Genomic DNA, 72,089 nt, shown 5'->3' with positions numbered 1-72,089 from the left:
GGTATCAGGGTATACTGTGTGTAGTATTGCTGGTCCACACAGTGCCTTACCTAGTCATCCCACATACACAGGTCAGAGTAAAGAGCACTCACCTTTTACCATCCTCCTGTCTGTGACACTGCATACGGCACAAGTGATACAAAACAACCCGAAGGGGAAATGAGGGTTGAATTACTCTAAGTAACCGTATGCTCTGTCAATGGCTACACCCTGGCCACATTGTTCTGCTAAGGGTGCTTACTTTATTCTTTCTTACCTTATTTTTCTTCAACGTAAGTAGTTGTTTCTTGTACATACTTTTACAATACATCTCTGCCACTTAAGAATGATTTCTAGAGGGTGCCTGGATGGCTCAGTTGGTTAAGCGCCCAACTTTGGCTCAGGTCATGATCTCACCGTTTATGGGCTTGAGCCCCCCGCATCAGGCTCTGTGCTGACAGCTCAGAGCCTGGAGCCTGCTTCAGATTCTGTGTCTCCTCCTCTCTCTGCCCCTCCCCTGCTCGCACTCTGTCTCTCTCTCTCTCTCTCTCAAAAATAAACAATGGGGCGCCTGGGTGGCGCAGTCGGTTAAGCGTCCGACTTCAGCCAGGTCACGATCTCGCGGTCCGTGAGTTCGAGCCCCGCGTCGGGCTCTGGGCTAATGGCTCGGAGCCTGCAGCCTGTTTCCAATTCTGTGTCTCCCTCTCTCTCTGCCCCTCCCCCGTTCATGCTCTGTCTCTCTCTGTCCCAAAAATAAATAAACGTTAAAAAAAAAAATTAAAAAAAAATAAATAAACATTAAAAAATTCTAAAAAAATAAAAGAATGATTTACAGACGTGGAATTCCTGGATCAAAAATTGTAATAACTCCTGAGGTTTCTCAGATGTATCTCCAATTTTCTCTGAGAACAGGTTATATCAATTTGCACTCCCATGTACATAACATTGGATTTTTTTCAACTTCATACTACATTGTACTCATAAAATTACAAAATATGCACATTTTATTTTTAGCTCACCTATTTGTAAATCTATCTATAAACTATAAGCCAATCAAGGATCATTTTGAAGGTGCCATATTTCTTTAATCTTTAAGTGTATTTATTTTGAGAAAGAGAGAGAGAGAGAGAGCAGGAGGGGCAGAGAGAGAGAGGGAGACAGAGGGAGAGAGAGAATCCCAAGCAGGCTCCAAACTGTCAGCCCAGAGCCCAACACAGGGCTCAAACCCACAAACCACAAGATCATGACTTGAGCAGAAACCAAAAGTTAGATGCTTAAACCGACTGAGCCACCCAGGCACTCCTGTTTCTTTAATCTTATTAAAATTCTCTTCTAAAAACTTACAGGGTTTTTTTTATTTACCAGTGCACCTCAGCACCTATGTAACAAGTATGCACATAGGTATGTGCATAATAAAATTTTAAATAAATGAATATGAATTAATGTCTGAATGAGAGATCAATTTGAATGAAAATCAATAACGTTGCAGAGAACATTATCAGTGTTTTTTTTTTTTCAAAATAGAAATTTCCTTAGTCAGTAATAGGACAATTTAAACAAGAAAGAGTACAGTACCAAGATTTTGCCAAATATTATATTATTATTCTTTAATCTTTATTAACAAAGTACAAACAAAATCACTACCATCAGATACAAAAGTGAAAAATTTCTTTCCCATTTCTGTGCCTGACTTGCCTACTTTCCTTCCAAGAGGCAACTACATTACAGCCAAACAACATTCTTAAATGATATTAATTCACTAAGAGGCAATTCCCCAAATCCCATCAATCAATGAACACCATTCCTATAGATAAAAGCATGCTTTGCAGAACATTCCACAATTCCTCTTTCTACCCTTGGATGAAGATACAGCATGGAGGGCTCCATGATGATGGGTGACATCTGGAGACCAGCATCACTTCCCACAGCCTAAAGAAAGAAACAAACATCTGTGGAGCGTCTGCCTTGCCTTTCCAAAGAGCTTCTGAGAGCACATTTGTGTGTTTGAAGAGTGACATCCACTGGTGTACAATCAAAACTGCATGTGTCAGGCCTTCTAAGATCCGCAAAGGAAAAATCCTTAACTTAAGCACTATACCAGGCATAGTGATTGTCAGACTTTCACCCATGCACTACTCCTGAATTGCTAAACATAATGGCCAGTCTTACCTACTTGGAATCTCAGAAAAGAAGATGTGATAAACACCGGGTCTGGATATGCAACATGCACAAAAAGCTGTGCTTCTGGACACATTCATTTGTAGCACAAATAAGACTGAGCATGAACTACATGCCAGTTACTGAGTGTCTCACACAGTACTAGGAACAATGATGAAAAAGACACAGCCATGCCTCGGGGGCATTTTCAAATAAAGAGATGGGGCATGTGCACTGATAACAACAGGACACTGAGGCTTGTTTGGTATTGATATATTGTTTCACTTAGCCCTCAGCCACAATTCCAGAAGAAACAGAATCTTACATATAGCAAACCCAAGGCTCTGAGAGGTTAAGTGACCAGCCCAATAACACAACAATGGATGCCTGCATACAATTTGGCTTGATTCCAAAGTCCAAGCTTCCAGCACCACCTAATGCACTCCATCAGCTTCACTCATAATATCAGAGGTGATGTATATTGTTTTCTAGCCTCCACTTCAAAAGGATATACCTATCACGGATTCAGGAAAGAATTTCCATCCCTGTAGAATTATTCCTCCATGCAACTACTATCAGACATAGTAAGATTATGAATATATAGGAGAAGAGATCTTGAAAGGCATCAAAATTGGTAAACCATTTTCTTCTTTACATTCAGATTCTTATTAAATTTCCTGCCAGCTCACCTATTAGTAGTCTTGTTGCAACAATGTAGTTTCTTAGTTTGTAACTCCTTGGGACCTCAACTCTCCTAGGAAAAGAAATTCTGGCTTACACACTCTTGGTCACCATAACAAACCCAACCGTATGGTGGTTTGATGGCAGAAGCAAAACCACTAGGCAATTACATATGTAATAGGAAATTATTGTAGAGATTTGACCTCACACAACTGTGGGTGCTGATTCTGCTGTTATTCCACAGTTCTTCCTGGGCCTGTGGTCAGCAGGGCAGACAGACAGGAAGGAAAGATAGTAGTAAAGTGAAAAAATCAGAACCCATAGGAAAAGCTGGAGCCTGTGTAGGTCTTTTACAGATGCTTAGCTCCACAGTAAGGAGTGCCAGCTCCTCCTTTATGTTACCTGCACTTGGTCCAGAAGTAGAAGCTGAAGGATGAGTCTAAGAATGAGACTGGCAGGAGCTGGAGATGTCCAGCTGTGGTCCCGTGCAGAGAAGATGAGCCAGAAGATCCAGAAACATAGGTGGAAGCTGCACCAATCATCTCAGTATAAAAACAACATGGCTGTTGCTTATTTCTATCTCCCAAATCATGTGCACAATGTCTCTGTGACCCACACTAGCCTGGAATATGCAGTGAAGGAAATTCTGGGAAGCACAATGCCAGCTTAGATAAGTTGGCATAAGATAAAGCAAAACATAATACATGAGCAGAATTATTTTGCTTAATATTTTATTTAAATATGAATTATTTCTTATTTTTTATTTGAGAGAGAGAGAGCATGCACACATGTGAGGGAGACAAACAAGGGGAGAGAGAGAGAGAGAAAGAGAGAGCGAGAGCGAGAGAGAGAGAGAGAGAGAGAGAGAGAGAAACTTAGGTAGGCTCTATGCTCAGCATGAAGCTCAATGTGGCACTAAATCCCACAACCCTGGGATCATGACCTGAGTCGCAATCATCAAGAGCTGGATGCTCAGCCAACTGAGCCACCAAGGTATCCCTAAATATTGGTTATTTCTATCTCTAAATCATTGCTAAGGCCAATCTTTGGTTCATTTAGCTAAATTAACATGTTAATTCCAATCTAATGCCAGATAATAACTAAGAAAACAGGCTCCCAGTCATGAGGAATTACAGAGTGAACACTTTGTTTTACCTAGTGAAGGTATCTTGTAGGGAATAAGGGAAATGGGAAGTGAACACAAAGCCCTATATCTTCTGAGAAAACCTAAATCTCTCCAATAATCTCAAATCTACCTGACTTCCTTCTATGTTATTGTCCCAGGAAGCATGTGTCATTTAAGTTAGGCCTGCTGGAGGCCTAGACTTTTTGTTTTTTTTTTTTAATGTTTATTTTATTTTTTTTTTTGAGAGAGAGAGAGCGCATGGGGAAGGGGTGAGGGGTGGGGGGGACAGAGGATGTGAAGCAAGTTCCACGCTGACAGTAGAGAGCCCAATGCGATGCTTGAACCCATGAACAGGGAGATCATGATCTGAGCTAAAGTCGGATGCTTACCTGACTGAGCCACCCAGGCGCCCTGGCCTAGGCTTTTTGAGTACAACCGTTTGCATATTGAGATTCCATCTGCTCCTGACTTTATGAAACTGGAATCTGAGGCCACACCATCCAATTCTGCATAGCATGGCTCTGCACACACAATGGCCACCCACAGGGTTTTCCACCCACCCCTCTTTGGCATTACTGAGGTAACAACCAGAGCAAGTGATCCTGAAAACTTCAGAGGTTCTTCGAGGCGACGCTCCTCCAGAGTTTCATTTAGGACAGGACTCCAACAGCAATGGAATGTGTCTCTGGTTGTTAAAATGCATTCTTTCACCTTCAACGGTTTCCAAAATCTCTTCACAGATTTCATGGATCGAACAGAAATACTTGATTGATTAATCAAAAGCAGCTTAATTCTTATAAAAATAATCCCTGTACAACTTGAATGCAGTGCTAGCATAGAATTAAGTACCGATTATAGTTTTCTGGTCTTTCAATAGACTTTTAAAATCTGAGTTTACCTCATTCTATTCTATGCTTTCAATTATATTCCATTTGTAATGTCACCTTTCAGAATAAAGCACATGACAGAACAAAAAATACTGTCTCCATGTGACTATTTAAGGTAGCCAGATATCATACTTTTCAGTAGTCTATACGTTAGTGGATAGGAGACCTATGGGTAGCCAAGGAAAAGTTCTACTAAATCTCATCATATACATTGAAACTTGCCATAAATACAAATCAAAACTGCATTGAGATACTGCCTCATGTTGGTCAGAGTGGCTAAAATGAACAAATCAGGAGACTACAGATGCTGGTGAGGATATGGAGAAACGGGAACCCTCTTGCACTGTTAGTGGGAATGCAAACTAGAATGCTGCCCTGGAAAACAGTGTGGAGGTTCCTCAAAAAATTAAAAATAGAACTACCCTATGACCCAGCAATAGCACTGCTGGGAATTTACCCAAGGGATACAGGAGTGCTGATGCATAGGGGCACTTGTACACCAATGTTTATAGCACCACTATCAACAATTGCCAAATTATGGGAAGAGCCTAAATGTCATCAACTAATGAATGGATAAAGAAGATGTGGTTTATATATACAATGGAATACTACTTGGCAATGAGGAAGAATGAAATCCTGCCATTTGCAGCAGCATGGATGGAAGTAGAAGGTATTATGCTGAGTGAAATAAGTCATACAGATAAAGACAGATACCATATGTTTTCACTCATATGTGGATCCTGAGAAACTTAACAGAAGACCATGGGGGAAGGGAAGGAAAAAAAAAAAGAAGGAGGGAGCCAAACCATAAGAGACTCTTAAAAACCGAGAATAAAGTGAGGGTTGATGGGGGGTGGGAGGGAGGGGAAAGTGGGTGATGGGCACTGAGGAGGGCACCTGTTGTGATGAGCACTGGGTGTTGTATGGAAACCAATTTGACAATAAATTATATTCAATAAACAAAATAAAATAGAAATAAGTACAAAAAAAAAAAAGAAACTTGCCATATGTTGGTGAATCACCATGATTTAATTAGGCTGAGGGCATAGTTGCCTTTTGGACACTCCAAGTTGAGACACTCTGGACATTCACTACTTATGAGCTAATTATGATTATTTTGGGATCTGATCCGAGTATTGAGTTTAAATTAATTTTAGACTACAAGTATAGGACGTATATACAATATAGGAGACTAAATAAATCAATATTTGCATTTCATAGTGAAAACCACTACTGGCAGAAAATGAATTCTTAAAAGTAAAATCATTATATAGCATAAGAAGTTGAGTATGAAGGGATTATTAAATACCAAAATGCTGATCATGAAACTAAAAGGCCTTGCTGCATTTGGCCAACAGAAATTTCTGTGCAGCAAGTCTGTGCTTGCGTGACAAACAAATAGAGCAGCCTTCCAATTGAAGTTGAGATAAAAAGAAACCATATTGCATGAATAATGCTAAAGCACCACTCAAAACTTATGTTTCCATGTCTAAAAGACACTAAAAATTCAGGGACTCAAAGAATCATAAAGGCCTAACACAAAGGGGCATATAATCCCAAACACTGGGGGATTAGAGAAAGAAGCTGTGAGAGATTCCACATCAAGAAGTGTCGATGCATGTATGTTGCAGGTTCCTTGTGGATTCATTTGACTGGTGGGTACCTTAGTCTCCACGTGGGAGATTGAGTGCAAAATTGTTCACGAATGGCACAGATCTAAGAGGACCTTATTGCTTATCTCTGCTGAAAAAGATTTGCACCAACAGGACTTTCCTCTGACATGCTCAGTGGAACACAGCCATGTTCACATTTATTTAAACCATATTTCATATTCTTGAGAGAGGAAGGGAAATTCATATGTATCATGTGCCTAGTGTATGCCACACACTACATTGTGTATTTTTGTCACAAATCTCTTCAAACAGAGTTACTTTCTCAATTTTAACCATTATTTCTATTTACTTGTAAGCAAGTTGAAGTTTGTAGAGGTAAAATAGTATCTTAGAGGGATGAGTGGAAAAGCTGCCCTGGAATCCACCTCATTCAGACTCCAGATCCACACACTCCAGGCAGGGCACCATTTTGTTGAATACTGTACTGCCCACTGGCCTCGACTTTGCTCAGGGGATTTTGGAATCCCTGGACCTCTATCACCTTTTCCAGAGTCTTCTATTATTTTTTACTTTGTCCGAGGTGAGAGTGGGAGGGAACTTCTCACCAGCTTTTCCTCATAGACATTCCCTCAGTCCTCAAAGATGCCAGAATATGTCACAGAATATCTTCTATGGGAGTTTGGAAAATGGAACTACATGGAGCCATGCCACAAACCTCTCCTGAAGCAAAGCAACCCAGAGCTACCTCCTCATCCAAATGGAGAAAAGGAAAAATACTAAAAATCTAAATATACTCCCAAAAAGTATACTGCCACAAAAGTACTGAACATAGTGCAGTGACCTGCTTGGATTTGCTGTTTGGGACAGTTGCCCCAGGTGCTGTATGGAGAACAGAGTAGGGCAAAAATAAGTCTGAGGAGATCAGCGAGCAGGTCAGTGCATAATCCAGGCACTGGATAACGCCAGCACGTAGATAGATGGCAATCAGTTATAAGGAGCAGTGGAGATGAAGAATAGCAAATATACCCAAAAAGTAAAATCAAGGACTAATTATGGCTCAGAGAAGGAAAGTGTCAGTAATACTCCTCTATGTATGTGTGCCTAGATCTTGAGTTGTCACGGCAACCCTATTAAAGTAACTAAAGAATCTAGAGCATGTATCAGAGCTGTGTCCTAACAAGGCACCACACTGTGTGAGCTAATTCGTGTTTGACCAAAGCCCTTCTCCCCTTTTATTCTTTATTAAATAATGACACATCCAGACTCAGTAAGAAGAGACTTTAGACTCAGTCAGGAGAGAATTTATTTGAAAAGGATTATTGCAAGGGGGAGGGAGGACGGACTACTGCAAGGGGAAAGGAAGAATATTGCGAGAAGGAGCAAGCTGTGGCCACGAGGTCTGTAGATGTCTCAGGAGCTGGGCAGAGGGGGGCTTTCTTTTAGAGAGAGTCATAAACAGGGCTGGAAAGAACCAAGCGTGGGAACGTGGGATGAAAGGGTGGCATGACCCAATAGCAGATCGGAGAAAGGTTTCCCCAGAGCCCAGCTTATTCTTGGGAGGATACCAGGAGGGGCAAAGTGCAGGCACTTGGGGGAAGGAGAGGAGCGCAAAATCAGTTAGACTAACAAGCATTTTGTTTCTGTTGATCAGTGGGAACAAGTGACTCAGCTAATTATTTATGAGGCAAAGAATGGGAATTTGGAGGTACTGTGACTGGCCTTATCACAGGTAAATAGGGGGCATCCATGAGTCTTATCTAAGTCATATGAGAGAGGCTGGTTTTTGCCCTAAGCTGTTTTCCAGAACACAAAGGATAGGCGGCATTTCTCAACCTTCACTGTTTTCCAGGATCAGTTGAAATTCAACATTGTCATCTTGTGTTGTGTTTAGTGTTGACACATCTGAGCCATTAGCCAGTGTGTAAAGACAAGGGTTAATGTCCCTGCTCAAAAAACATCTATTAGACACAGGCTCTGAACTGCTGGCCTTTGACAGTCATTCTACCGGGTTATGACATTTGCATTGCCTCTTAACGCCCCCTTTCTTTTTTTTTTTTATGAAATTTATTGACAAATTGGTTTCCATACAACACCCAGTGCTCATCCCAAAAGGTGCCCTCCTCAATACCCATCACCCACCCTCTCCTCCCTCCCACCCCCCATCAACCCTCAGTTTGTTCTCAGTTTTTAACAGTCTCTTATGCTTTTTAACGCCCCCTTTCAAGTGCACATATGCTTGGAAAACTATTGAATTAAAAACTCTTGGTACTCTTTAATGGGACAGCAGAAAGGAAAGAGCTAATATTTTCACAAGATCTCCTTGGAGCTAAGCACATTCATTGTATTCATTCATTTGTTCATTCATGCAACAATTTTTAATGACATCCCCCGTGTGCCAGGTGCTGTCCTCTGCCAGGGGGATTCAGCCATGAAAAACAACAGCAGCAATAAAAAAAAAACACCCTACCCTTGGAGATTCCAGCTAATGGGAGAGCTAGTCAAGTAATTATATGAATATATAAACTATGTAATTTATTTTCATGATGACAGTTATGAAGAAAATGAAATTAGGCTAAAGAAAGAGGCAGAGGTGAGTGAATGATCCCTATTTTATATAGTAAAGTCCAAGCAGGAAATTCCAAGGGGAAATTTTAACAAGAACTGCATGGTGGGGAAAAGGAAGCCATGCAAAGATGTGGAGAAGAATGCTCCAAACAAAGTAGCAGGCATGTGTAAAGGCCCTGTGGCATCAATGGGTTGAGCAGTTTGAGGAAGAGCAGGAAGATCAGTGTGGGCCAGAGCAGAGAGAGAGAGGGAAATGGGGAGAGAGGGGGTAGATAAAACAAAAGTGTTTCTCTTTTCTTTTATTTCTGCTTTATTTTTCTGTTAATCCTCATAATTATCCACTGTATGTTGGGGGAGAAACCTGAACAGACCTGATCCTTACCCTCTGGGTATCCAAATGTCCAATTCCCACATGTTAATTCTCTATTCAGCTATTACAGAGGTTTTATCATACTTACTTGTCAACTCAAGTGTTTGCTAAATTGTGAAAGAAAATTTAAGATATACCATACTGGCGGGGCACCTGGGTGGCTCAGTAGATTAAGCGTCTGACTCTTGATTTTGGTTCAGGTCATGATCCCAGGGTTGTGAGATCAAGCCCCGCATCTGGCTCATTGCTGGGCATGGAGCCTGCTTAAGATCCTCTCCTTCTCCCTCTGCCCCTCCCTCACTCATTCTCTTTGTCTAAGATAAACAAACAAACAAAAAAAAAACAAATACATAAATTAATAAAATAAACCTTTCTAATTAAAAAAATTTTTTTTAAGAAAAAAAATACCATACTGGCATTGATCTTCCAAAAGGGAACTCATAAAGACAGAAAATCCAAAATAGTGTTTCACTATCCTGTCTCTAAAATAAAGTCCTTTAGGAATAATTGACTGCAATCTGATCAATTTCTCCACCAAGAAGATTTATATAGAATACATGTTAGTAGTAACCACTCTTGCACCATTATTTCCCACTACTCACTACCTGTTCTGGTACAAACCTGGGCATGAGTCCCAGATTTGCCACTTTATTGCTGTGTAACTTATGGGTGAGTTGCTCGATGTGTTAGCCCAGGTCCCCTGAGAAGATGATGTTAACATAGGACTAAATAATCAAAGATTATATCAGGGAAACATCTGTGAAAGAAACTGGGGGAGGGAAAGGCACCTGGGTGTCTCAGTCGGTTAAACATCCAACTTAGCTCAGGTCATGATCTCACAGTTTGTGGGTTTGAGCCCCGCATCGGGCTCTGTGCTGACAGCTCTGAGCCTGGAGCCTGCTTCAGACTCTATGTCTCCCGCTCTCTCTCCCTCCCCTGCTTTCTCTCTCTCTCTCTCAAACATGAATAAACATTTAAAAAATTTTTAAGAGAAAGAAAATGGAGAAGACTGGAAGAGCCATTAAGACCATGAGGCAAATCTGACCCTCACCAAACCTGACCAACAGAGGGAAGGGAGTGCAGAGAGTCTAAGGAAAGTTCAGCAAGGCCACCAAGCATCCTCAAGCCAAAGCTGCTGTCAGCAGAGCCCTGTGTCTTCCAGGAATGGGTGCATCTGCCTGAATATCCCTGCTGCACTCAGTCACAGCTGGGAGCAGCCGCTGACAAGCTCAGCCTCAGGGCAAGCAAGCACAGAAGCGGGTTTTAAAGCAAAGATGGAATTGGTTGGAGTTCTACAGCCACATCCTGATGGCTTCCACACTGAACCTCACTTGATCTCAGTTTCCTCATCTTTAATGGGGGCAATGTAATACTGAAATCACAGGCCAGTGAAATGCCAAGATATCTGCATTGCCTGTTAAAGATCATTCTACTATAATCACCATTTAGTTTTTACTTGTATAATGTTGCACGAAAAAACATATTCTTCCTAAACCCAAGAGAATATGACAGACTTTTACACAGTTTAAGTACAAGACAATCAGTTGTTATTACAAAATTCAATAAGTAAATTCAGTGTTCTCTAACAAACAAACGATGAATGTAATTTCTTAATTAAAACAAGTATCATAGGGGCATCTGGGTGACTCAGTCAGTTAAGCATATGGTTCTTGATTTCGGCTCAGGTCATGATCTCACGGTTCGTGGGATTGAGCCCCACATTGGGCTCTGTGTGCTGACAGCATGGAGACTGCTTGGGATTCTCTCTCTGTCTCCCTCTGTCTCTCTGCCCCTCCCCCACTCATGCTGTGCACACTCTCTCTCTCAAAATAAATATAATAAACTTAAAAACAAAAGTATTGGGGCACCTGGGTGGCGCAGTCGGTTAAGTGTCCGACTTCAGCCAGGTCACGATCTCACGGTCCGTGAGTTCAAGCCCTGCGTCAGGCTCTGGGCTGATGGCTCAGAGCCTGGAGCCTGTTTACGATTCTGTGTCTCCCTCTCTCTCTGCCCCTCCCCCATTCATGCTCTTTCTAAGTAGCCGCATCATCTGCTGGCAGGGAGATGTCCCAAAAATAAATAAACATTGAAAAAAAATTTAAAAAAAAAAAGTATCATAGACTCAAAGGTGAGGGTTATTATAATAAGAGATGATTCCCACATGGAGCTTCTTATAAACAAACCATCCAATTTTATGTCAAGACACAGAATTAGTATAGATTTGATAAGAAATTTTCTTCAGGCCCTGTGTTTACATATTTAAACTACCTGACTGGTCAATATTCTTGTCTTCTTTTTTAATAGTTATTATATGAAAATAAAAGAAGGTAAGATTACTTAGTGCTCTGTAATCTCCAAGCACCATGTTAATAGCCCCAACATTCTAACACACTGGCCCCAGGTTCCTTCTGTTGCAGCCTGTGCCCTCTGGGCGCATACTAATTTCAAACATGACTGAAACAAAGATATTTTGAGCCTATAAAAATTTATTGCCACAGTTTGTTTTCCTAATTACATGAAGTCATATATATAATGTGCTTAGGGTAGTGCTCTATCTGACATAATACATGCTAGGTTGCTAGTTCTTATGTTATTGTGAATATATGGGTTACCCTTTTCATCCAGCATTTTGCTTTTTTGCTGGTTCCTTTCCTGGACGCCATTAGGCTTCTTTTCTGCAAATTCAAGTCCCACTTAAGAACAGCACAAACATGGCGGGCCACACGAAGCCCCTCCCTCTCTCTCCCACTGCACTTTAGCAGATTCTTATATTACATGGCTTTTTTCCTCCCTTACATTACAGCCCAGTCTTATATCTTTTCTCGAGCAGTAAGCAGTAAATGATTTGAGAGGAAGAACTTCACTTTGCTTGTTTTTAAATGTTTGTTTATTTTTGAGAGAGAGACATCACGCACGATCAGGGAGAGGCAGAGAGAAAGGGAGAGAGAAGGAATCCCAAGCAGGCTGTACACTGTCAGAGTGGAGCCCAATCAGGGCTTGAACCCACAACTGTGAGATTATGACCTTAGCTGAAATCGAGAGCCAGATGCTTAACTGACTGAGCCTCCCAAGCTCATCTTATTTATTTTTATATTCTCCACAACACCTAGCTGAATGGTGGGGACAAAGGAGGACAATGAATGTTTGTTAATTCCTTATGATTGAAAGGCAAACAATCTGGAGGATAGCAAACAGGATCAGCATGTGAAAAGCAAGGAAGAGCAAGTGAATAGTTCAGTGATCGCTCACAAGGGAGAAGGCACTTTGAGAAAAAGAAAGAAGGTTCTGAGGAGTACCCAGGTGGCTCAGTCAGTTGGCGTCCAGCTCAGGTCATGATCTCACGGTTTGCAGTTTCAAATCCCACCAAGCCCCACATCTGGCTCTGCACTGACAGCGTGGGGCCTGCTTGGGATTCTCTCTCTCTCCCTCTCTCTCTGCCCCTCCCCCACTCTTGCTCTCTTTCTCAAACTAAATAAATAAGCTTAAAAAAAAAAGGAACTTCTGTGACTTTAGACATTGTCCTCCTTCTTCCCTTCCTTCTCTCCAAAAAAAAAAAAAAAAAAAAAATCTGATTTAAGGAGGCTTCCTGCCCAATGCAGTGCTTGAACTCACAACCCTGAAATCAAGACCTGAGCTGAGATCTAGAGTTGGATGCTTAACTAAGTGAGCCACCCGGGAGCCCCCCAAATTGACTGAAAGCCTACTACATCCAAGGTGCTAAAGAGGAAAAAACAAAAAAATAACAATAGTAGCTACTGTTTATTGGGGTATGTTGTGCATACCAGGCACCTTATGCATCCTCATATGAGCATCCCAAGAAGAGTATTATTAAGCTGCAATTAAGAAATTGGAAGAGGGGCGCCTGGGTGGCTCAGTCAGTTAAGCATCCGACTTCAGCTTAGGTCATGATCTCACAGTTCGTTGAGTTCAAGACCCACATCGGGCTCTGTGCTGTCAGCTCAGAGCCTGGAGCCTGCTTCGAATTCTGTGTCTCCCTCTCTCTCTGACCCTCCCCTGCTCATGTTCTGTCTCTCTCTGTCTCAAAAATAAATAAAACATTTAAAAAATTTAAAAAAAAAAGAAATTGGAAGATTTGTGAAGGCCAATCATTTATTTGGGCTGACACTGCTAGGGAGGGACAGAGCTGCGACTGAATCCCGGTGTGCCTGGCCTCCGCCTGGTGCTATTTTCATGGTGACAGGATGCTGAAGTTCAACCTGCAGTCCCTCCCTGCCAGCAGATGATGCGGCTACTTAGAAAAGAAAACTGAAAGGCAAAAATGGAAAAGAAATCACTGAGTTTGTTTAAAAAACTCCATGCTGTTTCTGTTAAGTCATTTACATCTAAAGGATCCTCGCGTGTGCCAAGCTAGGAAATCAGTGCGCCTGGTTCTTTCTCTGGATTCTTCAACAGAAACCAGTGATTTTGAAACCTTCAACAAATAAAATATCCAACAATGATTCTGACACCCGTTGCCTCTTGATATTCTGTTATGAGGAGAAACATTGTCCCCAGGAGTCGTCTCTGGGAATCTGGACTGGGTTCATTTCTCTATAATAGCTTGTTTTTTTGTTTTTTGTTTTTTGTTGTTGTTGTTGTTGGTTGTTGTTGTTTGACAAAGCGGATGTTAGGGAGCCCAGAGAAGATGAAAATCTTTGGGAGTTGGGTGTGTTCAGAAAAACATATTTGCAGCAGAGCGAGATTGTCTCAGTTTATGTCATTGGGTTGGGTCTGACCAAGGGCCAACGCCTCTCATGGCTCACTAGCATTTGGGATTTCCAATCCCTGAATGCCTCAGGACAGTGAAATCCTGGTGGAAAAAAAAAAAAAAAAGAAAAGAAAAAAAAAAGCTTCCTTGGAGCTTCCTATACAAAGAACAAAAGAAGAACATTAAGGAGAGCCAGAAATTCATGTCTCCTCCAGAGAAAACCAACATATGCCTCAACATTCAGAATGTTATTACCTCAGTACAATCTTTTTCTGAAACAGGTATTAAGCTACGTGGGGAAGGAGAAGATGGGCCACAAAGAGAATGGAAGACAAGGTGCTGTACTCTTCTAGAAAGGGACATAATGATCCTTGTTAAGTAAATACTATGTGGCTGTTTTCATGCAGCTGAAAGAAATTTGTAAGTGACCACTGGGACTTTCTCCCATGGAGGAGCAAAGAACAATTAAAACACCTCTAACTGGTGTTTCTTCGCTCCTTTTTATAGCTCTTAACACAATATGTGACAACATACCAGAAGCATGGCACAGTGGATAAAAGTGGCTTGGGGTAAGAAGAAACCAGCAGCTAAATCTGACTCTAAGTTTGTCGCAGCCTGGAGAAGCAGGCTAATCTCTCTGCTGCTCAATTTCTGCTCATGTAAACTGGTGAATGTAATACCTTCCTTGAAAATAGGAGGACTAGGGGCGCCTGGGTGGCGCAGTCGGTTAAGCGTCCGACTTCAGCCAGGTCACGATCTCACGGTCCGTGAGTTCGAGCCCTGCGTCAGGCTCTGGGCTGATGGCTCAGAGCCTGGAGCCAGTTTCCGATTCTGTGTCTCCCTCCCTCTCTGCCCCTCCCCCGTTCATGCTCTGTCTCTCTCTGTCCCAAAAATTAATAAACGTTGGAAAAAAAAATTAAAAAAAAAAAAAAGAAAATAGAAGGACTAAAGAAAATAATGTCAGTAAAATTATCTAGCATAATACCTATGATATAGCAACTATCTAATAGAACTATATGTGGTCGTAATCAATGATAAAGCAAAAGCAAAGAACTATGTTTTTCTTTTTCTGACATCAAATGATATTTGACATATTTTCAACCAGCTGGGGAAACTGGTCCAGTTGACTGAAGTGATCAGATTGCTCAGTTGCTTTGGCACCATTCTGCCCCAGCTGCTATGGTCTGGATGTCTGGGTCCCACCCCAACCCCCAAATTCTTACATTGAAATCTTAGTCCCCAGTGTGATGGTATTAGGAAGAGGGGCCTGTGGGACGTTGTGAGGGTGGAGCCCTCGTGAAGAGGAAGGGCCCTGGCCCCTTACACCATGTGAGGACACAGTGAGAAGTCTGAGACCCAGAAGAGGGCCCTCACTCAGTCATGGTGACAGACACCCTGATCTTGGGCTTGCAGAAACGGTGAGAAATAAATAAATGTCTGTTGATTAGAAGCCACTCAGTCTGTGGTACTTTGTTACAGAAGCCCATATGGACTAAGTCACCAGCTAGTTTTAGTCACTTTATCCACATTCTTCTTTAAAGAAAAGGTTAAGCAAAAATAGGAGACTCACTCCTCAAATTTCCTTCCAGTCACATCCCTCTGCCTTCTAATGTCATAGCTTTGGCAACATCCAAAAGGGAGCTTCAGGGCATCTTTAAAATTATGTGTTCTCTATCATTCCTTCTCCCATCTTATCCCATCCATTGCCCCCATTATAACTCAAGACACTCCTGTACCCTAGGAGACTTGGATTTCCTCACACTCAGCCCATGAGGATATGTTACTGCTGTACTAATACAGCTACTTTATAGAATCCTATCCTAGGGCTGGCAGACACAACTAAGGGAAAATCTTGGAAAACTGGACATGACATATCACACAGGATACAAAAAGCTAGCCTGGGGTTGCCTGGGTGGCTCAGTCAGTTAAGCATCCAACTCTTGATGTCATGATCTCACAGTTTGTGGATTCGAGTCCTATGTCTGGTTCTGCACTGGCAGTGTGGGGCCTGCTTGGGATTCTTTCTCCCTTTCTCTCTGTCCCTCACCTACTTGTGCTCTTTCTCTCAAAATAAATAAATAAACTTAAAAAAAAAGCCTATTGTAGCCTTGACATCCATGAGTCTAGCATTATTGGAAAGCTGCTGTGGTAGGCAGGATAGTGGCCACAAACATGCCTATATCCTAAGCCCTAGAATTTGTGAATATATTGCCTAATATGGCAAAAGGAACTTCGCATCTGTGATTAATTTAAGGATCAAAAAATGGGGAGATTATCCTGTATTATCCAGGTGAGTTCACTATAAATACAGAGTCTTCATAAGAGGAAGGCAGAAGAGTCAGAACTGGTTAGAGATGGGAACCTTGATGACTTTGAAGGTGGAGCGAGTGCCTGAAAGCAAAGGAAAGTAGGAAGCTTCTAGAAGCTGGAAAAGACAAGGGAATGAATTCTCCCATAGCCTCCAGAATCAGCATAGGCCTGAGAACACCTTGATTTTAGCCCAGTGAAACCCATTTCATAATTCTGACCTCCAGAACTATAAGATAATAAATCCATGGTTTTTTTTTTTCAACGTTTATTTATTTTTGGGACAGAGAGAGACAGAGCATGAACGGGGGAGGGGCAGAGAGAGAGGGAGACACAGAATCGGAAACAGGCTCCAGGCTCTGAGCCATCAGCCCAGAGCCCGACGCGGGGCTCGAACTCACGGACGGCGAGATCGTGACCTGGCTGAAGTCGGACGCCTAACCGACTGCGCCACTCAGGTGCCCCAATCCATGTTTTTTTTTAATGTTTATTTGTTCTTGAGAGAGAGAGAGAGAGAGAGAGAGAGAGAGAGAGAGAGAGACAGAGCATGAGTGGGGGAGGGGCAAAGAGAGAGGGAGACATGGAATCTGAAGCAGGCTCCAGGCTTTGAACTGTCAGCACCGAGCCTGACATGGAGCTCGAACTTACAAACTGTAAGATCATGACCTGAGCTGAAGTTGGATGTTCAACCAACCGAGCCACTCAGGTGCCCTAAATCTGTGTTGTTTTAAGCACAACATTTGTGATAATTTGTTACAGCACCGATAGGAAACTAATACAACTACTAGATTTTGTATTTTCATCACAAAACGAATACCTCTATAGGGCTGTCAAATGTAGCAAATAAAAATATAGAGCACACAGTTATATTTAAATTTCAGTTGAAAAACATGTAATTTTTTAGTGTAAGTATGTCCCATGCAATATGTGGGACATACTAAAAACTTCCACTTTTTTAAATCTGAAATTCAAGTAACATCCTGCATTTTACCTATGCAACCCTAGGTCTATAAACTGACTATCTTTGAGGGCAAGATACTTTATTCTTTTCATCTAAAGCCTACTTTTTGCAATTTTTGAGATCTCAGCTCCCTAGAATTATAATATGGAATTTTGATTAAAAAAGTCAAAAGTCACCTTATCTAGTTTCATTAAAATATTATAGGTTTGGGCTGTTTTTCCACATTCTCATGATAAAGCTCCAATTGTATTCCCGTGGGAGATTCCAGGTACCTAACACCTGATCTTGACCTCCTCAGAAAATCACATTTTTTGGTGTGAGGTGCATATGGGAGAAGACAACTAGAATTGAACTATGCCAAGTATGGCTGTAGTTTTGTAACAGATGGGAATATATGCTCTCTTAGGTTTTTGTTACAGGGGGTGTCTCACCTTAGAAGTCTCCCAGACACCTCAAATACGTCTACACGTGAGTTCATCATCTCTGCTTCCTACCTCTCGCAGATCTACCTCCTTTTCTCTCTATTTTGGGGGAACGGCATCACCAGCCGCTTACCCGAACTATTCTGGAGCCTTCCCTATCTCGCCATTTCATCAGCACATGTTGGTCACACTGTCTCCTTCATATTCTTCAAATAAGTACCTTCCATTCCATTCCCATCACTGCCCTGGGCTAGGCCCTCGTGCATCATTTCCCAACTGGGCCTTTTACCTACAGTCCCCCTCTAGAGGGAGAGGTCTAGCCTGACCCAATAGCCACAGTCTTTCTTGAGTGACCTTTCTGGAACCAGATCTGATCACTTCACTCTCTGCCATAAAGCTTTAAATGGCTCCACAGTACTTTCATTATAAGTTCATTATAAATTCCAAACCCTAAGCATGGAAGGGAAGATATTTCTTGCTCTGACCCCTTCCCTCTCTCCTCCTGCTCTCTCCCCCATCTTATTTGCACATGTTTGAGTTAAACAGAACTACCTTACTGAAGCCCACAGGCTCCCTTCACCACATCTCCATTTCTTCACGTATTCTATTGCCCCTGCGGAGAATGACTTTGCTCTAGGTACATATTTAGCTAACTGCTGTTCATCCTTAACATTCAATTTGGATTTCATTCCTTCCTAGTAGACTTTTTGGACTGCCTCTCAAATTTGAGTTTAAAGCTTCTAAAGAAGCTCAAAAATCATTATTTCTAAATCACCCTTGATAATCCCTAGTTTGTGTTCATGATCTCTAGGAAGGGAAGGAGAAGTTAACTTCCTGAATTGTAGCAGCTGCTACACTATATCCTAAAACAGCAAGGTTTGCTTTCTTGGGAGAGAGGGTGAGGGGAACACTATCAAGAAAAAGGAACAGACAGAAAAAAAATGTCCAGTGAATTCTCCTCCCTCACTGACATAAACCTCATCATCCAAGATTAACCCTGTCATATCTTTTCCTTCAAACCTAAGTAAAACAGAGACTTGGCAGTTTTCCTTTAAAATATAATGCAGGGCAGGGTGCCTGGGTGGCTCAATCGGTTAGGCATCCAACTTGGGCTCAGGTTATGATCTTGCAGTTCATGAGTTCAAGCCCTGTGTCAGGCTCTGTGCTGACAGCTCAGAGCCTGGAGCCTGCTTTGGATTCTTTGTCTGCCTCTCTCTCTGCCCCTCCCCTGCGTGCTCTCTCTCTCTCTCTCAAAAATAAATAAAAACATTAAAAAATTTTAAATGTAATGCAGGGCAAACCCCGAATCCCTTCCCTGAGTCGAGTAACTTAATTTCACTAATCTGAAATAGACATCTTCATTTTTCTCGTACTGCATCATTTTGAGTTTTGTCCACAATAATTCCATTTTCTACTTTTTATTTAATTATCTGTCTGTAGCATCTTCCTACAGCTGTCTCTACCAACTCAGTACTTAGGAATGTGCAAAAAAAAAAAAAAAAGAGAGAAACACCTTGGTTTAGCTAAGAATCTGACTGCGAAAAATCTGTTCTAAGATGGCCAACAGTATTGATAGGAGAATTCCAGTCCCTGCCCAAGACTCCCCTTCCGGGTTTTTCTTCCCACCCCGGCTGCCCTGCCGAATTTATGCTGGGCCCTCAGACCTCTGGAGAGCTATCTCCTCTGAGCCCACCAGTGTAAAATAAACCTCCTGCCTTCCAAGATCTCTGAGTGACGCTTGGTTCTTCCGCTGGGTGATCCAGACCAGGTTCTGTAACAAATCTATAGATTTCACATTACGCATACTGATTTGCAATATATACAAATCTCATATAAGCCACAGTACTGTGCAACCTAATCTACCTACTCTGTGCAACCTCCAGAAATGTTCTTGTTTACCTGGACATTTTGTCTCATTTCATTTCTATGTTCAAAGAACAGCTATGTCTAATATCATGGCAACTCAATGACGTTTTCTATCCTTCGGCATGACAATTATAAGAATCCACAAGGTTGCATATATTGTATCAGTGCCTCACAACAAGCTTTTGGATTAGAGTTGTAAATGCCTGACATTTAAGTTTTAGATTGTAATATAAGTGCCTGACATTAAGCTTTTGATTGCCAAGGCGCCCATTTCAAAGACATCCGTCTGGAATAAACATATGACCAGCTGTTTGACATAGCTGTTAGGAAAATAATGAAATAAAGAGCCAGGCTGCTCCCACCCATGAAGTCCCCCTGTTGGAAAGGGTGACCTAGGTAATTGACCACTTCAGTGACCCTGCCCTTCCCTTCCCACACCCTAATTCCTGCTCTTATGCTTTAAATTCCCCCCAAAAGGGTGAACCCGTGAGACCCTACGCATCCCACCCTCAACTCTAGTAAAGGCAGAGCCTCAAATCAATGTTCCCTCTTCTTTCTATCCTTTGATGTGCTCTGTACCCTCCAGGACCTGTGAGTAATAAATCCTGTTCTTCAGGATTTTGCTGAGGTACATCCTGCAACCATAATTAAGAATCCCAGAGACCAGTCCATGGGGCGCCTGAGTGGCTCAGTCAGTTGAGCGTCAGACCTCAGCTCAGGTCATGATCTCACCATTCGTGGGTTGGAGCCCCACGTTGGACTCTGTGCTGACAGCTCAGAGGCTGGAGCCTGCTTCGGATTCTGTGTCTCCCTCTCTCTCTGCCCCTCCCCCCTCTCACACTATTTTTTCCTCTCTCTTTCAAAATAAATAAACATTAAAAAAATTTAAAAAAAAAAAAAAAGAAAGAAAGAAAGAACCACAGGAACCAGTCCAGCCACAACGCTGGCCCGGGTGAGTACCTCAGTCATTCTCAGCTGAGGACATCATTAACAGTGGGCTGATACCCATATAAAAATCCACTGTTTTTTAAAAAATAAATATTTGTTTTCACAATGCCATACACATATATAGGTTTTTTTAAAGCATCAAAAGGATTATAATAAGAAACAGTTGTTCCCATTCCCACCTTCCCTATACCCTTATACATCTCCCATTTGAAATACTTTTAACTTTTTTAAAAAAATATATTTATTTATTTATTTTGAGAGAAAGAGCATGTGCATGTGCAAGTGGAGGAGGGGCAGAGAGAGAGAGGGAGAGAGAGAATCCCAAGCAGGCTCCACACTGTCAGTACAAAGCCTAATGTGAGACTTGATCCCATGAACCATGAGATCATGAGTTGAGCTGAAATCAAGAGTTGGACACTTAACCAACTGAGCCACCCAGGTGCCCCTGCAATACTTTTAACTCTTGACTAAGTTGCATAGTAACTAATTCATATAACTAACTAATATGCCTATACTGATTTATCTTGATTAATCAATTTTAGGTGTTATCTATATACCTTCTGTTATGATAAGATGAGGATATGACCCTTTTTACATCAAACCCAACCTTCTTTTGCCACTTGTTACTAATGTAATTTCATCATTGGTATTTATATTAGTATAGTTATATATGTGTGGTTCACCTAAGAACCAAGAAGCATGTTATGATTACATTTACTTTTTATACAGTCTTTTTTTTTTTTTGAGATTTTCATTGTCTTATTTTTCTTATAATATGTTCCAAATAGTAATCCTCAATTTTTTCAAAAGTTCCATCATGTTTGATATTTTATTCTGATCCCTTTTCTGAGACACATCTCCCCAGGAGCATTCCATCTTCCTGTTCTGGTCTGGGTTGAAGGACTAAAGTGTGCCCAACTGCTGAAAACTGCCACACACATCCCCAGAAGAGGCTCCTAAACAGGCTCCCTGACCTTCCTGATGCGGAACCCTGGACAAGTGGAAAGCAACATTACTCTGGACTTTCTCCCTGCCAAGCACTGGATCAGAACTCTACTTCTGCCTCATACAGACTGAGTGCTCCCTGATTTTTTAAAAAAGTCATTTCTTGAGGCACCTGGGTAGCTCAGTTGGTTAAGTGTCCAACTCTTGATTTTGGCTCAGGTCATGATCTCACAGTTTGGTTCCTGAGATCAAGTTCCACCTTGGGCTCTGCACTAATAGTGTGGAGACTGCTTGGGATTCTCTCTCGCCCTCCCCTCTCTGCCCCTCCACCCCTCTCAAAATAAATAAACTTAAAAAAAATTATTTCTGATGGGGCAGATTCAAGAAAAGAAACAAAAATAAACAGTTAGGGGTGCCTGGGTGGCTCAGTTGGTTAAGCCTCTGACTCTAGATTTCAGCTCAGGTCATGATCTCATGGTTCTTCAGATCAAGCCCCACATCAGGCTCTGTGCTGACAAGTGGGAACCTACTTGGGATTCTCTCTCTCTCTCCCTCTCTCTCTGTCCCTCACCTATTTGTGTGTTCTCTCTCTCTCTCTCTCTCTCTCTCTCTCTCTCTCTCTCAAAAATAAATAAATTGGCAAACTTAAAAAAAAAAGAAATAAAAATAAACAGTTAAATGGCAATAAAGAGAATTCTTAAGATCATCCCAGCAAATATTTAAAGGAATGGTCAGAGAAAAAATTCTTTGGTGGAAATATATTGTACATTACCAAACAATGGCTGGGATCTATACATAGACTTACATATTTACCACAACACAACGTGTGTGCTGACCTCCCAGACACTCTAGCTGATCACTCAATAAGGTCTTTCTAGAAACACAGATAGACTACATTTCCCAGTTGCCCTTGTAGTTAAGTATTGCCCCATGACTGACTCTTGCCAATGGGAGGAGAACAGAAAATAGGTATGTCACTTCTAGAACTGGCTCACAAAACCTCCCACGGTATCTTTCATGCCCTTTTTTATTCTGGCTGGGTGGGAATGGACATAGCTCTCAGGGAAACCTTGGAAGTCAGGTCATAAAGATGTGGAAGCCACAAAGTAGAAGAAGCCCAGGTACCCTGATCACCTCTTTCAAGAAGAGCTATTTTATCCGTAGGGTGACCAACCTGTTCTGGTTTGTCCAGAACTTTTTCAGTTTTAAGGCTGAAGATCTCGCATTTCTGGGTCCTTCTCCATTCCAGGCAAATCATGACAGCAGGTCACTGTTTTCAATCAGGAGCATCTGTATTAGTATGTTATGTAAGCGAGATATAAGCTTTTATTATGATAAGCCACTGAAATTTGGGGATTTGTTAAAGCAGCGTAAGTGTTACTCTGACTGGTACCAACATGTCAGTATGGTTGGTGGTGTTCCATATTTAGTAATTTGGGAGAAAGTCAAGGCAGAGACATATAAAATCCTTATAACTGCCTGGTATGTCTGAAATTTTGCTCCATTTGTCTTATTTCTGTTTTCTTACTAAATGATGATACTGATGCTGTGTGTATACAGGATGATTTATGAATTATAGTTTGACTAATAGTTTGAATTTATCTGTAGGACTAATAGCCATTCTGTTCTAGAAAAGAAATCATATATACACTTTTTAACTTCAGCCTAGTATTTACTTTTCCAGTGATATATATTATTAGTTAAGGTACCCTTTCTCCTTTCCTCCCCCACCTCTTGCATACAACATTGTGACTGTCAACATATGATATCTGAGGTATCTGTTCACACTAGCTGCTCCCTATATATTTCCAAAATGCAAACACCAGGGCCTGTACCTGAAGCAATAACAAGCTATCTAGAAATCAAGACCATAATCCTCCAGGAAAGTGTCTGGAAGACAGAGAGATCATTCCGTCTTAGTCCTCTCTTGATACATGCAGTTATGGCAGATAGTCACTGCTTCTGATTAGAAATTAGCCCTGATGAATCATGTCTTGAAGTTTAGAAAATTATACACAAGCTCCAATCCTGATAAAAGCCACAGCCAGCCAAACCCCATAGTTCTCTACAAAAGCCAATCTATTTATGGTAAGCTACCCACACCCCAGTGCTTTGCTCAGTGGAGGACCTCACAGCCGCAACAGCCCAGGTCCTACTGATGGAAGTTCTTTTAATTCCCAGTTTCCCTGCAGGTGTGATGCTATGGAAATTTGGGCTGTGGTAGAACCAGGCCATATGACAGTAGAGAGGTCACTTTGGCAGAAGACACAAAGTAATCCAAAATGAGTCTCAGGATGGAAGATGCTGGAAAAAAAAAATGAGTCTCAGGATGGAAGATGCTGAAGGCCATTCACACATGTTGGATCTAGATCTTAGGGCTAAGGACAGAATCCTCTGCTCCAGCTGCTCCTATGGCTACCAACAATACTTTGGGAAAATACAATCTCTAGTATCATAGACTATCTCTCTATACTGGATCTGAATACTAACTATTTTTTTAATGTTTATTTATTTTTGAGAGAGAAAGAGAGAGAGAACACGAGTAGGGAAGGGACAGAGAGAGAGAGGGAGACAGAGGATCCGAAGTAGGCACTATACTGACAGTAGAGAGCCCGATGTGGGGATTGATCTCACAAATGTGAGATCATGACCTGAGCCAAAGTCAGTTGCTTAACCAACTGAGTCACCCAGATGCCCCTGAATACTAACTATCAATATAGCACAGCCATCTTCCCGAACACTTCACCCAAAGAGAACTACTGGGCATTACATCTACTGTTTGCTACCTCCAGTGTTGAACTACAAAATTTTTAAGCCCTCACAATACAACAGGTTTAATTCCTCTACTCAGAATGAAGAGGGCTATCCTCAGCTATTCCAAGGTGAGTTCTGCCCTGCCCTATTCTAGTGGTAGAGAACTCTCTGGTGCCTAACACCTGCCCCACACTTAGAGAAATAGAAACAGGGACACAGGTCTGTGTGGCCGAAAGTGTGTGGTAAGTACATGGATAATCCATGACGATTATAAGGAAAGGCATTGTTTTGCTGTATATGTGTGTTATTGGTTTGTATGAAGTACCTCAGCACTTTATGGAAGGGAATTAAAGAAAATCCAAGGCAGCCAAATGGCTCCATTGGGACAAGACAGTCACCCATTTTTGAGTCGGGTTGAAAGGACAACAGAGCTGAGTCACTCCTCGTGGAGAAACAGGGTTGACGATGTGGGGGCAGAAGCCGGACAAGAGGAGCCCAGGGGGAGAGGAGTGTGTGACTCACTGGGGAGGTGTCACATCTCTGATCTCTGACACACTCTCACTTCAGGGCCATTCCTAATGAGGAGATACACAGGCAACTCATAGAAGGAGCCTCAGTGAAACCACCCCTTAGGCCAAAGGTGCACGCAAGAGCATCAGAACATGTGGTGGTTATTGACGACAGGAAGCAAGGCCCTCATTAAGGGACCCTGGTGACCTGCAAATGGTCTTGAGGATTTCCCAAGAAGGGCAGACAGAAAAGGCAGAAATGGAAGTTGCCTGAAATAGTGGGTAACTTTTGATATTGAAATACTGTAGTTATTTAAGCAAAGTACCTGTAAGTGAAAGTCAAGGAATTCAAAGGAATTCAAAGGACCCACATAGCCTTGTTTACCTCCAGTGTGGTGCAGGGAAAGTGACTCAATTCTCTAATGTGTAAAATAAGAATAATCGTAGTTCCTAAGGTTATAAGACCAATAGTGAGATTTAAACATTAGTATATCTAAATCACTTCACAGAATGCCTGACACAAAGTCCTCATCAGCTATCAGTTAGTTATTATTATTATTATTATTATTATTATTATCATCCTCATTATTGAGCATCTATGTGAAATGGTAATCTGTTTCCTAGGTCTGGGTCAGGGAGCCCACATGGCTTAAGAAGAAATGAGAGGAACGGATTAACCCCCGGAAGGCAGCTCACACACTCAGGCCTCTTTAGCAAAGACTGTACAATCACAGCCTTCCAAGGATGCGGACACTCGATGAATGACCAGCAACAATGCAACACTGATCACACTGAAAGGCTCAGGTGGTTAAAATATGTGTGATGGATCTGAACAATAAGTTGCCATCCACATGGAGAAGGAGAAAAGGAGGCAGGCAAGAAGTAGAGAAGAAGACACATAGAAAATTAGTCGGGCTCTTGACTGAACTATGACATCCCACTTACCTTTTTAATGCCTCCTCCTTTGAATCCTGCACCTGCCCTCTCCACATCCCTTCCTACAGTCCTATGTTCATAATTACTTGGTTGCACACTTATCCTAAATACAGTTAATAACTCTGCTCACTCCTTGTGCAGTATATGCATTTTAACAGGGAATTCTGTTAAAGGAATGAATTCCTCCAGGAGCCAGGCACTTCCCTATCACCCCTTAATTACACCACATTCTGTGGGCTCCTGTAGGTGCCCTGCTGTTTGGCAAAAGACATCACAGCATACAAGTTCATGTGTAATTTTTAAATCATCTTCCTCCTCAGTAATAAAGTACAGGATGTTCCTCGGTGTGCTAAAATCTGCTCAATGACTCTAGAGATTAGGGAGGGAGTAGAAGGCGGGAGCCTGAATTTTCACAAAACAAGTCTGAAATTCAAATCCTTAAACTAAGAAACCATATATGAAAAAGAAGAGCCTTGGTGATCAAAGTCCCCATCCCAAATCATCAATAAAATCCTGACCTTATATTCCCTATGCTTCATAAAAGAAAACGAAGAAGAAGAAGAAGAAGAAGAAGAAGAAGAAGAAGAAGAAGAAGAAGAAGGAGGAGGAGGAGAAAAGAGAAGAAGGAAAAGAATCATACATTTTCAGGAATGGGTCAGTAAGGGGCACCTGGGTGGCTCAGTCGGTTGAGCGTCCCATTTAGGCTTAGGTTGTGCTCTCACATTTCCTGACTTCAAGCCTGGCATCAGGGTCTCTGCTGCCAGCGCAGAGCCCACTTTGGATCCTCTGTCCCCCTCCCTCTCTGCCCCTCCCTGACTCATGATCTCTTCTTCCCCCCTCCCCCAGCAAAAAAACATTCAAAGAAGAAAGAATGGGTCAGTAAAGCAAACAAGTAAGGACCAAGGGAATGGCCCTTTCCTTCATGTTCACTTCACCTCCACAAGTAGGTGGCTACACGTTTTTTTATCGTCATCCTTTAACAAATTAATTATACACGTCTCTGAGATGTTGCCCTAAAAGAAAAGCAACCTGTAAATGTAAGACCAAAGACACTATCTATTTTCACCACTATCACCAATCCAGCCACTAATTTATTTAATATAGTAAAGGTTTCAATTATCCCAGAAGAACCAGAGAATATTTGCTTTCCTCTAAAAGGTTTCCCTGTGACCTCAAAAGGTCCACTGGGCCCCTCAGAAATATGTCTCCTCTTCATTTCAAATATTTCAGCACGTGTTTTTGTTATGATTAGCTGAGGATGTGGTGACCACTATTTAATTAGGGCAAGATTTAATCTCCTAAAGATGTGGCTCATGTTTTCAAAATCTGGCCACCAGAGAATACCCTTCCAAACATGAACTAGTGAAGCCATGGTTCTTCAAGTGAAACAGATTTCCACTTGTGTAGGGAAAGAATGATTTTAATATTCTCAAGTGATACACGGCACAAAGAAGTTTCAAAACCTCAGGACATCGTTTTTAAAGTAAAGAAAAATGCACGTGTCTCTATCATAATATATTTCTGTGTGTTTGCAGCTGACAAGATTTCCTCATGAGTATATTTAGCTGTGACTTATAATTCAGGACATTTGATTAAAATATGTCAAGTTAAATTACTCACCATAATTTTCAAACTAATGTGAATTCCCTCCAGGCACATTTTTATAATTGCCTACATTTGGTTCACTTTTCCCCTCAGAATTATTTGCTCTGCACTTTCTCCTTATTTTATATTTCTTCATAAGTGAGGAAAGTATAGTTTAGTCCCCCTCTATAATTTTGTGTCCTATGTAGCAGAATTATGACATCAAGACTATCATCTCCAGGAATGTGAGTCTCATCAAGACTGGCACTAAAGTTCAAGTCTTTTTTAAAAAATTTTTTAACGTTTATTCAATTTTGAGTGAGAGAGAGAGAGAGAGAGAGACAGAGCACGAGTGGGGGTAGGACAGAGAGAGAGGAAGACACAGAATCCAAAGCAGGCTCCAGGCTCTGAGCTGTCAGCACAGAGCCTGACACGGGGCTCGAACCCATGGACTGTGAGATCATGACCTGAGCTGAAGTCAGACACTTAACCGACTGCGCCACCCAGGCACCCCCAAAGTTCAAGTATTTTTATGCCATAAAGTAAGTGAATAATCAGAGTAAATTATTATATTTTATATAAAATATAGTGCTTACGGGGCGCCTGGGTGGCGCAGTCGGTTAGGCGTCCGACTTCAGCTCAGGTCACGATCTCGCGGTCCGTGAGTTCGAGCCCCGCGTCAGGCTCTGGGCGGATGGCTCGGAGCCTGGAGCCTGTTTCCGATTCTGTGTCTCCCTCTCTCTCTGCCCCTCCCCCGTTCATGCTCTGTCTCTCTCTGTCCCAAAAAAAAAAAAAAAAAAAAAAAACGTTGAAAAAAATATATATATAGTGCTTACCTTAGTATCCAGCGTTACACGGTGTTGACTCTGAAATAGGCACTATGAGAGCTTTACATTTATTAGCTCATTTAATCCTGAAAACGGCCCTGTGAAAATGGTACTATAATAATCTCCACTTTACAGACGAGGGATGTGAGGCAGAGAGGTTGAATAACCTGCCCCTTCACCAGCTCATGAGCAGCCAAGCTGGTCCCCAAGTGCAAAAATTGTTCAGCCTTCAGAGATCCCTTTTCTTCACCACCATGCCAGGCTGCCTCTCTAAACTTGTATCATTTTTTTTTAATGTTTCTTTATTTATTTTAGGGAGAGAGAGAAACAGTGGAAGCAGGTAAGGGGCAGAGAGGGGAGGAGAGAGAGAGAATCCCAAGCAGTCTCCAGCACAGAGCCTGATGCGGGGCTCAATCTCACAACTCTGGGGTCATGACCTGAGCTGAAATCAAGAGTCAGATACTTAACTGGCTGAGCCACACAGGCGCCCCAAGCTAGTATCACTTTATACCACTATCACAAAGATGTTTCAAACATACAGGGATGGTTTTGTCATTTCCCTATTGACAAACCTCAGATGCCTTCCCACTGACCCAAATGTCTGTGCTTTATACATTTTACATATTCAACTTACAAGCATTTATGCTTGTATAACTCTCCCTTAAGAATCACAAATTCTCAGGGTGCCTGGGTGGCTCAGGCGGTTGAGCGTCCATTTTCGGCTCAGGTCATGATCTCACAGCTCGTGAGTTCGAGCCCCACGTCAGGCTCTGTGCTGACAGCTCGGAGCCCCGGAGCCTGCTTCAGATTCTGTGCCTCCCTCTCTCTCTGCCCCAACCCACTTGCATTCTGTCTCTATCTCTCTCAAAAATAAATAAACATTAAAAAAAATTAAAAAAAAAAAAGAATCACAAATTCTCAAGGACAAAAACCACAGTTTATTACTGTTTGTTAAATTTCTTGCCTCCTTTCCTGAACTATGATAGGACTCGTGAAATGTACGTGCAGTGGAAGAAGAGGAGGCCCTGGAGAGCCAGTCAGATGTGCCCGCTGACCCCCATGGTGCGGTGAGCAGCTCAGTGTGAACGATCTTAAGAGTGTAGGGAGTTCAGTTAGGTTCCAATGAGAAGCAAGTACATTTGTTCCAACAGCCAAAGGGATTATATGGTTGGAAAGAAAAACCATTAAGAAAATGCAATAATGGTATGAGACTGGGCCTATCAATATACTCGACCTCACTCCACAAAAGCTGGAAGGAATGTCAGAAATTAAATAACCTAAGCTCTCCTACAGATGTAGAAACCTTGGCCCATAGAAATGACTGATCTAGTTTTGTCCAACTGGCTAGTGATAAAACCAGGTCTAGAAACCAACTCCTCTGACCTCCCCCCAGATGCCTCCTGTTATATCACACCTTTCAGTCTGCCCTACTTACCAGTTCCTGGTTTCCTGTTTAGACTGAAGATTCTATTTTGTCACTGATATACTGCCACCCAGATCGTTGAAATTGGAATCTGGAGTGGGACCAAGGCATCAGTATTTGTTTTTATACATTTTTAAAGAGCATGTCAAGCATATACAAAAATGGAGTACTGTTCAATAGAAGAAAATCACCAAGTTTCATTAATTATCCATCTTGCTTCATCAATATATGAGCTCATTTCTTCCATCACCTCCAACTGGTTTTAAGGCAAATTTCAAGCATCATGTTATTTCATTGGTAAATATTTCAGGATTTATCTAAGGACTCTTAAAAAACTAAACCACAATATCATTATTGTATCTAAAAATACTAACCCTAATTCCTCAATACTGGCAGATAGCCAGTCAGTGTTCAAATTTCCCTGATTATGTCACTAATGTTTTAAATAGGATCCAGATAAAATCTATACCTTGCAATCAGTGGACATAATTTCTTAGTGAATCCTAATTTACCGGTTGTTACTCCATCAATCTCTTTTAATTCTTTATTTGAAGAATAAAGGTTGTTTTTCTGTAGATTTTCCAATAGTCGATATTTTGCTGACTTTATCCCTGTAACAGCCTTTAACATGTCTCTCTGTCCTCTGTATTTCCTATTCATCAGAAATTAGGTAAATAACTTTATATAACTCTGGCTTCAATTTTTTGCAAGGATACATCATAGATAGTGGTGCATATGTTAATGTTTGGATATCTCTTATTATGATGCTAGCTACTAACAACCATCGCTCAGACCCACTGATTCAGTTGGGGTTGCAAAATGGTGGTCTGCTAATCTTATCATTCCTTTCATGATCATAGCAGGAGTACTTGAATAAAGAGAAGTTTCCCTTCATTAGCTCTTAAGTTACTTTGAGGAATGTTTCATACAGGGAAAGCAAGAAAAATGCTTCTTTCCCTTTATTTACCTCCTTCAAAATAAAGAGTTGTGTCACTAATAACTTCCAAAGACGACCATTATGAGTTTTGTTTTGGGGTGCCTGGGTAGCTCAGTCTGACTCTTGATTTCTGCTCACGTCATGATCTCACAGTTCATGAGATCAAGCCCCACATCAGGCTTTGTGCCAACAGCTCAGATCCTGGAGTGTGCTTCGGATTCTGTTTCCCTCTCTCTCTGCCCCTCCCCAACTCGTGCATGCCCGCACACGCACTCTCTCTCTCTCTCTCTTTTTCAAAAATAAATACTCAAAAAAAATTTTAAAGAGTTTTGTTTTGTTTTGTCTTGTGGCGTCATTATTAGCCTGTGGTGCCAACATATTTCATGTGCTTGAATACATTGCAGCTATTATTGACTGCACCATCTGTAGGTTAGCTCATGCTTTTTTTTTGATATGGCCCTAGTAGTATTTGTTAGTAGTGCTACCTTGCTTTTCACAGTAAGAATAGGACAGTCTCATTTTGTACATTTTCTGCCCAGGATTTAGAACAGCCATTTTTTTTCTTCCCCCCAAAAAGTCCAGTAAATTTGAAAGAGACAGGGTATTGAGAACACTTGTGTCACTATGTGTGTTAGATATTATTGGGTTTGCCTTTGTTTCAGGACCTTTCAGTGAACAAAACCAGATAACACTTCTTTTTAAGATAAAATACATGATGAATTCATACTTCTGATTTCAGTTCAAATTAGAACTATATGATGTTTATTTAACCTCATCAATCTTAATGTATATCTTCTTTCACTTATGAACAAAATTCTTATTCTAAGCAACACCAGCACAAATAACCCATTAAATTTACCCCACAATTACATGCAACTGCATCTACGGCAATACCAACACAGCCAATAACAGTATGATTATTGAATACATTTTTAAATGTATATTTATTTTTCAGAGAGAGAAAGCAGAAAAGGGGCAGAGGAAGAGAGAGACAGAATTCCAAGCAAAATCCAAAGATTTCAATTCTTTTTTAATGGTGAATAATACTCCATTGTGTATATATTTCTTTATCTATTCATCCATTAATGGACACTTAGGTAGTTTCCATGCCTAAGCTATTATAAATAATGCTGCAATGAACTTAGGGGCGCATATATCTTTTCGAGTTAATGTTTTCATTTTCTTTGGATAAATACCCAGAAGTGGAATTGTTGGATCATAGTGTAGTTCTAGTTTTAATTTTTTGAAGAACCGCCATAGTGTTTCCCATAGTGTCTACACCATTACATTCCCACCAACAGTGCACAAGTGTTCCCTTTTCTCCACACCCTCACCAATACTTGTTATTTCTAGTCTTTTTGATAATAACCATTCTCACAGGTTTGAATTGATATCTCTATATGGTTTTGATTTGCATTTCCCTGATGATTAATGATGTAGAGGATCTTTTAATGTATCTATTGGCCATCTTTATGTCTTCTTTGGAAAAATGTATTCAGATCTGCGAATTTTTTAACTAGAATTTTGGGGGGCTTTCCTTTTGAATTGTATGAATTCTTTATATGTTTTGGATATTAGCCCCTTATCAGATATATGATTCACAGATATTTTCTCTCATTCAGTAGGTTGCCTTTTCATTTTGTTGATGATTTTCTTTGCTGTCCAGAAGCTTTTTAGTTTGTTGTACTCCCAGACTTATTTTTACTTCTGTTGCTTTAGCTTTTAGTGTCAGATTAAAAAAAATCATTGCCAAGACCTAATACTTTCCTCTGATCTTTTTTTAAATTTTTTTTTCAATGTTTATTTATTTTTGGGACAGAGAGAGACAGAGCATGAATGGGGGAGGGGGCAGAGAGAGAGGGAGACACAGAACCAGAAACAGGCTCCAGGCTCTGAGCCATCAGCCCAGAGCCTGATGCGGGGCTCGAACTCACGGACCGCGAGATCGTGACCTGGCTGAAGTCGGACGCTTAACCGACTGCGCCACCCAGGCGCCTGGAGAGAGAGAGAATCTTAAGCAGGTTCCACACTCAGTGCAGAGCCAAGGTGGGCCTGATCCCATGACCCTGGGATATGACCTGAGCTAAAATCAAGAGTCAGACACTCGAGTGACTATGCCACCCAGGTTCCTCACTTTTCTCTGGTGTTTTAGTTCATCTTTTAGGCATCTATTGTAAAGTGACTGAAAATATTTACTCAGATTTTTGTAGGGAATATGTTTGAATATTAATACTGATTATCTCTGGATACAAAATTACAAGGGCTCCTATTTTATTCTTTACACTCTTCTGTACCTTTCAAAAAATCTTACCCAAGAGAATACATATATTTACCAAAAATGTTATTAATGTTTTTATTAATTCACCCAATAAATATGCATTTAATATCTGCTCTGTCTAGACACTGACGATTTGTTTATGAATAGGACTGACACTACCCCTACTGCCTCAGAGCTTACATTCCAAGAGAGGAGACAGAAAATAAACACGAGCAAAAGCTCTGCTGGTTTGGATGTGGGGTGGGACTGAAAGAGAGAGGTCAAGATGGTCTGAGCAACTGAGACCACAGTGTCATTTACTGAGAAAGGAAGAAAGTGTTTCAAGTGTGTCAAATCACTGAGAGATTATTGATGAAAAATACATGTAAAATACACACAAGAAGGACAAGTGTTAAAAACAATAAAGAGAAGGGTCATTGGGATTGACACTTAACTGAGCACATTAAAATCTTATTTAATTTCCTATTTCTCTCCACATCATGAAAAAAAAATATTTTTATTGTAAAAATGTCAGTCTAATGTGTTAAGCACTATTTATCAGAGGAAAAAAATTGAAAAGCAGAGGATTTCTAAGTTCTATAGTTCTTTGTAGCTTCTGATTTACATTTTTTTAATGTTTATTTATTTTTTAATTTTTTTTTAACGTTTATTTATTTTTGAGACAGGGAGAGACAGAGCATGAACGGGGGAGGGTCAGAGAGAGGGAGACACAGAATCGGAAACAGGCTCCAGGCTCTGAGCCATCAGCCCAGAGCCTGATTCGGAGCTCGAACTCACGGACCGTGAGATCATGACCTGAGCCGAAGTCGGCCGCCCAACCGACTGAGCCACCCAGGCGCCCCAATGTTTATTTGTTTTTGAAGGAAAGAGACAGAGTGTGAGTGGGGAAGGGGCAGAGAGGCTCCAGAATCCAAAGCAGGCTCCAGGCTCTGAGCTGTCAGTGCAGCCCGACGTGGGGCTTGAACCTAAAACCTCAAGATCATGACCTGAGCCAAAGTCAGTTGCTTAACCAACTGAGCCACACGTGCACCCCAGGATTTAAACTTTTTAACTTGCCTGAGATGCTGAGAGAATTGGGTGTGGAATATTTAGAAGGCATTTTATAGGGACGCTTAATCAAACTCATTTTACTCGCTACCTAAATGTTTACAAAAGTTCAAGCTTCCTCTAGTTTCAATTATTCTCTGCACCTCAGTGATGCAGATTAATCAATCTCCTTTTTATTTCCAAGGCAAAAAAGTACTTCAACTTAAGAATTATGAGGATTCATCTCTAAATGTTTTAATATCACACACACACCTCATACTTTTCTTTGTCAATTCCTAGTAGATTCATATGACATTATAAAATGGTAACATAAGTGTGTGTGGCTTAGCAAGCACCAAATAATCAAATTATTTTTACACACTGTCATACCTGAGGAAATAACCTGCACTTCTTAAATTTGAATAGAGAAAAACTTCAACATCATTTGATGTCATAACCAAAGTCATAGGAGTATCTACAATTTCATCTGCATCATGGTTTCCCTTGTAATGCCCTTTCTCCATCCCTCTTTGGTCCACGGTTGTTATTCTTTCTATTGTTATTCTACTTTCACACATGTCTTAGGGGATCCCTTCACCTAATGGCCTTTATTGACCCCTGTCCTCCCTGATTGAGTTAGGTACTGCCATATCCATAGGCGCTCTCCTTGTGCTTAATCTCTCCTAGCTACATTGAACTTGTTTACCTAACTGCCTCAATTACTGATTGCCAAAATCCAAGCCACTGCTAGGGGCTGGAGATACTGTGGTAAAGAAAACAGTCCCTATCTGAAAACTTCTTAAGGAAGTAGAGCTTTTATAGTTCATACTCACTTTTTTAAAATGTTTACTTATTTATTCTGAGAGACAGAGAGAGAGAGTGCATGTGCGCAAATACAAACGAGTCAGGGAGGAACAGAAAAAGAGAGAGAATCCCAACCAGGCTCCATGAGGTCAGTGCAGACCCAACATGGAGTTCAATCTCATGAACCCTGAGATATACCCTGAGCCAAAATCAAGAGTCAGACACTTAACCGAGCCAGTACTCACTGTTTTTAAATTATGTGAATAAATAAATTTGGAAACCAGATAGGATCATTGTTATCACAGAGGTGGTCATAAAAAATTAACTTTGGTGAGTGTAATTATCCTCCATGATTAATTCAGCAAAGCATAAAGAAGGCTCCAAAAGTTGAGAAAAGTTCCATGTATCCATTGACCTAGAATCCTGAAGAAATTAAAACAGTACTTTTTATTAAAAGAAACAAAAAGCAATCAAAATATGAGAATATGAACTTTTCATAAAAATTGAACATCCTTTTCTTTTTTTTTTTAAAAAAAATTTTTTTTTCAACGTTTATTTTTGGGACAGAGAGAGACAGAGCATGAACGGGGGAAGGGCAGAGAGAGAGGGAGACACAGAATCGGAAACAGGCTCCAGGCTCCGAGCCATCAGCCCAGAGCCCGACGCGGGGCTCGAACTCACGGACCGCAAGATCGTGACCTGGCTGAAGTCGGACGCTTAACCGACTGTGCCACCCAGGCGCCCCTGAACATCCTTTTCAAAGCACTGAAGCAGATCATAAATATGTTTTGTTTTCACCTTTTAAAAATGTTTTTAAAGTTTTATTTATTTATTTTCAGAGAGAGAGAGAGAGAGCATGAACAGAGGAGGGGTAGAGAGAGGAAGAGAGAATCCCAAGCAGGCTCTGTACTGCCAGCACAGAGCCCAATGTGGGGCTTGAACCCACGAACTGTGAGATCATGACTCAAGCTGAAATCAAGAGTTGGGCACTCAACTGACTGAGCCACCCAGGCACCCCTGTTTTCACCTTTTCATGTTTATGCATGTGTGCAATGCTTTATTTATTTTATTTATTTTGTGTGTGTGTGCAATGCTTTTAAAATCAGTGCCATTTAGTATAAAAAAACTTGTAACTAAGAAATCAAAAATAGGTTTTAGTGCAGCCACTATCATTTCAGACCTTTGGGTGAAGTTTTTAGTGTCTCATGGCTTAAGTGCCCTTATGTAGCAAATGGGTTGAAGATATTTGTCCTTCTGTCTCAAAAGAATGTGATGAAGTTTGGTTGACCAACCATAGATGTAGAAGTCCATCAACACTTAAAACTGACTAGAGAAACATACTTTGCTGGAGATAGAGTTCTATCATTGTGATCTGTGGTGGGCACAATAATGGGCCCCCAAAGATGTTACAAATCCTAATTTCCAGAACCTGTGAATATGTTATCTTATATGGCAAAAGGACTTTTTGCAGATTTGATTAAGTTAAGAATCTAGATAGAGAGGGGTGCCTAGGGGGCTCAGTCAGTTTGGTGTCTGACTTCGGCTCAGGTCATGATTTGCAGTGGGTGGGTTCAAGCCCAGGTCAGGCATTGTGCTGACAGCTCAGAACCTGGAGCCTGTTTCGGATTCTGTGTCTCCCTCTCTCTCTTCCCCTCTCCTGTTTGTGCTCTATCTCTCTCTGTCTCTCAAAAATAAATTAAAATTAAAAAAAAAAATAAGAAGAATCTTGAGATAGAAAGATTATCCAGGTGGTTACAAGGATTTTCTCCTTGTTCAAACTCTAGCTAGCTTCTCTGCGCCCTCTTCTTATAGACCTCAACCATGACCTATAAAAACTTGAACAAGGGCGCCTGGGTGGCTCAGTCAGTTAAGAGTCCGACTCTTGGTTTTGGCTCAGGTCATGGTCTCACAGTGTGTGGGTTTGAGCCCCACATGGGCTCCGTGCTGACAGTGCGGAGCCTGCTTGGGATTCTCTCTCTCTCTCTCTCCCTCTCTCTCTGCCCCTCCCCCACTCCTCTCTCTGTCTCTCTCTCAAAAATAAAACTTAAAAAAAAAAAAAAACTTGAACAAATGCTAGCATAGTTTCTAACAGCTTGAGGGCACATTCCTAGGATGATTCTAGCCCCCATTTAAAGTGCCTCCCTGAGAAAACTCAAGCCTGCCCAAAGAATTTATGGTTTGTTCCAGCCAACTCCTGAAGGTGGGGCCCCCTACCCCGGATCTCTGTGAGAGGGGAGGAGCCTAACTTTGCTGAGTGCCAGTTAACAAATCCAGATGGATTCATATGGACCACCCCCACTTCCTGCTGCTTATAATTCTCCTTTCTCTGACTGTGCTGTCACCATTCCCTCTCTTTCCTCCTTCATTCTCCCTTTAAAACCCCCGTCACCTCTGCACAGATTGGAATGGAGCTCACTCAGCTCTTTCTCCTACCATCAGTAGTCATGGAATAAGATCTGTTTTCACTGCTTCAACTAATGTCTGACTGCATATATCTTTGACAATGGGCCCAATATAAAATCACAAGGGTCCTCATAAGAGGCAGGTGGGAAGATCAGAGAGCAGAAGATGCGCCAACCTGAGCAGAGGTGGTGATGCAGCCATGAACCAAGGAGTATAGTCAGCCTCTACAAACTGGAAAAGGCAGGAAAGATCCTTCCCTAGGCTTTGAGAAGGAATGCAACCCTGCTGATGCCTCGATTTTAGCCCCCTAAGACCCTTCTCAGATCTCTGACCTCCAAAACGGTAAGATAACAAATTTATATTATTGTAAGACACTAAGTTTGTGGGTATTTGTTACATAACAGAAATAGGAAATTAAACCATCCATACTATAAGATCAGCCCAATGAAAGTGTGTTAATATCATCTAACCACCTGAGATAGTATTAAATCAGTCATATGCATGAATTTTTGTGACCGTGGAAGATCATGAACTTGTAGCAGGCTGACATCAACACATTTCTAAAGAATATATCTTCAAGTAGGTCCGTGATTCAAAAAATTAACTATCTTCCTTTGGGAACATGCAATACATACTGAATACCAGAGCCCTTGCATAAGACTGAGTAGAACTTCTCACCAAACACTTACGTGTGAAATCATGATCATTTTCCTCAGCACTTTTAACAAGGCTGAGTCATCTTGACTGAAATTGATTCACTTCACAACTTCTAAGGAAAATTCTAACATGCTATAAAGCTCTTAGTTATCTCTGCTCATGGGCACCATAAGGCAATGATATACCGTAGTCCCAACACCAGACTTCTTATAAAACCTTTAAAGAATTGCTTGTGTTTGCTTGGTGTGCTTGCCTATAGAAGAGAGAGAACAATGGACTCTTCTCCCAGAAACAGCATAGATAGACCAGGCAGGTGACAACCAGCAACTCATGTCACCTCTGTGCTGGAGGCCAGATGTGATATCTATCGGATAATTCATTTTCCTTCTCTGGAGTTTAAAGTGACTAAAGATACTTGTATTTTGAGGTGTTTTGGGTTGTGGCTAACCCTGAGAGGCATATTATCAAATGCCAATATCAGTTCCTTTCCTGTTTTCCACCCACTGATCTGATACATTTCCATAGTTGATAGTATTCAGAATAAGCTTCTGGCCCAAGTTTGCCCAGTCATTAAGATGTTCGTTAACATTCCCATTGATCCCATATTTCTCTAATACTCTTAAATGTACACCTTACAATCTCTAGTACTTCTAGCAATTTTCCCAAGATTCACTTAATACAGATTGTGCCCATTTCTATCCAGACCCACTCTTGCCTGCCACATCTGGGGGAAAATAACTGGAAAATCAATTTTTTTCAGGACTCTGCCTGATGTTAGTTTAAGTTCAGGGATATTAACAATTCAAACTGGAAGAACACTTGCAGCAAGGGAAATGGAAATTATATTTTTTCTGGGAACTTCTATGTTGTCACCATTAAATCATACCATGACATGGTTTCAGATCGGAAAGATTCCATTTCTGCTACATTGGCCCTGTGTCTCCAGCTGGGCATTTTCCTTCAAACTATAAACTTTCTTTAGCTTGTTTTAAATTTAAATTAACTTCACCAGGAAAGAGGGTAAAGAAAAATATTATGTTTCAGCTGTAAGTTTGGAAAGGATTCTGTTGTTGTGTCCCTTTGAGGATTTTGTAATGGCAAAATTGCATTGACTGCAAACAACCGTTCTTTTGACAGATGTGCATGATACACATGGTTTGGGAAAAGGAAACCAATTATGGTCTGCAATCCATTTGTAATGAAGTAATGTCTCTAAAATTACCATTAGCATCCTACCTTCTTTGGTGGCAAGTTTTGCAAAAGCAACAGTTAAATGCATAAATTGGTTACTTCAACTTGTACAAGGTTTATTACAGGTACTTTCCCTAATGAGTGCCTTAATGTTTCATTACTAATCAATAATTAATTACTGCATTCTAAATTAATTAAAGAGGACCCAGTAGGAGAAACATAGAGCTGGCTAACTTAATTATGAAGCCTTAGGATGTAACAAGTCTCTAAAAGTTAAATTTTGTAAGACTGGCTCTGCCTTTAAATAAGTGCATACTACTCTTCTAGAAAGTCCAATTAATTTGGTTACCCACCATTTGGGGAGAGTGAAGCACTGGATAACAACTTATTCTTGCTAAGAATGAGTTTGTAAATATGTCAGAGGTAGTTTTCTAATTTTATGAAATAACTTTAAGGATAGGACTCAGGCTATGGACTCAGGCTTCTAGAAGTGGCAGACCAAGCCCTCCACTGAAGACAATTAGAAAATCTGGGGGCTCCTGGGTGGCTCAGTTGGTCAAGCTTCCTACTTCGTCTTAGGTCATGATCTCACATTTTGTGAGTTGGAGCCCTGCATCGGGCTTTGTGCTGACAGCTCAGAGCCCAGAGCCTGCTTCAGATTCTGTGTCTTTGTCTCTCTCTGCCCCTTCCCTACTCGTGCTCTGTCTCTCCCTGTCTCTCAAAAAATAAATAGACATTAAAAAAAAGGCAGAAAGAAAGAAAATCCATACAGAATCTTTTTAGTAAAAGTTGTTTGATGGAATCTCAGTTAATAAGATAGTGAAGACATACTGAGCCAGAAACCAGTAAAGGACAGGCCTGGGAACGGAGCTGGAGATTGGGGTCATTTTTCCCCTTAAGATGTTTGTCATTCTTGGAGAGGAGCTGAGGTTGAATGGTACCTTTCACAGCCTCACAGGGCTAGGGAAACAGAGAATGTGTTCCAGGATCTACCAAAAGTGTGTTCCATGAACTTCTTTCTTCATTTTCAGGATGAGAAAGTTGCACCCTAGGGTCAGGGTGAACCACAAGTAAGTGGCCCTCACAGAAACTGAAGTTCAGCTTCAAGTTATTTCAATGCCCAAAACTGGAATAATATGAAGGAAGCAGCCAGAAGCAAATGTAAACCCATCCTGGAGGAAAATCACATCTTCCCGGGACTCTTACTACTTCAAGAACTTTGCAGATGCAAAGTCTGGCATAATTGAAAATAACCAGGCACATGAAGGAACTTCATGACCTGAATAAAACTAGATGCAAAAAACAAACCAATTGGACCTCCACATAGTGGAATTATCAGATGTGGACTCCTAAATGCTGAAAAAAAAAAAAGAAAGAAAGAAAAAAGAAAGAAAGATTTCGATCTCCGGGATATTCAGGTGAGAAAGGGAAAGGATTTCTGAAATACCAAATTTTGAAGCACCTCTGCTTCCAGATTAGCCAATCCAGAACGTGTCCCCTAAACCCTCATCCCTCCTCAGAACCACTCAACACAAGCCCAAACCTTATGGGAAGCCCCTCTCTACCCCTCCCTGCTGACACACCCCATGATTTCTTCCAAGTGGTTCTCCTTGCTGCAGTGAACTAAATAAATAAATCTAACTTTCAAAGTGTATTTCTTGACATCTTTGGTTGGTGGCTTTGACCCAATTCAACGGAAGCGTTAGGGTCATTTCCCTCCATATATGATTAGAAAGTTGATAGGCTTTCCAGCAACTGTAGGCACAATAACTTAAAAGTAAGAACATGACATCTGATTTTTTTTTTTTTGAGAAGTGTGGCTCATCTGAATGAAGCAGGAAAGTCCTGGAAATTTAGTGCCTACTTATATATCTGAATAAGCTAATAACAACAGCTGTAAAATTCAGGGATTCTTGGAGCTATATATAGCAATCAGATCCTGGGAAGAAAAAAAAAATAATATGAAATACACATCATGATCTTAGTACACCTAATTCAGATCATGAGGTCCTTCAAATTATATATAAATCTTTTTAACTTCATCTTTTTTAAGCTGTAATTTATAAACTGTAGGTTAACATAAGCTTTGTCTTGGTCACCAGGTTATATTTATTTACTTATATGAATGCTGAAAGGTAATATTATTTGATTTCCATTTATTTTACTTTTTGAAGTTTATTTATTTTGAGAGAGACAGAGAGAGTGTGAGTGGGGGAGGGGCAAAGAGAAAGGAAGAGAGAGAATCCCAAGCAGGCTCTGTGCATGGTCAGAGTGCAGAGCCCAATGTGGGGCTTGAACTCACAAAACCATGAGATCACCACCTAAAACAAAATCAAGAGTCAGTTGCTTAACCTAATGAGCCACCCCAAAACCCTTCCATTTATTTTACTTTTGGGGCCTTGTGCAGTTGAATGCCAGAGATAACATTCTCATCCATGCCTGCACCAATGAAATCAAAATCTCTGGGAAGGGGTCTCAGACACTGAAATATTTTAAAGCTCCAGGTGATTTTAAGAGGATTCATCTAGGATCAAGAATCCCTAGTTAGATGTCTATATCTTAAAACAAAAATAGACAGAAAACCTTGTTTCGGAAATGAAGAACATTTTTTCAGGTTAACTTATCCTGTTGGGTGAATTAACCAAGTGTTAAGTTACAATGACAATAAAAGTCCTTTTCATAACCAAGAGAAAGGTGCCATGTATATCAGACTTTCCACTATATTTTTTTCATTCTACAAAGACTTATTGTGTGCCTACTGTAAGCCAGGCCTTGTACCCTGGAAATAAGAGTAAACAAAACAGACATGTTCTCTCAAGGACCTTATGGTCTAGAGGAAGAGCCAGACATTACCCAAATAGTCATACACATAAGCATTTAAGAATGATCTGTGACAAATGCTGTGAAGAAACAGTACAGAGTGCTTTGAGAAAACACATGGTCGGGCGGGTGGGGGGAGCAGTTCCAGGCTGAAATGTCAGAGAAGCTTGAGTTTGAGTTGAAAATTTTGAGTTGTAAAATTAATAAGGTGGGCAAGAGTGTCCCAGAAAAAAGAAAAAGCATGTGCAATGTCCCTAAGAAGAGTGTAGGGCAATGCTTCTCACACTTTACTATAGGAGTTGTCTGGGGTTCTTGTTAAAAGGCAATAGGTCTGAAGGGGAACCTAGCAATTGGTTTGTTTGTTTGTTTGTTTGTTTGTTTATTGGAGAGAGAGAGAGAGAGCACACACGAGCAGGAGAGGGGCAGAGACAGAGGGAGAGAGAATCCCAGGCAGGCTCTGCACTGTCAGTGTAGAGCCCAATGTGGGGCTCTATCCCAGGAACCGGGAGATCATGACCGGAACCAAAATCAAGAGTCCCATGTTTAACTGTATGAGCCACCCAGGCACCCTGGAACCTGGCATTTTTATTCTTAAAAGGCTCACAGGTGATGATACTGATCTACTGGTCTACAGTCCACACTTTGAGTATCAAGAGATGGGCATTTAAGAATGTGAGTAACTTTTGGGGTGCCTGGGTGGCTCAGTCGGTTAAGCGTCCAACTTCGGCTCAGGTCACGATCTCGCGGTATGTGAGTTCGAGCCCTGCGTCGGGCTCTGTGGTGACTGCTTAGAGCCTGGAGCCTGTTTCAGATTCTGTGTCTCCCTCTCTCTCTGACCCTCCCCCGTTCATGCTCTGTCTCTCTCTGTCTCAAAAATAAATAAGTGTTAAAAAAAAATTTTCTTTTTAATTAAAAAAAAAAAAAAGAAAAGAATGTGAATAACTTTTGGTGTGACTGGACCACAGAGAGTCCAGGAGAGGAGAGGCAAATGCCACATCATACTGTAAGGCCACAAATCTCATTGAGTTCTAACAGTTTGCCACTCGATTCCCTTTGTTTTTCTATTGATGATCACTGTCATCTAGAATTAACAGGCGTTTTTCTCTTCTTTTCCAATCTTTGTAATTCACTTTATTGTATTTCTTAGAATCTCCAGTACAATGTTAAATAATTGAAGAAAGAGTGCTATTCTTTTCTTCTCCTGATTTTAATGGGGATGCTTCTAAAATGTCACCAATATATTTGCTTCAGGACTTATTTTTTTTAATGTTTGTTTATTTTTGAGAGAAACAGACAGAGTGCAAGCAGGGAGGGGCAGAGAGAGACACACAGAATCCAAAGCAGGCTGTCAGCACAGAGCCTTACGCAGGGCTTGAACTCATGAACCATGAGATGACCTGAGCTGAAGTTGGACATTTAACTGACTGAACCACCCAGGCATCCCGCTTCATTCCTTATTATATACATGTTTTCAAGGTAAAGCAAATTCCTCCTTTTCCTTGTCTGTTAAGAGTGTGTGTGTTTACTTGTGAATAGGTGTTGGATTTTATCAAATTATTTTCAACATCTATTAAGATATCAAATGGCCTTCCGGTCTTGGTCTAATTTAAAAAATTAGAATGATAACTTTTCTAGAACCATCCTTACATTTCTGAGAAAAACATAGGCCATAAAGTATTATTCTTTTAACTCACTGCAGTATGAAGTTATTCATGTTTTACTTGCAATCGTGTTTATAAATAAAATTGGCTTAAAGTTTTCTTGTGCCATTCTTATTCAGTTTGGGACTAAGTTTATCTTAGCTTCATAAAATGAATTGAGTAGTTTCCTGTCTTTATCTAGATTCTGGTGCATTCATATAAATGGGAATTATTTATTTCTTGAAGATGGGAAAAACTTGCCTATAGTACTGTAGGGATCAGGGCCTTTTAGAGTTATATCTTTTACTACCCTAGAAATTTCTTACATAAATCTTGGTCTATTCTGGATTTGGGTTTTTTTTTTTTTCTACTTAATGAGCTGATGTTAGTAATTTATATTTTATAAAATTGTTGGCATAATGTTATTTATAGTATTCTCATATTTTTATAAACTTGGTATCCAAGGTAAGTCCCATTTGTCTTTCTTGATGTTACTTATTTGTGGCTTTATTTGATTTTATTATCTTGACACTATTTTCAACTTTCCTGGTCTTAACGTTAGGTTTGATTTTATTGAGCAACTTTTCTTTTTTTTTTTTTTAAACATTTATTTATTTTTGAGACAGAGAGAGACAGAGCACGAACGGGGGAGGGTCAGAGAGAGAGGGAGACACAGAATATGAAACAGGCTCCAGGCTCTGAGCAGTCAGCACAGAGCCCGACGCGGGGCTCGAACTCACGGACCGCGAAATCATGACCTGAGCTGAAGTCGGCCACCTAACCGACTGAGCCACCCAGGTGCCCCTTGAGCCACTTTTCTTATTTCTTTAGGTTTTTTTCTGCTTTCTTTGGATTTGATTGTTTTACTTGTTTCTTGAATTGAGATATTTTGGTCTTCACTGTTTTCAAATAAATGCTTTATATTAAATATTTCTTCTAAACACTACTTTAGCCACATTCTACAGGTGTTATTATGTAATGCTTTCTTTTGCTTATTTATTTAACAGATATTTATTGAGCACCTAGAGTGTCCCAAGGACTGTTCTAACTGCTAGGAATACGACAATGAAAGAAGTGGATAGATAGTTCTCTCTCTCCTGGAACTTACATTTGGCTCTTTTTTGAGATGAGCTGAATGGCGAACACCTCCTTCTCAGGAGGAAAAGTTGAACAAGAGTGCTATATTTTTGTTTTTAATCTGGAAGTAAATCACAGAAAGCAAAGAGAACAGTAAGTACAAAGGCCTTGAGGTAAAATCTTGCTTGCCTCGCTTGCAGCAAAGAGGCTAGTGCTGAATCAGCACAGTGAGCAAAAAGAAAGAGGTAGGAGAGAAAATAGCTAGATGGGACCTGGAAGGCCATGGTTAACATTTTTATGTTGTATTCTAATTGTGCCATGAAGCCAGTGGAAGATTTGAACAGAGAAGTGACATGATCTGACTCATATTTTTAAAGTTTCTCTCTGGTTACTCTATCGATAATGGACTATAGTAAACGAGAGGCTTTTAGTCCTGAATATACCTAATATCTGAACCAGTTTCTTTATGTTATGGAGGCTGAGACCCAATTCATGTTCAAATTGTTTAATCAGATTTCATAACCTTTTTACTCAAATCAACAGTATCTTTTGTATGCTTTGTCTACTTGACTTGTCGATTTCGGTGAAAAGTGTGCAAAATTCTCTGTGTGACTTGTCAATATTTTGTTGTATTTCTCTTAGTTATTATTGAACATATTTTGAGGTGATGTTGTGATATAGAACAATTTGTGGCCTTCCTTTTGGTAGATTATTCCATTTCCCATTAAGATTTCCTCCCCTACTTCTTTCTTTGCTGTACGTGTTTTGTTTCCACTGTTAATCTGCCATCTTGTGGCTATTATTTTCCTTGTATGCTCTCACTCATTCTCCCTCACCTTTGCTCTCTCTTCTCTTTTTTCAACCTTCTGTCATTTTTCTTAAGGAGGCAGACTACATACAGAACATTTATTTCTTTACTTCTGATTGCCACACTTTAGCACACTGGATATTTGAAGAATGCCAAGGGAAAGACAATAAGGATTGCAAAGCAACAAATACTCCATCCTGGCCAAATGTGAAAGTCCCACTACTATTTTGTTTTAGGAGCATCTTTATTTAGCAAATAAAGGGATTTGGTTTGTTTTTGTTTTTGTTTTTTGACAATCATCTGAGAATCTGTTTTATAATGGGTGAATGAATCTAATCCATTTATAGCCACTGTTTTTATTGAAGAATTTGGATTTAGTCTTGACATTTTCATTTTTGGCTCTCTATTCACTATATTTTTCCCATTTATTTCTCTATTTTTATATTTTCTGTCATGTGTTGAATTGTTCAAACTTTCCTTGTTCTATTTTTTTCTCAAATAGTTTAGAAATTATACATTCTATTCTGATTCTTCCATGATCACCACTAAATTCTAACACAAATATTTAAAGCTCTTGTATTAGTTTCATATTGTAACCAATTACCAAAAAAAGCTTACTTGCTTAAAACAACACAAAATTATTATCCCACAGTTCTTTAAGTCAGAACTCCAAAATGGGTTGGCAGAGACATCCTACTTACAGAGGCTTTGGGGAAGAATGTGTTTCGTCACATTTTCCAACTTCCTAGAGGCTTCCCATAGTTCTTGGTTCATGGCCCACATCACTCTAAACTCTGCTTTTGTTGGCACATCTCCTCTCTTCCTGATCCTCCTCAGTCCCTCTTAAGTGGACCCTTGTGATTATATTGTGCCCACCTGGATAATCTGAAATAATCTCTCTATGTTAAGATTCTCAATTTAATCACATCCGCAAAATTCTTTTTGCCATGGAAGGTAACATATTCACAGATCTGGGGGATTTAGATGTGGACATATTTGATGGGCCATTATTCAGCTGAAAGTTAATTTCTAAAGTTAACTATATTCACACCTTGCCCTTAAGCAATATAAAGAAACTTAATAGTTTCCCTCATTCACTCCCACTTCAAAGCCACAAGCATCCCATATTGATATTTCCATTTCCCCCATATTCTCATTTAAATTTTTACTTAGGGATGCCCTGGTGGCTCAGTTGGTTAAACATCCTACTACTGATTTTGGCTCAGGTTGTGATCTCAGGGTTGGGTTCTTGAGATCCAATTGAGCCTCATGTAGGGCTCTGAGCTGATAGTGCAGAGCCTGCTTGGGATTCTCCCTCTCCCTCTCTCTCTGCCCCTCTCTCAAATGCTCTCTCTCTCTCTCTCTCTCTCTCTCTCTCTCTTAAAATAAATATACATTTAAAAACATAATTTTTTACTTACATAATTTGTTTAGAACTAATATTATGCTTACTGATTTCTTTGCTTACATTGTTCTTAATATCTAACATATTCTTCTGGGATTGGAATTTTTTTATTACTGCATATCCAGTATAATTGATTAAGAGAGAGTCTCTGAGATATAAAATTTCTAAGTTTTAGCTTAAATGAAAACTTCTTTTATTTTGCACTCACAGTTGATGGATAATTGGCTGAGGTATAGAATCTTATGTTCAAGGTATTTTTCTACAAAATTTTGAGATTACCTATTGTGATCTTAGATATTGCTAATTTAATCTTCTCCATTTTTTTAATTGATGATGCAGGTTGGCTGGGTCCAAGGACGCAGGGGGGTCCTGCAGGACCAGCCAAGAGGGTCCTTGGCTTAACGCTGGATAGAAATCAAATGTGAGCCAAGAGGAAATGAGAGCACAATTAAAGACAAAGAGAGTGTAGACACAGAGCATCCAGAAGACTCAGAAAGGAGAGTGAGTCTTGTCTTTGCTTGGGGCCTGGGGTCTTTATTGAGGACAGTGTTCTGGTTGCACTGTCTTCTCAGTAATCCAGGAACAAAGATAAGGTTTAGGTGTCCTCCATAAATCACTTCTGCCCTGGAGCCAGGAGTCTTGATAAATCAGTGGTCTTGGAAAACCATTGCCCAGCCACTCCTTAGGTATTATTTATTATGCTGGAAGACTCCAAAGAAATCATTAATTCCTTGACCTTTGTGAGGAGGACATGTATTATCTGTTCTATAAGGCCCGTGTAAGGCAGGGGTGTGGATCCTGGCAAGAACAAAGGCAGGAAAAGGAGGGGGGGAAAAAAAAGGTTTTTCATGGGATCCCTTTAGTTTCCCTGTCTCATTGGGAAACTCAAAAACTTTTAGTAAACTTTTTTTCCCATGTTGTTATGTAAGGGGTTTAATTAATGGATTCTGCTTAGCAATTGGTGGGTCCTTTTGATGAGATAAATCATGTTTTCCTTAAATTCTGGTAATGTTTTTTCAATTATCTAAGAATTATGTCTACTTCACTGTATCTTTTATTCCCTGTATATCTTTTCTGCCTGTATAGCCCATGGAAATTTTGTCTTCTATGGCCTTTTTTTCATATTATCTATATACTGTCCTGTAGTTTAGAGAAATCCTTGATATGAATTATAAACATGACATTTTTTTTTCTCTACTGGGTCCAAAAGTGCCACCAAATTGACTTTTAGTTTCATCAATCAGATCTTTTATTTTTATAAACTCAGACTGATTCTTTTTTAGAAATATCTTACATAACTCTAAAGACAATATTAATTGTATTTGTTCTAAGTTCCACCTAATTGCCCTATTAACTTATTTGTTCAAGTATACTCTCTGCCATTTTTTTCATAGTGTGGTTTTTTCTAAGCAGAAAGAGTTAGGGGTCCCCTGATTAGGCCCCCAGTTGTTTTCGTAATCTATGCCCAAGCACACTACTTGCTGAACTTCCTAAGTGGTGTTGGAATTACAAAGAAATGCAAAAACCTCAGCACATAAGGATTTTAAGGAAACAAAATGTAAAAACTACCAGTCTATAGGCCAGGAGATAGCCTCACTGCATTAGACTTTAAGTTGGTGGTAAAATTTCCAGTGTTTTTTCAAAAGTGAAGTTGACCTAACACAGTCTGGAATCATTTTTATAGGATTTGAATCCCTGTGAGTATTTAAACACTGGACTAACTGGAGCCAGAGAATTGATGATACTGACCTTTGCTGGCCCTTGTGACTTCCAATCAACTAGGACCTGGACTCTATCAATTTAGAATAACTTTTGCCCCAATTCTATACTGAGGTCTCTTTGTTAAGACCCTTTGTGAATATGCATGAACGCTTAGTTTAAAACCTCCCCAATTTTGTTGCCTGTGGAGTCACAACTTTGGAAATTACTCCCTGTGATCTCCATATTTGCTGCAAATAAAAACTACATTGTGTGGGGTGCCTGGGTAGCTCAGTCGGTTGAGCAGCTGACTTCAGCTGTCATGATCTCATGGTTCATGAGTTCAAGCCCCTGCATTGGGCTCTTGGCTGTCAGCCTGGAGCCCACTTAGGATCCTCTGTCCATCCCCTCTCTCTCTCTCTCTCTCTCTGCCCCTCCCCAGTTGCTCTTGCTCTCAAAAATAAAGATTTAAAAAAATTATTTTGTGTGACAACTCCCCTTGAGATAGTCTACCTGTAACTCATCAAGTAGCAAACTCACATTAGTTTGGTTACATTTTCTCAGCTATTTAATAATATGCTTTGGTGTGCACTTAGCATTTGAGAATCTCTCCTAGACGATTTGTTGTATCTTCATGGGCAGCTTGCTTAGGACGAAGGGTGGTTTGTGCTCTTTCCTGACAGTCCCAATAGTCCTACGACCACAGAGGGGTGGATTTATAATGAAATTCCAGATTTTTCCTTTTTTGGTCATTTTTCACAGTTCCTGAATCACCATATTTCTGATTCCCCTTTTCATTTTTGAGTTTAGTTATCTATTAATAATTAATCTCTCATTTTCAGAGATTTTGATACATAATCAGTCATTTGACATTAAAATTTTATTTTTGTGTTTCTTAAACAGGGTAAGAATGCAGAGTATAACAAAGGTAGTGATTCACCATGTGGTACAGGGATAAGGATAGATGTACAGACCAATGGAATGGAATTGAGGATCCAGAAATAAACATAAACATTTATGAACAATTTATTTTTGACAAGGTTTCAAAGATCATTTAATAGGGAAAGAATAGTGCAACATATAGTGCTAGGCAACTGGTTAACCACATGAAAAAAAAATGAAGTTAAGGCCCTACTTTACACAATATATAAAAATGAACTCAAAGTGGATCAGTGACCTAAATATAAGAGATAAAATCATAAAACTCTTGGGAAAAAATAGGAGTAAATCTTAATTAACTTGGATTTAACTACAGATTTGTAGATTATGACACCTAAAACCTGATAAACAAAATAAGAAACAGATAAATTAGACTTCACCAAAATGGAAGACTTTTGTGCACCAGAAGTCATCATCAAGAAAGTGAAAAGACAATCTTGCACAATGGGAATAATATTTGCAAATCATTTATCTGGTAAGAATCTGTTATTCAGATGTTACAAAGAATTCCCATAACTCAACAACAAAAAGATAAATAACTCAATTTAAAAATGGGCAAAGGACTTCACTAGATATTTCTCCATAGAAGATGTACAAATTGTGGGGCAACCTGGTCAGGTGGGGTTGAAGGCACAGGTGGTGAAACAATTCACTCAAGGCACAACAAAGGAAATAGAAGTTTACTGAATACGTTGCAAAGAATCAGCAGGCAAGACAGCAAATGAGAGACTGTCTGCCACAAAGCAGTCAGTGGTGAAGGGGATACTGTTAAGGAGGGATTGAGGAGGTATGGAAACATATGGAATTTTATTTTTTGATGCCTGTGCCCAGTTGTAAGTAGCCCATTGGTCAGCTAAGGCCTATGGATATTTTGAGGTGGGTCACCTAATAAGCCTGTTTGCATTCAGCCCAATGGTCCCTTTTATCCTAGTCAGGTTTCCACTGCTCAAGCCTGTTGACCTCTATACAAATGGCCAACAATCACATAAAAAGATGCTCAACGTCTTTAGTCATTAGGAAAATGCAAATCAAAACCACAATGAGATGCCACTTCACGTCCACTAGGATGACTATAATTTAAAAATGGGGGGCGCCTGGGTGGCTCAGTCAGTTAAGCATCCGACTTCAGCCCAGGTCATGATCTCACCATTCCTGAGTTCGAGCCCTGCATCAGGTTCTGTGCTGACAGCTCAGAGCCTGGACCTTGCCTCAAGTTCTGTTTCTCTCTCTCTCTGGTCCTCCCTTGCTCATGCTCGGTCTCTCTGTCTCTCAAAAATAAGTGAACATTAAAAAAATAATAATGGAAGGGCACATGGATGACTCAGTTGGTTGAGGATGTGACTCTTGGTTTTGGCTCAGGTCATAATCTTACAGTTCATGAGATCAAGCCCCTCATCTGGCTCTGCAGTGACCACATGGAGTTTGCTTGGGATTCTCTCTCTCCCCCTCTCTCTGCCCCTCCTTCTCCCCAAATAAATAAACTTAAAACAAATAATGGAAAATCCCAGGTGTTGGTGAAGGCATGGAGAAATTGGAACTTTTATATTTTGCTGCTAGGAATGTAAAATAATTTAGCCTCTGTGGAAGACAGTCAGTTCTTCAAAAGGTAAACATACAATTACCACATGTACCCTTCAATTCTACTCCTAGGTACATATCCAAAAGAATTGAAAACAAGTACTTGAACAAGTGCATCCATATGCATGTTCATAACAGCACTATTCATAATAGCTAAAAGGTGAAATCTTGCCCAAAGTTCTCTCAACAGATAAATGTATAAACAAATCATGATATATACACACAGTGGAAGATTATTCAAGAATGAAGTAATGATACATGCTACAACATGAATGAACCTCAAAAACATTATGCTAAGTGAAAGAAGCCAGACACAAAAGGTCACATGTTGTATCATTTCTTTTATGTGAAATATATATAGAATCGATAAATCCATAGAAAGAATGCAGGTTGATAGGAGTCAGAGGCTGGGGACAGTGGGGAGTAAGGAGGAACTGCTTAATAGATATGAGGGGTGGGTTTTTTTGACTAATGGGAATATTTTCAAACTATATAAAAGTGGTAGTTAGAGAACATTGTGACTACATTAAATGTCATTGAGTTGTTTACTTTAAAATGGTTGATTTAAGTTAAGTGAAATTCACCTCAATAAATAACTTTTTTAAAGTGGTGACTAGTTTCCACTTCCATTTCTGGACTAGATGGAGTAGATATACATTCTCCATTCCTTCCACTAAATGCAGTTAAAATACATAAAACAAATACAATGAGACTCTGAAAGGTAGAGAGAAAAATGCCAGACCATCTAGTGACCTCTAGATTTCAGAAGCAACATGGCAGTATGGTCTTTGAGTTTTCTTTTTGCTTTGTATCTCAAACTAGATAATGGAGAAGCCTGAAACCTGGAAACCCCAAAGGTACAGACCAAAACAAAACAAAACAAAACAAAAGAGCTCTCTCTTTCCAGCCAAAGGACCAGGAAAGGGGAGCTTAAATTTCCACCTCCAGCAGCAGTTGAGACAAATCCCTTCTCTCCCTCTTAAGGTGGTGCCAGGGGAAGTCTAGTGAAGGGTCAAGCCTTTCACTACTGTGTGGTCATAACAAAATCACCTCCTACAATGTCAGCAGGCCACATGGGCAACAGGAATTAGACACTTCTGCCCTTCCCAGGAAGTCTAGAGTAGCAAGAACACCCATCCACACCCAGCTGTAAAGAGGAGCCCTTCCTCACCCTGTATATCAGTGAAACCTCAACTTCCACCTCCACTTAGCAGTAATGAAGCAGCGCCCTCTCCCCACACCAGTGCAGTGTCAAAGAAAAACCTGCTGAAACAGAAGACTTATTAAGATTCAGAGTCTCATGACAGAATATCAAAATGTCCAGGTTTAAACAAAAATCCCTAGCCATACTAACAACCAGAAAAATCTCTACTTGAATCAGCAGACACTAAAACCAAGATGACAGAGGTGTTAGACTTATCTGACAAGGCTATTAAGGGAGCCAAATGAAACAAATTAAAATTTTAGGACTGAAAAATACAGAAATTTCAATAAAAATCTTAATGGATAAGCTCAACAACAGAATGGAAGGGGCAGAGGAAAGAATCAGCAAATGAGAAGATAGAACAATAGAAATGATCCAATATGACAAGAGAGAAAATAGACCAACAAAAAGGGAACAGAGCCTTAAGGACCTGTGGGGATATATAACAAAAGATCTATTCATGTCATCACAGTCCCAGAAGGAAATGACAAAAAGAAAAATCTAAAAAGGTATTCAAAGAAATAATGGCTGAAAATTCCCCAAATTTGGCAAAAAACATAAACCTACAGGTTCAAGAACTGAGTGGACCCCAGACAAGATCAAAGAAAACATAGTAGAATATCTTCAAGGTACAGGGCTTGGTAAAGAGTTATTAGACATAATGCTAAAAGCATGATTTATAAAAGAAATCATTGATAAATTAGATTTAATCAAAATTTAAAATATTTGCTCAGTGATAGATCCTGTTAAGAGGATAAAAAGACAAGCTAAAGACTGGAAGAAGATATTTGCAAACCACATACACCACAAAAGACTTATATCTAGAATGCACAAAAAACTCTCAAAATACAACAGCAAAAAAACAAAAACAAAATTAAAAAACCAATCCATTAGAAAATGGACAAATGATGTGATATAGGAGTGCTGACAATATTGACTCCATCTTTGACCCCTGCTCACGCTCTCTCTCTCTCTCTCTCTCAAAAACAAACATTATGGCACAAAAACAGACACAAAGACCAATGGAATAGAATAGAAACCCCAGAACTAGACCCACAAACGTATGGCCAACTAATCTTTGACAAAGCAGGAAAGAACATCCGATGGAAAAAAGACAGTGTCTTTAACAAATGGTGCTGGGAGAACTGGACAGCAACATGCAGAAGATTGAAACTAGACCACTTTCTCACACCATTCACAAAAACAAACTCAAAATGGATAAAGGATCTGAATGTGATACAGGAAACCATCAAAACCCTAGAGGAGAAAGCAGGAAAAGACCTCTCTGACCTCAGCCGTAGCAATCTCTTACTTGACACATCCCCAAAGGTAAGGGAATTAAGAGCAAAAATGAACTACTGGGACCTTATGAAGATAAAAAGCTTCTGCACAGCAAAGGAAACAACCAACAAAACTAAAAGGCAACCAACAGAATGGGAAAAGATATTTGCAAATGACATATCGGACAAAGGGCTAGTATCCAAAATCTATAAAGAGCTCACCAAACTCCACACCCGAAAAACAAATAACCCAGTGAAGAAATGGGAAGAAAACATGAATAGACACTTCTCTAAAGAAGACATCCAGATGGCCAACATGAAAAGATGCTCAACATCGCTCCTCATCAGGGAAATACAAATCAAAACCACACTCAGATGTTACCTCACGCCAGTCAGAGTGGCCAAAATGAACAAATCAGGAGACTATAGATGCTGGAGAGGATGTGGAGAAACGGGAACCCTCTTGCACTGTTGGTGGGAATGCAAATTGGAGCAGCCGCTCTGGAAAGCAGTGTGGAGGTTCCTCAAAAAATTAAAAATAGACCTAGCCTATGACCCAGCAATAGCACTGCTAGGAATTTACCCAAGGGACACAGGAGTACTGATGCATAGGGGCACCTGTACCCCAATGTTTATAGCAGCACTCTCAACAATAGCCAAATTATGGAAAGAGCCTAAATGTCCATCAACTGATGAATGGATAAAGAAATTGTGGTTTATATACACAATGGAATACTACGTGGCAATGAGAAAGAATGAAATATGGCCTTTTGTAGCAACGTGGATGGAACTGGAGAGTGTGATGCTAAGTGAAATAAGCCATACAGAGAAAGACAGATACCATATGGTTTCACTCTTATGTGGATCCTGAGAAACTTAACAGAAACCCATGGGGGAGGGGAAGGAAAAAAAAAAAGAGGTCAGAGTGGGAGAGAGCCAAAGCATAAGAGATTGTTAAAAACTGAGAACAAACTGAGGGTTGATGGGGGGTGGGAGGGATGGGAGGGTGGGTGATGGGTATTGAGGAGGGCACCTTTTGGGATGAGCACTGGGTGTTCTATGGAAACCAATTTGACAATAAACTTCATATATTGAAAAAAAATAAAATAAAAATAAACATTAATTTTTTTAATAGTTTGGCAGTTTCTTTTTTTTAAAAATTTTTTTTTTCAACGTTTATTTATTTTTGGGACAGAGAGAGACAGAGAATGAACGGGGGAGGGGCAGAGAGAGAGGGAGACACAGAATCAGAAACAAGCTCCAGGCTCTGAGCCATCAGCCCAGAGCCCGACGCGGGGCTCGAACTCACAGACCGCGAGATCGTGACCTGGCTGAAGTCGGACGCTTAACCGACTGCGCCACCCAGGCGCCCCTAGTTTGGCAGTTTCTTAAAAAACTGGACATACACCCACCATATGACCCAGCAATCATGCTTCTGGATATTTTTCCAGATAAATGGTAAAAAAAAATCACAAAAAACCTTCACATTTATTTGTAATAGCCAAAAACTGAAACAACTCAGCTGTACTTCAACAGATGAATCATCAAATAAAATGTGGTACATCCATACCATGGATCTACTCAACCATGAAAAAGAATGAACTATTGATATGTACAACTTTTGTGAATCTCCAGAGAATTATGGAAAAAAGTCAATCTCAAAGAATCAGATATTATATGATTTCATTTATATAATATTCTTGAATTGACAAAAGTATAGAAATAGAAAACAGATTAGTGGTTTGCAGAGATTAGGGATGGTAGGGAAGAGAGGACGGAGTATGACTATAAAAGAGAAGTGTGGGATGGGGTGCCTGGGTGGTTCAGTCAGTTAAGTGTCTGACGCTGGCTCAGGTCATGATATCATCGCTCTAGATTTTGAGCCCCACGTTGAGCTGTCTGCTGTCAGCACAGAGCCCATTTCAGATCCTCTGTCTCCCTCTCTCTCTGCCCCTCCCCTGCTCACGCTCTCTCTTGCTTGCTCTCTCACTCACAAAAATAAATAAACTTTAAAAAAAAAGAGAAGCATGGGGAAGATATTTGGGATGATGATGATCTTGACTGTGTTGGGGGTTACACAAATCTACACATGTGATAAAATGACATAGAATACACATTGTGCCAATGCAATTTCCTAGTTTTGCTATTGTACCATATATACAATATGATATGCCATAATATAAGATAATTTATAAAAGTAGCTTTGTACTATAGTTGTATAAAATGTAACCATGAGGTAACTAGAGGTGGGGTACAACTAATCTTTGCAACTTCCTCTGAATCTATAATTATTTTTTTAAAATGGTTATAATTTGACGGCCATTTAATTTGGGGGAGCTTAGCACACATAAATTGCTGTGCTAGCAATTTAGCACAGCCCTCTGGGACATTTGGTTGAAATGTCAATGAATTACCACTAGATGACAGCATAGATTGCATAACCAAAACATCAGACTATTCCCTAAGGAACTGACATTTAGTTAAGACTATTGTCTTTAAATACATGACGTTTTTTAAAATTTAAAAGATGGGATTTATTTATTTTTTTAATGTTTATTTATTTATTTTGAGAAAGAAAGAGAGAGTGGGGAGAGGGGCAAAGAGAGATTGGGGGAGACAGAAAGAGAGAGAATCTTGAGCAGGTTCCATGCTGTCAGCACAGAGCCCAACACAGGGCTCAATCTCACAAACCATAAGATCCTGACCTGAGCCAAAATCAAGAGTTGGATGCTTAATGGACTGAGCCATCTAAGTGCCCCAAAAGACAGAATTTATAATCAGACAAAATTTTACTCTTCATTGATCTTATGTATTAAATTATGTATTAAACCTTACAGATATTTTTTGTTTTTAAATTTTTGGTCCAACTATAAAACATTTTTAGCAATAATGATAAAACTTAGCAATAATAATAAAACTTTAGCAATAATAATAAAACCTCTGTGTACCTCCTTGGAGATGCTAAAGTTATTCTGTGGCTATAACTGAAGATGAAAGTTGGCAAAAATATCACTGAAGAACTCTGACAGATGTGAATCCTGTGAGTTAAATACCAAACCTGTGAGTTAAGTTACAAACCAACTTTATTTTTTATTTTTATATTTAGCTTTTTCTTGAGAAAGAGAGAGAGCAGAAGAGGGACAGAGGGAGAGAGAGGATCTTATGCAGCTTCCATGCCCAGCGAAGAGCCCAACACAGGGCTCGATCTCACTACTGTGAAATCATGACCTAAGCCGAAATGAAGAATCTGACGCTTAACTGACTGAGCCACTCAGGCGCCCCCAAATAACTTTAGATCAAAAGGTATCTGCATGGGCCTTTTCTATTTGCTGTAAGAGTCTAGAAGTGCTGTCAGGCTAAGTAACCCCACACTCACTTTTTTCTTGAAGGCACATCTGTTTTCCCTGAGGTTGGAGTACATGATGTGTTATATAAGGTGACAAATACATTCCAACCTCAGAACTTTGTTCTTGCTACCTTTTTTCCAGAATAATCTCTTATCAGATGTCCATTTAGCTCCTTCACTGTACACAAGTCCCCAAGATGTTACCTACTTAGAGATGTCTTCAGGGAGGCACCCTATCATATATAGCACCCCCCCCCCCGAACACACACACACACACGCACACACACCATATTTCTCCATCCATGCTATCTGATTTTTTTAGTTCCTAGTATTGACATTTTGGCACACTTTTTTCCCAGGGTAGGAATTTGGTCCATTTTATTCACTACTCCCATCTACCTAGAGCAGTATAAGTACACATTAAGGAGATAAAAGATCAATTAAGGGAAATGTATATGATACGTGTATATAGTACATACCAAACAAATACTAGTTAATAGGGGTCCTGACTCTTCTATGTTGCCAGCAAGCCTGTTCTGGCATCTTCTTTTGGCATCTAAAAATATCAGCAAGACATGGCTTTTTGCAACTCTTAACAGCTTAGTATTTAAAACCTGATGGCTTTTCAGTGAATATAATTAAGCCATATTTTTTAAAATCTTATTTTTTTAAAGGGCACAGAGTATCCAAACAGAGTAATTAGGTGTCAGTGAAACTTGTAAATTTATAGAAGAGTTACAACTTTAATTAAATTTTTATATTGGCTTTACTTTCTGCCAGCAAAAACCAAAACAGCTGGGTTTGGCTTGTTCTTATGAAAAACTAACAAGTCTTCCTTAATATCAAATAAGTATAAATCAGCACTAAAATTATTTTTTCTTCTCAGGCAGGTAATCTTATAGCAATGGCCCTCCATAATATCAACATAAAAATTTAATACTCATGGTTAATCACCACCTCTTCATCAATACTTTCTTACTATATGTTAAGAAAATTATATTTTCAGTGCAATAACTTTGTTATCTCTTAGTCAAGTCATATGTATACCAAAAAAGTGAATTATCTAAAAAAGAGGAGTATGATTTATAGTCTTAGGCAATTCTTCTCAAGTCTTCACAATTCTACAATTCAAGAAAGCTCTGAAGAATGAGTTTTCTTTTTAAAATTTTTTTTTCATGTTTATTTATTTTTTAGAGAGAGAGAGGGAATCTGCAAGCAGGGTGGGGGAGCAGAGAGAGAGGGAGAGACAGAATTGGAAACAGGCTCCAGGCTCTGAGCTGTCAGCACAGAGCCTGACGTGGGGCTCAAACTCACAAACTTTGAGATCATGACCTGAGCCAAGGTCGGATGCTTAACAGACTGAGCCACCCAGGTGCCTCAAAATGAAGTTTTCTATAGCCTTTAAAATATGACCTGAGAAGTACTCTGGAATGCAGAATAAGAAGCTCTGAAAGTTAGCTCCTTCAGAAAAACAATGAGAATATTTGCAAAAATTGTCAAATCAACTTTTTCAGAACTCTGAAAATTAACCAAAAGCTTGCAGTAATTATAAGGAGAATTTATGAAGAGCTATTAAAACTCAACAATAAAAAGACAACCTAATTTAAAAATGAACAAAGGATTTGAATAAATATTTCTCCAAAGAAGATATATAAATGACCCATAAGTACACTGCTGTTTGACATTTTCAGCTGTCAGAGAAATAAAAATCAAGACCATAATGAAATACCACTTCATAGCCACTGGGATGGCTATAAATAAAAAATACTGGCAATAACAAGTATTGGTAAGGCTGAGAAAGAATTGGAACCATCATTCGTTGCAGGTGAGAATTTAAAATGGTGCTGCCATTTTGGAAAAAAAAATTTCAGTTTCTCCAAACAGTTACAAAGAGATAACATCATAAGACCCAGCAATTCCACTCCTATGTATGTAACATATGTTCACACAAAAACTTGTTTATGATTGTTCATATCAGCCTTATTCATAATAACCAAAAGGTAGAGAACCCAAATGTCCATCAACTGATGATTGGATAAGCAAAATGTGACATAATCATACAGTGGAATAATATTCAGCAATGAAAAGGAATGAAGCACTGTTATATGCTACATGGATAAACCTTGAAACTACAATTGAAGAAAGCAGACACAAAAGGTCACATATTGTATAATTGCAATTACATAAAATGTCCAGAAAAGACAAATCCATAGAGATAGAAAGTAGATTTATGGTTGCCTGGGGCAGGGGAAGGGAGAATAAAGGGGAATAAAGAATAAATTCTAAAATCAGATAGTGGTGATAGTTGTACAATACAGTTGACCCTTGAACAACACAGGTCCGAACAGCATGGTCCACTTACATGCAGATTTTTTTGCAGTGAATACAGTACAGTAAATATATTTTCTCTTCCTTCTGACTTCAATAACATTTTCTCTTCTCTAGCTTACTTTATTATAAGAATACAGTATATAATGCATATGCAAAGTATGTGTTAATTGTTTACATTATCAGTATGTCTTCCAGGCAATAGTAGGCTATTCATAGTTAAGTTTTGGGGGAGTCAAAAGTTATGTGCAGATTTTCAACTGTGTGGGGTCATGTTGTTCAAGGGCTAACTATAAATTGTACACTTTAAAATGGTGGACTTTATGGTACTTGAATTATTATCTTGATAAAGCTGTTTTTAAATGTAAAAGAAAAAATAGGACTTGAACTCACAGTAAACTGAGTCGCTGTTATAAAATTTTTCATCTTTATTTTTGCCACTGAGCACAACTATTCACATATTTTCCTGCAGAAATATTAATGCATTTCTTCAGCGGGTGCTGTCCTGGACCCTGCTACAGGTGTTACAAATTACAAAATGTGTTCACTGTTTATCATTCTAAAGTGCTAGAAATTCCAAATTCTTAATTCTGAAATGCATCAGTTTCCAGGGATTTTTGAATAACAACATGAACCTGGATTATTACTGACAATCGTTCACACAATAATAAATACTGAACCTCAAATTTGGTTCTTTTCTTGCAGCTCAGGACGGGGGCAAAGTGATGCATGTTTAATAAGGGGCTAAGTATGTTGTTACCTGGCCTGAGAGCATTGCTAGACAGCTAAGAGCAAAAAGGGACTAATCTGTGATTAACACAGGTACCTTTATCTCAAGCTGGTTTGTAAAACTAGGTTTGGTACTTTGAATCACAGCTCTGAGTTCTTGGTCGACACATCCGATCTTTAATCATGACCACAGAGAAACCTTAGCACCTCCAACAAGTGCTTAGAGGTGCTTTTTCCCCCCCTAACCACTTTTTTAATGGGACAAAATTTAAAAGAAAAACAAAAATAAACAATCCCAAGCAAACACACACACACTTGTGCAATGAATACTTCCTGATGCAAACATCTCCATCATCTCATGTAAAAAGACTAAAGTTTCTCTTAATGAGAAACTGGTAGGATGAAACCTCAAACAATGGGATATCATCATTAAGTCCATGTTTTCTTCCTGTTAGAAACCAGACATTGTCATATTATGCACATCAATGCTGTCCATAAAACAACCTGTGGGTCTCTGGAGACTCATGATAGGTTATTAGTTCTTGGTCTTCACTTTTGAAAATACTAGATTGAGGTGTAATGACAATAACAAAAATTTCCACTAGGTAAGAGCTATGTTTTAGTTTGCCTCTTATTGGGAGTTGAAAGATATAAAGGACCCCTGAAAATATATTTAAGCCAAAATGGTCTGAGGCCAGTGGTCCCCCAAATGGTTCCTAGACCAGAAGCACCAGCACCACCTGCATACTTGTTAGAAATGCAACTTCTTGGGCCCCACCACAGACTTACTGAATCAGAAACTCCACTCAGGGTGGGAGAGCATTATGTTTAAACAAGCCTTTTAGGCAACTCCACTTTTTAAAGAAGTTTTTAGTTTATTTATTTTGAAAGAGAGAGCGCAAACTTGAGCAGGGGAGGGATAGAGAGAGAAAGAGAGAAAGAATCCCAAGCAGGCTCCGTGTTGTCAGCACAAAGCCTTATGTGGGGCTTGAATTCATGAACAATGAGATCATGACCTGAGCTGAAATCAAGAGTTGGACACTTAACCTACTGAGCCACCCAGGCACCCCCAGGCAATTTTGAGATGTGCTGAAGTTTGAAAACTATTGGCCTATGCAAATGTCCCCACATATTCCAAGATACATTGGGAAAATGCTTTTTATAACATTCCCGTTTAGGAAATCATGCTGCACATTACCTGCATATTAAAGGTACTACTCAGAAGTAGGCCTGCAGTAAAGGAAACGGGAAAGCATAGGCACCTGGGAGGACTAAAGCAAGGCATTACAGTGCCCTCGAGGGTAGTTCGTTGCTTTCCTGATATAACTTCAGTGTGCGGAGACCAAATCTGTTTTTCCTTTAAGCATTGCAGTAAAAATTATTTTTAATGATGATTTGTGTTCTGTTATTGCCTTGCTAGGCAGCTATTGGTCTTTATGTAGGGCACATCTGCCTGCCCGTAATGGGGTATGGTAAACTGCTCTGGTCCCCGGGGCGACCCCACGTGGCTTGGCAACCTCTCCCTATGGAAGGCTTGTTTTAGACTGCTATTTTCCATAAAAGAAAAGCAGGGACATGAGTCCAAGCAAAGACAAGTTGCAAAGACTCAGAAGCTGGTACAGATGGGGTTCATTAGCGATATTCTAAAAAGACCAAAGAAAGCCAGAGTGAAATATTCTCCCTCTTGTTCTCTCTTATTCTTTGTATGATATTCTTTTTTTTTTTTTTTTTTTGGTAGCATATCAAATTTACCCATTGCCCTTTAAACATCTGTTTACAATTAAGGAAGCAATTTATTATTTTATTCTATTCTATTCTATTCTATTTTATTTTAGAGTGAGAGCGCACACAGGGAAGACGGGCGGAAGGAGAGAGACTATTTCAAGCAGACTCCACACTCAGCATGGAGCCGGATATGGGGCTCGATCCTATGACCCTGGGATTATGGCCTGAGCCAAAATCAAGAGTCAGATGCTCAACTGACTGAGCCACTCAGGCGTGCCAGAAGCAATTTATTATTGAAGGATCTCATAATCATACTGCTGTCCTTAAACAAACACAACCCCATACAACTTCATGCTTAGGCTTGAAACCTCAGTCTCAAACTGATCTTAAAGAAGTAAACTATGCTGGCTTCATAAATGTAACCGTAATTGTGCTCTATGAAGCAAAAAATTTACTTTCTATTCTTAGCAAGTGTAGAGATCAAGTTACACATTTATATCTTAGCCTTGCTCTTATCTATAGTGTTTACTCCTACCTTCAGCTGTTTCTTTGCACCAATATTGTCTCTTACTTCTAATTTACATTATACTTATGGGTTTTTACCATGCCATGTGTTTTAAATTTCTAGAAATAATCCACAAATAAAGGTGAATGTGTATTCTCTTCTTCATTCTTATAAAGAATAACCAGGTTCTGTTTTTTCTTTTAGCATCCTTTATACCTTAGCAAATATGTTTTTAAAGTTTATTTTAATTATTTTGAGAGAGAGAGAGAGCATGGGAGGGGAAGAGAGAGAGGTGGGGAGAGAGAGCAAGAATCTGAGGCGGGCCCCACACTGCCAGCATGGAGCCTAATCCAGGTCTTGAACCCACGAACCGTGAGATCATGACCTGAGCCAAAATCAAGAGTCAGATGCTGCACTGACTGAGCCACACAGGTGCCCCTTCCTTAGCAAATATTTCTGATAATTCACTGCATCTGTCTTGTGGCAGGCATCAGAGATATACAAAATTATATCACTTTTATCCAAAGTACTAATAGAATGACTAGGCAAATAAACTATGCAGTTATGGAACAATTGAAGTAACTAAGACCATGGTGGTGTGAGGAAAGGAATGTGATGACCAATATCATCAAAATGATTTGCAATCAGATTTCATAGACAAAGAAAAAGCTTTCATAGAAATCTGCCTATGTTGTTTCTTCTAGACTTAAGATGAAAGATGGAGTAGAGCACCTGGGTGGATCAGTCGGTTCAGCATCCAACTCTTAATCTCAGATCAGGTCTTGATCTCACAACTCAGGGTTATGAGATCAAGCCCTGTGTTGGGCTCTGTCCTGGGTATGAAACCCACTTAAAAAAAAAAAAAAAAAAAGGATGGAGAGATGCTGTGTTTAAATTTAATTATTTTAGTGGTTCAAAATGAGTGCCATCCATATGAATATGTAATATCTGTAATATATAAATAGCATTTTAAAAATCAAGGAGAAAAGAAAAAAAATCTTATGAAAAAAATTTTAAAGGGCACCTGGGTGGCTCAGGGGGGTTAAGAGTTTGACTCTTGATTTTGGCTCAGCTCATGATCTCACAGTGGTGAGATTGAGCCCTGCATCCGGCTCTGTGCTGGGTATAGGGCCTGCTTAAGATTCTCTCTCTCCCTCTGACCCTCCTCTGCACACACATGTGCTCACATGCTCTGTCTCTCTCTCAAAAAAGAATTGTTTTAAATACATGAACAAAGGGGGGAGCCAAAGGTGGCAGAACAGCATGGAAGTTTTTTGTGTGTCTCGCGTCCTTGAAATACAGCCAGACCAACACTAAACCATCCTACACACCTAGAAAAATGATTGGAGGATTAACACAACAATCTGCACAACCTGAACCACAGAATTCAGCAGATATGTGGCGAGGAGAAGTGAATTTGGGGAGCGAGAAACTGCAGAGGGTAGGCAACCATTTTTGCGGGCAGAGAGAGGGCAGAGACTGGGAAGAGGGGCAAAATACGGGAAAAGCACCCCTCCCCAAAAGCAGCTGGTGAGAAAGTGGAAAACTGGAAACAGCCGCAGGGACTAAACTAAAAGGGAGAAAGGAGACGGTTTAAATCCCATTAAGACTCTAAACAAGGGGAGCGCAAAGGCTGCAATTCTGCAGCTCGATACCTGGCGGTGCTCTGGTGGGAAGGGCGAATCCCCAGGAACAGAGTGGGGTCCGGGAGGTTCTCAGGCCACACGGAGAAAAGTGGTTCCACTGCTGGAAGGACATTTGGTAGAGACTGTTGAAGCCCCCTGGTCCCAGCAGACGCCAGAAGGCGGCCACATTCGCTGGTTCTGGGGCAAGGTCCTTAAGGGTGAAGCTGGTGCCAGATGTGTGTTGTGATTTTCCAGAATCCCTAAAACGCTGCTGCTCACTGTCTCGCAAACTTTTTCGGGGGGGGGGGGGGGGGGGGGCTGGTACGTGGCCGCAGTCTCGGGGCGCCGGCAGCAGCAGGGTCCAGCAAGCGTTCCTGGGTGCCGCAGACATTCGGCCATTGCTCATTTGGCCATTGCTCGGTGAGACCCTCCCACAGAGGGGCAGAACGGGTCAAGGCCATACATAGTCCGTCAGAAGTAAGGGGCCGGGGAAAACAGCCGCGTCTGAGACACAACTCGGGAGAGAGGTGCTGCCTGGGGCCCGTCACGGAGACTGAAGAAGTGGGGAGTGGACAAGAGCTGAAAACAGACGACGGGTGCGCGACTGCTAATCCAGGAGAACAGACTGGGTGACTGGGTGACTGGGGGGCACCATTTTCACTGTTCCTGCGCATGCCCATACGCACCTACCAGCACGGCAACAATCCACCCCAGTATGCTAGCAGCGCCATCTAGTGGAGAGTGGAGCTGTTACACTGAGCTGCACCCAGCTGGGCCAACTTTGCTCTTCAAGAACACAAGGCCTACCGCTGGCTTGGTTTGTGGACTATAAAGAGCTATATAGACTGATTCTAGGGGAAAACGAAGCAATTTCAGTCCTACTTAAATCTGTTAGTAGGTTCATCTATTCAATTTTCTTTATTTTTTTTTCTTTTTTCTTTTTCTCTTATTACAATTCTTTTCTATTTCTTGAATACAGAAAGAGAAAAAATTTTTACTTTCAAATTTTATTAAAAATATTTTTCTTTCATTTTTATTACTATATGTTTTACTTTTGAGTAAATGTTTTCAAATTCTATTTTACTTCCATCATTTTATTTTAGACTACTACAGTGTATTCACCTTTTCAAATTTTCAAACAATTTCTTTTTCTTTCTTTTTCTTTTTTCTATTTTTCATTTCTTTATTTTTCTTGAATGCAGAAAGAGAAAAACTTCATTTTTACTTTCAATTTCTATTAAAAATATTTTTATTTAATATTTATTACTATATTTTTTGCTTTTATGTAAATTTTTTCTAATTCTATTTTACTTCCACCATTTTATCATAGTCTACTACAGTGTATTCACTTTTTGAAATTTTCAAACGATGTCCTTTCTTTTTCTTTTTTTTCTTTTTTGTTTCTTTTCTTTTTTCTTGAATACACAAAAATAAAAATTCATATTTATTTTTATTAAAAATATTTTTCTTTAATTTTTTTCTACTATATTCTTTACTTTTGTATATATTTTATCAAATTCTCTATTACCTCATCATCTCATTTTAGTCTACTTCAGTGTATTCATTTTCTCAAATTCTCAAACGATTTCCTTTTTTTCTCCCCCCCCACCTTTTTTTTTTTCTTTAATCTGTCAAACCACTTTCAACACCCAGACCAAAACACACCTAGGATCTAGCATCATCTATTCAATTTTTGTGTGTGTGTGTGTTAATTTTTAATTTTTATTTTTTTTAATTTCAATTTTCTACCTCATTAATTCCTTTTCTCCCTTCAAACTGACAAAATGAAGGAATTCACCCCAAAAGAGCACGAAGAAACAACAGCCAGGGATTTAACCAACACAGATACAAGCAAGATGTCTGAACCAGAAGTTAGAATCACGATAATAAGAATACTACCTGGAGTCGAAAATAGGCTAGAATCCCTCTCTGCAGAGATAAAAGAAGTAAATATAGCCTGAATGAAATGAAAAATGCTATAACTGAGCTGCAATCACGGATGGATGCAGTGGTGGCAAGGATGGACGAGGCAGAACAGAGAATCAGTGATATAGAGGACAAACTTATAGAGAATAACGAAGCAGAGAAAAAGAGGCAGATTAAGGCAAAAGAGCTCGATTTAAGAATTAGAGAAAGCAGTGACTCATTAAAAGGGAACATCAGAATCATAGGGGTCCCAGAAGAGGAAGACAGAAAAATAGGGGTGGAAGGGTTATGTGAGCAAATCATAGGGGAAAACTTTCCTAACCTGGAGGAAGACACAGACATCAAAATCCAGGAAGCACAGAGGACCCCCATTGGATTCAACAAAAACTGACCATCAGCAAGGCATATCATAGTCAAATTCACAAAATACTCAGGCCAGGAGAGAATCATGAAAGCAGCAAGGGAGAAAAAGTCCCTAACATACAAGGGAAGACAGATCAGAGTTGCAGCAGACCTATCCACAGAAACTTGGCAGGCCAGAAGAGAGTGGCAGGATATATTCAGTGTGCTGAATCAGAAAAATATGCAGCCAAGAATTCTTTACCCAGCAAGGCTGTCATTCAAAATAGAAGGAGAGATAAAAAGTTTCCCAGACAAAGAAACATTAGAGGAGTTTGGGACCACTAAACCAGCCCTGCAAGAAATTTGAAGGGGCACTCTGAGGGGAGAAAAGATGAAAATATACATATATAAATAAATAAATGCCAAAAGCAACAAAGATTAGAAAGGACCAGAGAACATCACCAGAAACTCCAACTCTACAAGCATCATAATGACAATAAATTCACATCTTTCAGTACTCACTCTAAACATCAATGGACTCAAATCTCCAATCAAAAGACATAGGGTAACAGAATGGATAAGAAAACCAGATCCATCTATATGCTGTTTACAAGAGACCCACTTTAGACCTAAAGCCACCTTCAGATTGAAAGTAAGGGGATGGAGAACCATCTATCATGCTAATGGCCAACAAAAGAAAGCCGGACTAGCCATACTTATATCAGACAATCTAGACTTTAAAATAAAGACTGTATCAAGAGATGCAGAAGGGCATTATATCATAATCAAGGGGTCTAGCCACCAAGAAGATCTAACAGTTGTAAACATTTATGCGCCAAATGTGGCAGCACCCAAATATATAAATCAACTAATCACAAACATAAAGAAACTCATCGATAGTGATACCATAATAGTAGGAGACTTCAACACCCCACTCACAGCAATGGACAGATCATCTAATCAAAAAATCAACAAGGAAACAATGGCTTTGAATGACACTGGACCAGATGGACTTAACAGATATATTCAGAACATTTCATCCTAAAGCAGCAGAATATACATTATTCTTCAGTGCACATGGAACATTCTCCAGAATAGACCATATACTGGGACACAAAGCAGCCCTAAGTAAGTACAAAAAGATCAAGATCATACCATGCATATTTTCAGACCATAACGCTATGAAACTCAAAATCAACCACAAGAAAAAATTTGAAAGGTAACAAAAACTTGGAGACTGAAGAACATCCTACTAAAGAATGAATGGGGTAACCAAGCAGTTAAAGAGGAAATTAAAAAGTATATGGAAATCAGTGAAAATGATAATACCACAACCCAAAATCTCTGTGATGCAGCAAAGGTGGTCATAAGAGGAAAGTTTATAGCAATCCAGGCCTTCCTAAAGAAGGAAGAAAGATCTCAGATCTTTCAGGTTGTGTAACCTAACCTTCTGCCTTAAGGATCTGGAAAAAGAACAGCAAATAAAACCCAAAGCCAGCAGAAGACAGGAAATAACAAAGATTAGAACAGATATGAATGCTATAGAAACCAAAAAAAAAAAAAACCAGTAGTACAGATCAACAAAACCAAAAGCTTGTTCTTTGAAAGAATTAACAAAATTGATAAACCACTAGCCAGTCTGGTCAAAAAGAAAAGGAAAGGACCCAAATAAATAAAATCAAGAATGAAAGAGGAGAGATCACAACCAACACAACAGAAATAAAAACAATAATAATAAGAGAATATTATGAGCAATTTATATGCCAATAAAATGTGTAATCTGGAAGAAATGGACAAATTCCTAGAAACATATACACTACCAAAACTGAAACAGGAAGAAATAGAAAATTTGAGCAGACCCATTACCAGCAAGGAAATCGAATTAGTAATCAAAAATCTGCCAAAAAACACGAATCCAGGGCCAGATGGCTTTCCAGGGGAGTTCTGTCAAACATTTAAGGAAGAGTTAACACCTATTCTCTTGAAACTGTTCCAAAAAATAGAAATGGAAGGAAAACTTCCAAGCTCTTTCAATGAAGCCAGCATTACCTTGATTCCAAAACCAGACAGAGACCCCACTAAAAAGGAGAACTATAGACCAATTTTCCTGATGGACATGGATGCAAAAATCCTCAACAAGATATTACCCAACCAGATCCAACAATACATTAAAAACATTATTCACCATGACCAAGTGGGATTTATACCTGGGATGCAGGGCTGGTTCAATATGCGCAAAACAATCAATGTGATTCATCACATCAATAAAAGAAAGGACAAGAACCATATGATCCTCTCAATAGATGCAGAGAAAGCATTTGACAAAGTACAGCATTGTTTCTTGATAAAAACCCTCAAGAAAGTAGGGATAGAAGGAGTATACCTTGAGATCATAAAAGCCATATATGAACGACCCAACGCTAATATCATCCTCAATGGGGAAAAACTGAGAGCTTTACCCCCAAGGTCAGGAATAAGACAGGGATGCCCACTTTCACCACTGTTATTCAACATCGTATTGGAAATCTTAGCCTCTGCAATCAGGCAACACAAAGAAATAAAAGGCATACAAATCGGCCAGGAGGAGGTCAAACTTTCACTCTTTGCAGATGACATGATACTCTATATGGAAAACCCAAAAGATTCCACCAAAAAACTTCTAGAATTGATTCATGAATTCAGCAAAATTGCAGGATATAAAATCAACGCACAGAAATTGGTTGCATTCCTATACACCAACAATGAAACAACAGAAAGAGAAATCAAGGAATTGGTCCCATTTACAGTTGCACAAAAAACCATAAAATACCTAGGAATAAATCTAACCAAAGAGGTGAAAAATCTATACATTGAAAACTATAAAAAGCTTATGAAAGAAATTGAAGATGACACCAAAAAATGGAAAAAAGATTCCAAGCTCCTGGATAGGAAGAACAAATACTGTTAAAATGTCAATACTACCCAAAGCAATCTACATATTCAATGCAATCCCTATCAAAGTAACATGAGCATTCTTCACAGAGCTAGAACAAATAATCCTAAAATTGGTATGGAACCAGAAAAGACCCTGAATAGCCAAAACAATCTTGAAAAAGAACACCAAAGCAGGAAGCATCACAATCCCAGACTTCAAGCTATACCACAAAGCAGTAATCATCAAGACAGTATGGTATTGGCACAAGAACAGACACTCAGATCAATGGAACAGAATAGAGAACCCAGAAATGGACCCAAAAACGTATGGCCAGCTAATCTTTGACAAAGCAGGAAAGAATATCCAATGGAATAAAGACAGTCTCTTCAGAAGTGGTGCTGGGAGAATTGGACAGTGACATGCAGAAGAATGAACCCGGACCACTTTCTTACACCATACCCAAAAATAAACTCAGAATGGATGAAAGACCTCAATGTAAGACAGGAAGCCATCAAAATCCTCCAGGAGAAAGCAGGCCAAAACCTCTTTGATCTTGGCCACAGCAACTTCTTACTCAACACATCTCTGGAGGCAAGGGAAACAAAAGCAAAAATGAGCTACTGTGACCTCATCAAAGTAAAAAGGAAACAATCTTCTGCACAGCAAAGGAAACAATCAGCAACACTAAAAGGCAACCGACAGAATGGGAGAAGATATTTGCAAACAACATATCAGATAAAGGGTTAGTATCCAAAATCTATAAAGAACTTATCAAACTTAACACCCAAAAAACAAATAATCCAGTGAAGAAATGAGCAAAAGACATGAATAGACAGTTTCTCAAGGAAGACATCCAGATGGCCAACTGACACATGAAAAAATGCTCCACATCACTCATCATCAGGGAAATACAAATCAAAACCACAATGAGATATCACCTGACACCTGTCAGAATGGCTAATATTAACAACTCAGGCAACAACAGATGTTGGCGAGGATGCAGAAATAGAGGATCTCTTTTGCATTGTGGGTAGCAGTGCAAACTGGTGCAGCCACTCTGGAGAACAGTATGGAGGTTCCTCAAAAAACCAAAATAAAACTATCCTACGACCCAGCAATTGCACTACTAAGCATTTATCCACAGGATACAGGTGTGCTGTTTTGAAGGGACACATGCACCTCCATGTTTATAGCAGCACTATCAACAATAGCCAAAGTGTGGAAAGAGCCCAAATGTCCATTGATGGATGAGTGGATAAAGAAGAAGTGGTATATATATACAATGGAGTATTACTCCGCAATCCAAAAGAATGAAATCTTGCCATTTGCAACTACGTGGATGGACCTGGAGGGTATTATGCTAAGTGAAATTAGTCAGAGAAAGACAAAAATCATATGACTTCATATGAGGACTTTAAGAGACAAAACAGATGAACATAAGGGAAGGGAAATAAAAATAATATAAAAACAGGGAGAGGGACAAAACAGAAGAGACTAATAAATGTGGAGAACAAACTGAGGGCTACTGGAGGGGTTGTGGGAGGGGGGATGGGCTAAATGGGTAAGGGGCATTAAGAAATCTACTCCTGAAATCATTGTTGCACTATATGCTATCTAATTTGGATGTAATTTTAAAAAATAAAAAATAATGTTAGAACAAAAGAAGAATAAAAGTGAGATTACAAAAAAATAAATAAATAACTCCCGGCTTTGAAAAAAAAATAAATACATGAACAGATAATTCACACTCACACACATACACACACACACACACACACACACACACACACACATACACACACAGATATACTAATGGCTTTATACATAGGGAATTAGAGTAATGTAAATTAAAACTTCTATGTCTTCTATGTAATGGCAAAAAATTCAAAAGAACGGCAATGTATTCTGGTAGCGGGCTGTGAGATAATAAGTTTTCATATATTGTTAATGGAATGTTTTGAGGGAAATTTAGCATATTCTAACAAAACAACATAAGCACTTAATTTACTAATTTTTTAATTAATAAATTTATTTATTTATTTATTTTAAGTAGGCTCCACACCCAACATTTGGGCTGCACTCATAATCCTGAGATCAAGATTCACATACTCTACCATTGAGCCAGCCAGGTGCTCCAAGCACTTAATTTTTTATCTAGTAATTTATCTAGTAATCCTAATTCTGGCAATTTATTCTGAAGATACACCTCCAACAATACCAAAGTATTATGCACAAGGTTATTCACTGTGGTATTGCGCATAATTGAAAAATATTTGAGGCACTCTAAATGCTTATATAGAGAAAAGCGGCTGGATAAGTGATGGTACATCCACACAATGTAGCATTTTTACACAACTAAAAATAACAAGATGTCTATGAACTTCCTAGAATACTTTCCAAAATAATTGTTACATAAAAAATAAAGGTGCAAACAAGTGTTTGTAATATGAAGGGAGGAGAAATAAGAAAATACACGTTTCTGCTGCATTGTGTAAATAAACAAACAAAAACATAGGAGGGATAACTCCAAAGCTCCTAATATTGGTTACCTAGAAGGAACAGGGATAAACATGGTGGGGAAATGGGGAAAAGGGTAAGGGATGAGGGAAATGACATGAGGAAAATCATAGCCCCACTGAAGCAGGATGGGGAACAAACCAAACTAATCTAAGTAACTGGATAATAGTATATTTAAAATATATACCCCAAAGTTAAAGACAAAAAGAACTACACAGACACACAGCATTCAGTTAGGAGATTTTTTTTTTACAGGGATTATGGAGTAGCTTTTGAAACTGTATGTATTGTAGGACTAAGCAAATAAGCAAATATGTTGTGGAAAAGGAGAGCCACGTTTCTCACTATTGGAGTAAGGGGTTACAAATAAAGAAAGGGTAAAGAATAGAATGAACACTGGTGTTGGATGGAAGTTGGAGGTCTCAGCATGATCTCATGGTTTTAATATCATGCAGATGGACAGAGCTAGAAAGAGGTAGAGTGTGTGAGTGTGAACGTGCTTTTTTTCTGGCTCTGTTCTAGAAGCAAGGGCATCCCAGCACCAAGGGGCACACCTAGTGCTCAGATTTTGTTTTCTAAACAACATTCTCAAAAAACAAACAAACAAGGAAAAAACAGGAGGAAAAAAGAAAAGGAAAGAAGAAAGAAAAGAAACTAAATGAAATCAAGGCTCCTTGAAGAAGTGGTTGATTCCAGGGCTGTAGGAAAAATACAATATTGAAATATCATGTAATGCCAGAAAGTAGGATGTGCTCAAAGAAATGAATATGTCTAAAGGACATGGGAATCAACTTGGAAGGACCCAAATTTGGAACAATT

The sequence above is a fragment of the Prionailurus viverrinus genome, chromosome F1 (genome assembly GCF_022837055.1).
Source record: "Prionailurus viverrinus isolate Anna chromosome F1, UM_Priviv_1.0, whole genome shotgun sequence".
In the NCBI taxonomy this organism is placed as follows: Eukaryota; Metazoa; Chordata; class Mammalia; order Carnivora; family Felidae; genus Prionailurus; species Prionailurus viverrinus.
Note: the sequence above shows the minus strand (reverse complement) of the source record.